Consider the following 72,089-nt stretch of genomic DNA (forward strand, 5'->3'; position numbering starts at 1 on the left):
AAAGCAATATGATCAAGCCGCTTATGATGCAGCGGCAGAAATAGAGGCTGAAAATGAAACTGTGTATGAAGAAGATGCGCTTAATTTTTTAGCGGAGAGTCCCTGCTCCCGTTTATCCAACGAACAGTAGCAGGGAAATCGTTAAAATTCTTAATTGACACCGGGGCGTCAAAAAGTTATATTAAACCTAACATAAGCCCTTTATCCTCTGTCCCAGTACAGACCCCGTTTGTGGTTAAATCAATTCACAGATTTAACAGAATTGGGAGCAAAAGCTTCATTATGATGTTTGGCATAAATAGCCCTTTTTTTCATTTACCCGGTCTCACAACTTTTGACGGCATAATTGGACTCGACCTATTGACACAGGCGGAAGCAACTATTGATCTCGCGTCAGAACTGATCCACTTTAAGGGAGGATCTGAAACTCTGAGATTCCACAAATGTGCTCAAGTCAATTTCACAAAATTGAAGACATAGAAGTTCCAGCTAACGTCCGTGCAGATTTTCTACAAATGATGACAAAGCATTTGAAGGCATTTGCCGACTCGAGCAAGTTACTCCCGTTTAATATCAATGTTGTTGCCACCATTCGCACGGAGGATAATGAGCCAGTCTACTCCAAAATGTACCCATTCCCCATGGGAGCTGCTGACTTTGTGAGTCAAGAAATCAAGGATCTTCTTAAAAATGGCATTATTCGACCATCTAGGTCTCCATATAACAACCCCTTATGGGTTGTCGGAAAAAAGGGCACATACCTCTCAGGTGAGCCTAATTATCTGTTTGTGGTAGATTTACGAAAATTAAACTCCAAAACCATCGCGGACAAGTACCCAATGCCGAGTATCAGTATGATACTTTCAAACCTGGGAAAGGCCAAGTATTTCACCACCCTGGACTTGAAATCTGGATACCATCAAATTATGTTAGCAGAACATGATAGGGAAAAGACTTCCTTTTCAGTAAATGGAGGAAAGTATGAATTCTGCCGTTTGCCCTTTGGGCTAAAAAATGCTTCTAGCATTTTCCAGAGGGCCATAGATGATGTTCTGCGTGATAGGATTGGTAAAACCTGCTATGTTTACGTCGATGACGTTATTGTGTTTTCCGAAAACGAAGAGGACCACATACACCATGTTGGACAAGTTCTAAAGAGCCTTTATGATGCCAATATGAGGGTCTCAAAGGAGAAATCACAGTTTTTTAAAGAAAGTGTAGAGTTTCTGGGATTTATTGTTACGAAAGAGGGGACAAAAACCAGCCCAGACAAGGTCAGAGCAATCAGAGACTTTAAGCAACCAAGCAACTTGTTCGAGCTGAGATCCTTTATTGGTCTGTCGAGTTACTATAGGTGCTTTATAAAGGACTTTGCAGCAATAGCAAGGCCCTTAACAAGCTTATTAAAAGGTGAGAGCGGAAGAGTTAGCAAGTTCCGTTCAAAAAACATCCCGGTATCCTTTGATGAAATCCAGACGACTGCGTTGGATAAGCTTAGAAATATTCTTGCTTCCGAAGATGTTATTCTTCATTACCCAGATTTTTCAAAGCCATTCGATTTGACTACTGATGCCTCCTCAAGTGGCATAGGTGCAGTACTATCTCAGGAAATAGACCCATAACAATGATTTCGAGGACGCTGAAGGATAGGGAGATAAACTACGCGACAAACGAAAGGGAACTATAATCTATCGTTTGGGCCTTGGACAGCCTCCGGCACTACCTCTACGGTAAGAGTGACATACGAATCTATACAGATCATCAGCCTCTAGTTTTCGCGGTCTCGGATAGGAACCCAAATTCCAAGATAAAACGTTGGAAAGCGCGAATTGAAGAGAGTGGCGCAAAGGTATTTTACAAACCTGGGAAAGAAAACTACGTTGCAGACGCATTATCGCGTCAAAGTATTAACGTTTTACAGGAGTCAGCACAATCCGATGCAGCGACAGCACACAGTAAAGTATCTTTAACTCATGTGATTAAGACTATCTATAAGCCCATGAATTGCTTCAGGAATCAGATAGTTATAGAAGAGTCTTCTACCCCAACGGACATTTATCTTGTTTAGCTCAAAGACTCGTCATCAGATCATCTTTAACGACTGGAAGGAATTGCTAGCAGTAGTAAAAGAAGTCGTAAAGCCAGACGTAGTAAATACTCTACACTGCGAACTGCACGTTTTGGCATGCATTCAGGATCACTCGGTCAGAGTTTTTTCTGCCACCAAATTCTGGCACTGCAAGGACATGGTAACAGATGTGTTGAACATGACCACTGTAAACCAAATGTAAGGCAAAAGTCTCCAATGATAAAATTAACGGGAAAGAATATACATATAGTATGTGTACATATGCATATGTGTAATTGTCTGGTATGCCGCGATCGGCATCTGTCTTTATTATAAGTTTTTTAGTTTACGTTAGTCGGCGAGCGTGTGCAGACGTAAAACAAAATAAATTAATACTTTGAATTTCATATTTCAAAAGAGTGTTTTGATTTAATTGTCTATGGCTTTACTGTTTTCATATAATCTGTTGGTATAATACAATAAGATGTTGTTAACAAAGACGCCCAGGAGCATGTAAAGCAGATTCTACTCGATTACTATTTCCCAAAAATGGGCAAAATTGCGGCAGAAATTGTTGTGAACTGGAAAGTGTGTGGAAAGGCGAAGTATGATAGGCATCCAAAGAAGCAAGAAATGGGTGTTACACCTGTACCTTCCCGTGTAGGAGAATTGATCCACATAGACATCTTTTCAACTGCAGTAAAACACTTTTTAACTTAGTTCAGCCAGTGGCGTCACGCACTATCGCAGACGTAAAAGCGGGCATTTTGCAAATCATTAACATTTTTCCTAAAATAGAAACTGTGTACTGTGACAACGAACCTTCATTTAATTCAGATACAATTCGATCGTTGCTGAAAAACCAATACGACATCAACATAGTGAACGCGCCACCGTTGCACAGTACGTCAAACGGGCAAGTGGAAAGATTCCACAGCACCCTCGTGGAAATTGCCAGATGTCTAAAACTGCAAAGGCAGATACAAGACGTAGTTGAACTCTTTCTTCAGGCCGCCGTGGAATATAATAGAACGTTCCATTCAGTGACGGGCATGAAGCCGATTGAGGTTATCCATGCCAATTTACGCATTTTCCCGGATATTGCTGCCAGACTAGAGAAAGCCCAACAAGAACAACTGGAGCGGAGTAATACCCACCGCCAAAATAGAATCTTCGAAGTTGGAGAAAAGGTCCTGGTAAGGTCCAACAAGAGACTAGGCGACAAGGTCACTCCACTGTACGTCGAGGAAAGGATAGACGCTGATCTAGGAACAACCGTTCTTATTAAAGGGAGGGTGGTCCACAAGGACAACCTCAAGTGAAACTCCTGACATAATACCTTTTCTTTTCATTGTTTTTATTTTGAATTTCAGGCATACTCCCATCTTCGCACTTTTGACTTGGGCTGCGCTGACGGCTTCCAAATTTACGGACTACTCGCACGCGGACTACATACCGATCCTGGACGGCACTGCAATAATTTGGAACGAGACGAGGTACATAAGGCATATATCAAATTTAACGGAATATGGACAATACATTCAAGAAACCACAGACTTGATTAGCGTCTTCCCACAATCACACATGAGGAAGATCCTAGAAGTAGACACCAGGCATTTACTTACTTTATTAGGGACACTAGGAGTACACCATAGGCATGCTCGGAGCCTAAACTTTTTGGGGTCCGCCCTGAAGGTAATAGCCGGCACGCCTGACTTCAATGACTTACTACAAACAAGACTAACGGAGCAAGAGGTATTACAGTCCAACAATAGACAGATCGTCATTAATTCCAGAACTCAGGAACAGATTAACGCCCTCACGAATACGGTCAATAAAATTCTCAGTGTAAAAAAAAGGGAAGAAATAGATTCATCGCACCTCTATGAAACACTTTTGGCTAGAAACAGAATTTTAACACTTGAGATTCAAAATTTAATAATTGCAATCATACTGGCTAAATTTAATGCAATAAACCCTGCTATTATTGATGCAGATGACTTGGAGGCGGTTATGAAGGAGAGTTTCACAGGAGTTACAATAACCCAATTGTTTAGCATAGCTAGAGTTAAGGTTTTAGCAAGCAAAGAAATTGTAACCTTTATTATCGGTTTTCCTAGACCTAAGTTATTATGTAAGAAGATTACTATTTTTCCCGTATCGCATGCTGGCCGTATATTGCATTTACCGGACAACATTATAGCTGACTGCGGAGGCAACATTACCGCTGTTATATCTTGTATTGATGCACCAATGGTAACGTTCTGTAAAGAAGCCGAAACTGAAACTTGCGCACAAAGCCTACACTCTGGCACAGTAGCGCACTGTGCCACCAAGCCCAGCGATTTATCCCCCATTGTCGTCGTCGACGATGGTATAGTTTTGATAAACGATGCAATAGTTAAGGCTAGCATAGATAATGGCCCTGAAATATTTATTAATGGCACTTATCTTGTTACATTCGAACGCACCGCTTTTATCAATGGCACCAAATACGTTACCCTCAATGGATACCCGAAGAGACTTCCACAACAGTCTGCCTCAGCACGGATCAACATAACCTCCCATCATACCCTACTAAGCCTACCATTTCTCCACAAGCTAAGTGAAGTTAACTTGCGGCACATCGCTGAATTACGCATACGAACGATTGCTGCACCATTAGTAGCCGCAGAATTTGTACCACGATCGCTGTAACCCTTGCTGGATCAATCATCTTACTAAGGCGTAGGCGGCAAAGAGAAACTTCTATGGCGGTGCGTCAAGTGCTGGAAAGGTTGGGTATGGCCGAGGACGACCATGTTTTGGAAGAGGGAGTAGTTAACAGTAGTTAACGCACTGAAACGCTCATGCTGCCAAAAATTGCAAAGTATGCAGTCTGCATCGTTCGCTTCATGCGCGATCAAATTAAAATGTTTGGTCAGCTGTAGTAATTCGATCAGCTCGATGCATGAGCATGGCACATGAGCGTGGGAAGTGCCTATGCAAGCAATAACGTCGAGCAAACGGCAGCAGCGACGGCAAAGATAGGAGGTTAGCAATAAGCTTACAAATAATGAAATAAATCAGTTTTAGTACGAAACTCAACGTGTTAGTATCATTCTCAAAAATAACTTAACTCTGGATAGTCGACAACACCGTCGCTATCCCAAAGGAGTAATAACAAGAAGATTAAAAAATTGTATACTTGATTTTTCACTTGGAAACAAAACGGCAAGTAAAAGCATAATTTACAACAGGTTATGGGCCCAGGTGCAAATTCCTGCAATCCAAGTAAATAAAAGAAATATAAGATGAGTTCGTCGCTTTTCAATATTGAAAAATTGGACGAGTCAAACTACGACTCATGGAGTATCCAACTAAAGAGTGTGCTAGTTCACCAGGAGCTGTGGTCCGTAACATCAGGAGAAACACTTTGTCCAGAAGCAGATGCAGACGATAAGAATGTACTAATGTGGAAAGCCAAAGACGAAAAGGCAACGGCAACTATAATATTGAGTATAACGACGATGCAGATAGCTCACGTGAAGAATAGCAAGACATCAAACGAGGCATGGAATACTCTTCGTGAGATCCATAGGCCAAAAGGGCCGGTACATAAGGTAACATTATTTAAGCGCCTTCTGGGTATGCGTATGAGCGATGACGAATGCGTTCAGCAGTATGTGTGCAAATTTACTTCTTTGGCAGAAAAGCTTAAAGAAATTGGAGTAAGTCTCCAAGAAGAGTTTTTCGTTATAATGCTACTAGCAAGCTTGCCAAAATCATTTGAAAATTTGGTCGTCGCTTTGGAGTCTCGCGATGAGCTACCTAAGCTAAATTCAATAAAAATTAAGCTAATAGAAGAAGGTGAACGTCGTACGTCATGTGTAACGGAAAACACCGAAGGTAACGTGCTAGCGTTCATGGTTCGTGAAAGTTCTTTCAAAAAGAATAGTTCTACGAATTTAAAACTAAACGAAGTAAGCAGCGCATCGAACAACAACAACAAGAACAAACGACGTAATATGAAATGCTACAATTGTGGCAAAAAAGGTCACTTCGCTGCTCAGTACAGAGAGAAGCAAAACGTGCAAAAACAACAAAAAAGCGACAACAATAGAAGCAACGGATTGTTTGCGGCGATCAGCAAAAAATTGCTGCATACTGATGCTTGGTGTGTCGACAGCGGCGCATCCTCTCATTTGTGTTGCGACCGCGATAAGTTCAGCGAATTCGAGTTGTATGAAGAAGAGATCATACTTGCTGGCGACAACAAAATGTTAGCGGCTGGCAGAGGAATTGTTCGGTTGCAAACGAGCATGTTTGACGTCACACTTGTTTAAAGTATTGTTCGTACCTGGACTACAATGTAATTTTATATCAGTCTCCAAAGCAGTAAACAGCGGCTACAAAGTTGAATTTACAAGAAATGAGGCAATGATAAAAAAATAAGCACGGAGATGACATTTTGAGTGCTAACAAGGTATGCGATCTGTTTCTATTCGAGCCCAATAAAAATCAATTGTTTTTTGCATGCAAACCCAACCATGAGGCAATGAAGTGGCATTCTAGATACGGTCATCTAAATTTTGCTAGCCTGTTGAGTAACAACAACATGGTTCGAGGAATGAAAGTAAATATCCCAGCAGGCATTCAATGTGTTTTATGTATGTCTAATAAGTGTAGCCAGCGGCCATACAATAAATCTGATAGCCGAGCAGAAGAGATTTTGGGGTTGATACACACTGATGTGTGTGGGCCTATGAGGTATGAATCAATTGGCGGTGCGAAATATGTATTAACTTTCACAGATGACAAGACGCGATTTGTATTTGTTTATTTTTTAAGACGCAAAGACGAAGTACTAGAAAATTTTAAAGATTTTAAACAAATGATTGAGTGCCAAACAGAGAAAAGAATTAAAATGCTTCGTAGCGACAACGGCACGGAATTTGTGCATAATGCGTTTAATAAATTTCTTAAAGAGCATGGTATTGTGCGACAATTAACAGTGCCCTACACACCACAACAAAACGGCGTAGCAGAGAGGCTAAATCGTACACTAATCGAGATGGCAAGGTGTATGGTAGTAAGTTCTGGTGTGAATGAATCGTTGTGGGTGGAGGCTGTTAATACGGCAGTATATTTAAGAAATCGTGCATCAACAAAAGCATTAAATGCTATGACACAATATGAAGCATGTTATGGCTATAAGTCGGTGGTAGGGCATTTGCGTACATTTGGGTCACTCGTGATAGCTTTGGATAAAAAGCAAAAAGACAAATTCAAACCAAGAGGCAAGGAGTATGTCATGGTCGGTTACTCCGACACATCGAAAGCATACAGACTGTATGATAAACAAACGCGACGATTGATAGTGAGTAGAGATGTCTACTTTGTAGAGTCAATATCGGCGAAACAGCATGACGGATTGAATATGAAAGTTGCAGAAGGTGTGCAAGTGCATCCAATTGAATTTGATATAGGTACCTTTGGTAATGAATTCCAGCAGCAAGGCACACATTTAGATACAAGCGCGATCGAAAAACGTAGAAGAGGTGGTAGATATAGCAGCAAATAGTGACAATGACTTTGAGTCCGCTGAAGAAGAGCAAGCAGACGATATTCCTTTAAAAAGGGGTCCTGGCAGGCCACGATTGGTTCGCAGTGGGGAACCAGGCAGACCCACAAAGCAATATACGTATTTAAATTTAATAGACGCTGATGATGTAAAGGTTCCTGAGTCTGTAGAGCAGGCATTTTCAAGTGAATATGCTACTAAATGGTACGACGCTATGCAAAATGAATATAATTCTCTTATGAAAAATGAAACATGGCAGCTTGCAGAAATCCCCAAAGGGCAAAAGCCGTACGATGTAAATGGGTGTATGCCATTAAAAGAGATAAAGAGGGTAAGGTGGATCGCTTTAAAGCTAGGTTAGTCGCAAAAGGGTGTTCACAGGTTTATGTTAACTATGATGAAACCTTTTCACCCGTTGTAAGGTATAGCACTATCCGAATGATATTTGCGCTCGCAGCGGAGTACGGGTTACATCTTCATCAGATGGATGTATCCACCGCATATTTAAATAGCGAGTTGAGCGAAGATATATACATGCGTCAGCCAGAAATGTTTATTGACAAACGATTTCCTACCCATTGTTTGAAGCTGAACAAAGCCTTGTATAAGCGAACCTTGTGTGTACATAAACAAACAAAATGGGCAAATTAATATTATTGCGGTATACGTTGATGATTTGCTCATAGCCAGCTCTGACTTGAAACACATGCACGATATTAAAGCCAGTATTGCAAGAGAAGTAGAAGTGGACGACAAAGGACCGGCGCAGCATTTTTTATGCATGGAGGTGAATCGTGATGGTGAAACAGGCTCTATATCTATTGGACAAAAGGCATATATTAGAAAGCTATTAAACGATTTTGGCATGAATGACACTCGACCGATTGCTGTTCCTTTGGATGCAGGACATCAAATTAATTGCAATAACACAACATGTAAGAAAGTCGATCAGGTACAGTACCAATCCTTGATAGGATCACTGATGTATTTAGCTGTGTGCACACGACCAGATATTTTGCACTCAGTATGCAAATTAGCGCAGAGAAATAATGATCCGCATACAGAGCATCTAGCAGCAGCTAAGAGAATTCTACGTTACTTGAATACGACGCAAGACAAGAAGTTAAAGTATCAGCAAACTGGTAAAGATATGGAAGGTTTTGTTGATGCTGATTGGAGCGGAGATAGTACCGACCGCAAATCTTATACCGGCTATGCGTTTGTACTTGCTGGATGCGTTTTTTCTTATGAATCGAAAAAACAATCGACGGTAGCACTCAGCAGCACTGAAGCCGAATACATGGCACTTACATCTGCAGTTAAAGAAGCAGTGTATTTACGAGTGGGAGAAATGAACATCGAGTGCCCTAAGGCGATAGTAGTAAATGGAGATAACCTCAGTGCTATGAATCTTGTGAAGAACCCGGTGTATCATACAAGAAGTAAGCACATCGACATAAAATACCACTACATACGGGATATCTATCAAGGAGGCGGACACACGGTGGTTCCTCCCATACGACAAAATAAAAAGTCTATGTTTTATATATTGGGCTTGTAGCTAAATAAATAGTTGCATATGCCATCAATTTTATGTATTTTGAATTTTTTTTGATTATTTCTAACGGAACTTCTTGAGTGAAAGCAACATATGTACGGCCTTGCACAGAAGTAAATAGTTGACAAAAATAAAAGCGAAAGCAAAGTGTACATTCAACTGCAAAAATTTAATTTAAAAAAGTATCTAAATAAAAATACTGAAAATGGAAATTAAAGTAGATGGTAATAGTATTATTTTTCAGTAATAACAAGTTTTTAAATTGTGCTGTTGTTTTTAGAATAATACATTTTAATGAAGTGTCTTTTTGTTTCAGTTTTGTTGTTCTTTGTTAAATGTATTTGGAGATTTAGTAACTTTGTCAACCGAATGCAGTGACCGGATTAGTGTGTAAATGTTGATACAAGTATATAGTTTAAAATAATATTAACTTCATGTGCAGGGATTTGCAGGTTTCTAAATAAAGTTCATTAAACTAACCTTACTTTTAAGTTTCAAAGTGTATTTTGTACATCAAATGTGCGTGTTATAGCATTGGTTTTTGCAAGTAATGTCAATAAACAAATGTCGAATTAGTTGTTGTTGTTTCACTCTCTCTCTCTGAGATTTTTATTTTTTAAATTTCTTATCGTAAGAACGTCTCATCAATGCATATTTTCTCGCTCCTATATTTTTGAAATTTGGTGCTCCAAAAATGGATTAAATACGACGAAAGGTCAGGAAGTTTTTGAAGATATAGTCAGAAAAACAGGTTTTGAAGGTGACGAAATTGATAAGTCCGCAGCGGATACCTTACGTGATGTACATTTGGAATCAAATCCACTTTTTCAGGAAGTAAATGTCACCGAAGTTCTTTCACTAATAATTGATACAAACTTAACAAAACATCAGTACTTAAAAATCAGTGATTTTATAAACTCTAAACCTACGTACAAAGTTTTGCCCAGCTATAAAAAGGTTTTAAGTGAAAAGAAAAAAAGTTATCCAGATGCAGAATCGGTTAGCGTGAGTGAATCACAGGCTGAAGTGGAGCTACAAAGTTTACTTGACCATACAGCCTCACGTATATTAGATCTCCAAACTCTCTCTCACTCTTCTATTTATTAATAATAAATCCGGGAATTGGAACAAAATTTATCACATGCTCAGGCATTTTAACGTTACAATTATATATGTAGAATATGAAAAGTGGGCGTTATACAATCGCGATTTTTTCAGAATATCGTACTTGCATGAACAGAAATATGCTGTGTATATTGCAGGTCAGTATCTCTATTCTAACTATTTTTGTCGCTATCCTCCATACAAATGGAACCACTGTGCGACATTGAGCTCAAATATTGTTGCAGCAGTGACAATGACTTTGCATTGGCAGCTGCTGCATATTTTAGATATGGATCTACATTTGTTCATCATTCTGTCCCAAAATCACCCAACTTTTTAATAGATGTATTACCGCATTTGGATGAAAACAGGTTTCGAGAAATTGTGCGAGTCGGCAAAACCACATTTGATTTTATCATTGATCTGATAAAGGATGACGAAGTGTTCAATGGTCCACGTTCATGTAAACAGTTCCCTATCCAAATTCAATTGGCTGTAGTAATGTACCGACTGAGTTCATGTGGAGAAGGAGCAACAATTACTAAAAATTGCTAGTTTGTTTGGTATTAGCGATGGTGGAGTAATACAAGTGAGCTATTTACATATGTATCGGTTAAAATTTGTGTTTCAGCTGTATTTTAAATTTCTCAATAGGTCATGACCAACAGAGTATTTGATGCAATTATTAAAAGGAAAACTCAGTTTCTGTTTTGGCCGGACCCTGTAGAGCGTAGAGCTTTAGTTGTTCAAACACTCAGTGAGCTACCACATTGTGTTGGCTACGTAGATGGAACGGAGATAAAATTAGCGGAAAACCCACTGTAGATTGTGAAGCATATTTTTCTCGCAAGCATATAAGTTAGCAACACTAAAATTAACTGCGATAAGCAGAATAATGCTGGATAAGCAATTAACCAACCAACATCCTGCACGCGAGTTATATCGTCACATCAACCCCCACCAAAACCAAGAAGACACCAATAAATATAAGAACATATCATTAAGTTTATTTTATTATTTAAAACAATACAACAACTGTAAATAATACTTACTTCCTGTTATCAACTTTTGTGCACTCACTATTGTTTTTATTTTACTGACTCATCAAATTTATTTGCTTGACTTCATAAGACACCAATAAAATAATAAGAACATATGTATCATTAAATTTATTTTATTATTTAAAACATTGCAAAAATTGTAATTAATACTTACTTGCAAAAATTGTAATTAATGCTTACTTCCTGTTATCAACTTTTATTTTTACTGACTCATCAAATTTATTTTACTTGTTTGACTTGATGTAAAATTGGTTTAAGAATAAAATTCATTATTGGTGTAACCTTCGAAGGAATAAGGTGTTTTATTGAACGAAAGAAAGTTTGAGCAACGTAACTAACATAACTGGCGCAGTCGAAAAGCCAACGGTTCGAGTCGAAAGTCTAAAAGTGCTATCGAAATAAAACTTTGTGAATCCTTGGACGACATAAGGGGCCGCCTGTTCTAAATCCGAGGGAATATCGGACGCAAAACAAATACCAAGAGAACATTGGTATAAGGCCACAAGGAGATACATAAGTGAACCGGTGGAAAAAAGGACCTACACCCCCCATGCACACCATTCTCATAGGGGCTCTGTAAGTAAATGAGCGGTTATTGAATTACATATATATATAAAATAAAACAAATAAAAAATAAAAATAAATTTTGAAGAAAAGTTAACAAATGTACATAAGTATATTGCGAAAGTAGACGAAATTATAAAATTTGAAATAAAAATATATTAAGTCAAAAGAAAGATTGGAAAGATCAAAACAAATTTTTTTGAAGAAAAGTTAACATATGTATAATGCAAAAGTATATGAAATTAGGAAAATTTTAACTAAAAATATATTAATTCCAAAGGAAGATTGGAAATATCAAAAAAAATATATATATATATATATAATCTTTACAATTTAAAATCAATATCAAAATCAATAAAATAAAAAAGGAAAAGGACGAAGTGGAAAAGTGAAAAAGTGGAAAAAGTAAAAAAAAAACAAAAAAATTAATTACATTTTATTTTTGTGTAGGCATTATTTGATTCCAAATTCCTATCAATCAATCGGAACCAAATTATCCTACGTACATAAAACAAGTTATTATTTTTGATGAGTAATAAATCTAGAAATTTTCCATATCCTAAAAGTTTTAAGATTTTTAAGTCAAGAAGCCTACCCGTTATATCCGAGAACAGTACATTAAATTTTAATATGCTTTCAAATACAGAAGTTCCAAGTATATCAGGGACTCAAACGACAAATAGTAGTAACAACATGAATAATATCGACATTTTTAGCTCACTTAGGATTCCAGATGCAATCAAGGACCTACCCAAATTTGATGGTAATCCAAGATTGCTCCACGAATTCATTAGTAATGTGGAAGAAATACTCCTTCACATTAGTGGAGCAGATAACACTCCTCATGGACTAATCATCTTGAGGGCCATAAGAAATAAAATAGATGGTCAAGCCAACGAAGTCATGTATGGCACATCCCTCAATTGGGATGAGATCAGAGGAAACTTGATATCGCATTATTCAGATAAAAGGACAGAAACATCCCTAATTAGAGATCTTCATTGTTTAAAACAATACGGCAAACCGATTGAAAAATATTACAGCGAAATAATGGAAATTCAATCAGCTTTGTCTAATAATTTATCTATCCATGAGTCCGGAACTAATGTAATTAATGCAAAGAGAAATCTATTTTCTGAAATGTGCCTAAACTCATTTTTGTCAGGTTTACGGGAACCTATGGGATATACGATTAGAGCAATGAGACCAGAATCATTGCCGATTGCCCTTGACTACTGCATCAGAGAACAGAATATTCATTATATTAGGTCCAATTTGAATAAACCCAAATATCCTCAATGGAGACCAAATTACCAATATAATCCATATCCTAAATATCCACAAAATTTTGTAAATAATGCACCAAGACAAGAAAATTATTACCAACCTAAAAGATATTCTAATTTTTCAACCAGACCTTACTATGTTAATAACAATAACTTTGAGCCAAATTCAAACAATCAGAATCGTAATTTGTTACTCCAAAATTCCCAAGTACATCGCGAGAATTTTTCAAATTTTAAACCCAGCCAACGCTTCGATAATTTTTCGAGACAAACAAATTGGAGGCAATCACAGCCTCCACCAGAACCTATGGATACCGGTAGTGGATTTTCAAAATTTGAAAAGGGTACAAACAAATTTAAAAACTAGCCCAAGCACTCAATTTAGTAGGATAACAAATAGGAATGAAATGAATAATATTAACGAATTTAGAAGTCTTCGAAATGAAAGCTCTGTCCCATGTCTTGACCACGCTAACAAGATAAACCTGGACCAATATGAAAATTACAATATTGACGATAATCAGGATTTTTTACAGTTAGCCTCAAGAAACAAACAGGATATATAGACTGCAATAAACATGGTAGTATTTTACCCTATATCAGTATAAGCTCTCCATTTGGCAGACAATTAAGATTCCTAATAGATACCGGAGCTTCTTCTTCATTTATAAACCCGGAATTTATAAATCCCTTAGATATCAAGAAATGTACTCCAATAACTATATCTACCATCTTACATAAATATATAATTGACAAGCAAGTAACATTACCAATTTTCAAAGAAATTAGGAAAACAGGAACTCTTACATTCTTAGTTTTTAAATTCCATGATTATTTTGACGGACTGTTAGGCTTAGATTTTCTGACAAAAAATAAAGCTAAAATTGATCTTGAAAATAAAATACTAATTACAAATAATATTACAATACCTCTTAAAATGAAACCAAATTTTTCCTCTGATAAATTCACAATAGAGGCAAATTCGAAACAAATCGTAAAACTGCCGGTTGATTCTAAGGAAGGAGATATTATGATAAATACAATAACTTTGGACAACGGCTTAATTATTTCTCCAGGCATATATTTTGCGAAAGACTGGTTTAGTACAATAGAAGTAGTTAATCCCACGGGGAATGACCAAACAATTTTCTTAGAGCAACCCCTGAAACCAAGTCCGTATGATTCAGAAAACTTCGTCGAACTTAATAACTTTAATATGCATTGCAAATCAAACAGTGAAAGAATTGCAAATTTATCTGACTTACTCCGAATGGAACAACTGAATGGCGAATAAAAGCATAAACTTTTGAAACTATGTACTAAATATAGTGATATCTTTTATAGAGAGGATGAAAAGTTGACGTTTGCAAATGAAATAAAACACAGAATTAGGACGACGGACGATATTCCTATTCATACTAGGTCTTACAGGTATCCTTTCGTTCACAAAGAGGAAGTTCGAAGACAGATATCAGAGATGTTGGAGCAAGGGATTATTAAACCGAGCTTTTCCCCATGGAGCTCTCCAGTATGGATTGTTCCAAAAAAGAAGGACGCATCGGGGAAAACGAAATGGAGACTGGTCATTGACTATAGGAAGTTGAACGAGAAAACCGTCTCGGACAGGTACCCACTCCCGAACATATCTGAGATCTTGGATAAACTGGGCAAATGCCTTTACTTTTCGACTTTGGACTTAGCAAGTGGCTTCCATCAAATTGAAATGGATCCACGGGACATATCAAAAACAGCCTTTACTGTGGAAGGGGGTCACTACGAATACGTAAGAATGCCTTTTGGCTTAAAAAACGCACCCTCAACTTTCCAGAGGGTCATGGATAATGTCCTAAATGATTTAGTTGGAAAAATCTGTCTAGTGTATTTAGATAACATTATTATATTTTCGACGTCCCTCCAGGAACATATTGAGAATCTAGAAAAAGTCTTTCTAAAGTTAAGATGTTCAAATTTTAAAGTCCAGATGGACAAATCAGAGTTTATGCGAAAAGAAATTGCTTTTTTAGGACATGTAGTCACGACGGAAGGCATAAAACCGGATCCGACAAAAATAGAAGCCATACAGAAATTTCCAATACCACGAACTAATCGTGAAATAAAATCGTTCATAGGCCTACTTAGTTATTATAGGAAGTTTATCCCGAACCTGGCAAGACTTGCAAAACCAATGACAGAATGCTTAAAAAAGGACAGAAGCATAACACTAAATGCCAGATACCTAGAAGCTTTCGAAACGTGCATGAACATTTTAATGAACGATCCAATACTGCAATACCCTGATTTCACAAAGCCATTTTTACTCACAACAGACGCAAGTAACATTGCGCTTGGAGCAGTCCTTTCTCAAGGTCACATAGGTAGTGACAAACCTATTTGCTACGCAAGTAGGACTCTTTCTGAGAGTGAGATTAACTATTCCACTATTGAGAAAGAGCTTTTAGCCATAGTGTGGGCAACCAAATATTTCCGCCCATATCTCTTCGGTCGTAAATTTAAAATAATTACTGACCACAGACCACTTACATGGCTAATGAGTCTCAAGGAGCCCAATTCGAAATTGGTGAGATGGCGCCTGAAGTTGGAAGAGTATGACTACGAGATCGTATACAAAAAAGGAAAATTGAACAGTAACGCAGATGCATTAAGCAGAATAAAATTAGACCATGATAAAACCGCTGATATAAATTTGTGTGATTCGGAAGAACTGTCTACAATACATTCATGTAAAGAAAATGTGAATGATGGCATACCAATTTCAGAAAAACCTTTAAATGAATTCAACTTGCAATTTTTATTAGAAAAATCTGACAAAAAACCCAGTATGACTGTTGAAACCATCTTTAGAAACAAACAAAAATGCAAAAATTGTAATTAATGCTTACTTCCTGTTATCAACTTTTATTTTTACTGACTCATCAAATTTATTTTACTTGTTTGACTTGATGTAAAATTGGTTTAAGAATAAAATTCATTATTGGTGTAACCTTCGAAGGAATAAGGTGTTTTATTGAACGAAAGAAAGTTTGAGCAACGTAACTAACATAACTCGCGTTCATCCGAATTTGACATTTGTGTCATTTATACTTAAAAATATTTATTATTATATCAACTGAAATTCGAAAATATGTTTAATAACGCGGATCTGGGGGATTTGAGGATAATTACGATGTGGAAACGCGAACTAATCTTCTTCGACAGCGCCGTTTCATTAGAGATAATTCTAATCCTACAGAGCTACCTAACACGGTGTATGTATCCAGTTCAATTATAACGAATAATAAGAAGTTTTTGTTCAATGTACACGTATTTGTAGATTCGTTGCGAATTTCCGCTTAAACAAGGGCGCATTTATGTATGTGCTGGATAAAATCAAAGACAAATTTCATTGTTGGATGTCGTCTTCCACAACGCCGATGTTAAAATTGTGTGCCGCGCTCAGATTTTTTGCACATGGCAGTTACCAACAAGCTATAGGGAATGAATTTCAGTTGGGACTTGCTCAGCCAACAGTTTCCCTTACTTTAAAAGAGATCATACCGGTTTGGAAAATGAAATTTGTCGTACCCATATAAGCGTAGATATGAGTGAAGAAGAAAAGCAGCAGGCAAGGAGCAAATTTTATTCAAGATCGGGAATACCAAATGTAATAGGCTGCATCGATGGAACCCATATTGCCATTTATGCTCCTACCACAAACAACACAAATTTTGTATTACATAAGTCTTGTTTGATTGTTTAAAGACATTTTATCATCGACTGCTGACTTTCTTAATTAAGTGTGAGTATTTTTATAAGAATTATAAAAACAGTATACAATGAATTGGACAACTGAAGAAAGTATAACCTATCATTCCGCATATGCAGACACAATGGATGATGAGGAACTGTTTAGTGGTGATGACTTCTCAAGTGACGACATTTTTAAGGATGTTACTTATACCTCCCCTAAGAAAACTTCGAAGCGTAAAGTACATATTTGAAGATGGTCCGCCTGTGAAGAAAGCTTGTATAGAAGCCGCGTACTTGAATAAGACAATTTTCCAGCCAAACTTCTACGTTGATTTCGAAAAAGTTTGTATTGTTTTGATTTATTTACGTATGTAGGGTAGAAGGGGGAGGCTTCGTCTTTCTCAAATTTGGCATGCTTTATAACTGCTATTGGTTTAGTTCCAAGAACAAACAGTGGCGACGTTGACTGCGATGCTTTCACATGAATTATTCAGTCATTTCTTGAACACGGTGATGTACGGAGTGTTTTTCTATTTTTCAAGTGTGTATATGTAAAAAGTGTTCGTAAGTATTAGTGTGGAAAAAATACATTTTAAGACTTATTACGTTCGTTTTTTCCCCAAACATATTATAATAAAAGTGTGATTTGCTGTTATTTAAGATTTTTCAATAAATAATAGTGTGTAGTTTTCAAAGCGAAAAAATGTAAGTAATCGCACAAGGGAGGATTCGGAGTCTAAATACTCGACGAACCAAGTTCTTACAGCTGCGCAAGAAAGAGATTTAACGGTATATTTCATAAAAACTTCTAGTCTTCATCACGGGCTAACGTATGACTTGGATAGACGTTTCGTTTTCGAATATGTTTCTAAATATAAAATAAAATATCCCCGAAGCTGGGACAAAGAGAATAAAGCTGAAATTGATCAAATAACCTTCAAGTTCTACAAACACTTTTAGGTTATAACTGAAAAAGGAAAGCGAACCGTATCGCAAGCGGGGAAGTTTAGTAACTATGGTAGGGATTGTTAACGGATCTGGTAACCATATTCCATCGATTTACGTTTTCCCTCGTAAGCGCATGAATCCTAATTTTCGAAGAGGATCAGTGCCAGGCTCAAAAGCACTTTTATCAAACAATGGATGGATGAACTTGGAGCTTTTTATAGATGTTCTTATCCACATTAAAGGTCATGCGCGTTGCACTATAGACGATCCTGTTCTACTTCTGATGGACAACCATGCTTCCCATTGTAGTCTAAACAGCGTCATTTACAGTCGAGAAAACGGAATTTGTTTACTATCTTTCCCACCCCATACCTTACACAAACTTCAGCCGCTTGATGTATCGGTATTCGGACCTTTCAAGAATTTTTGTAAGCAATCATTTAATGATTTTATGATCAACAATCCGGGAAAGAAAATCGAAATTTCTGATACAGCTAATCTAACAAGGACTCCATTTTTGCGAGCTTTTTCTCCCGACAATATTATCAAAGGATTTTCAGCCACTGGAATATTTCCATATAATTCATTAATTTTTTCTGAGTGTGACTTTTCCCATTCTCAAATCGAAATAAGCTCTGATGTTACCATCGAAACTAATCAAGCCGAACGTATTGAGAATTGCTTGCCAACTGATGCTATCCGGAGGCCACCATCTGAGCCGAATTGTTTTTCTCTAGCGGTTATCCGCCCGCTTCCCGTACTGAAGAAGAAGAAAATCTCAGTCAAGACACAGATTCTCCAGAAAAATCACGATTAGAGGAATTGAGAGAACAAAGCGTTAATAAATCCAAGTTGCCAAAGCTAAAGCTTTGTAAAAAAACAAAAACGTTGCGCAATCCAAAAGCTAAAAAGCAGAAGATAAGTTCATTATCCAGTGAAGACGGTTCCTACAGCTTAGCTGATTCTGACAAATCCTTTGATTTTGGTCAGCTCAAAACGCAAATATTTTATGAACCTAATATCGAAGACAAAAGCTTGGTTTCTAAGCAGGACATAGTGGGTACGTTGCCTACGCCTGAACATCCACCAGAAACTTCCCGAACACAAAGCAAATTTATTTTTTTAATGTAATATTTCATTTTTATTAAGTTAAGTTCTAAGTTTTTTTCTGTTCTTTTTATTGAAGTAAAAATATAAATGAATTAAAGATACCTATGCGGTATAATTTTCCAAAAACATGTTTTTTGTTAAAAATTTAACTGATATGTTCGATAAATGTCGGGACCTCCCTTCAGTGTCAAAGGCTCCCAAACAGTTGTCGAAGCCTCCCTACTGTCGGAGGTTTCGTCATATATGGGTTCTCATAGTAACTTGGTTATAAGTTGGAAAGCAAATGGAAGAGAAGACTAAATATGAAAGGAAAGGGTAATATACATTCATATCAACAATAATTATGAGAGAAAGTATCTGCTCTTACTTTGGTTTCTCTAAAAAAAACGGATTTTCTCTCAACGTGTCGAAACCTCCCCCTTCTACCCTATGTACTGGCTGTTAAATAAAGAAAGAGTAATTGAAAAAAAAATTACAAAACTGACAGAAGTTCAGTTCTCTCTCAGTTGTTAAAAAAACGTGGTTTCGCATGTCTGACTTGTTAAGATAGTGTAGCAAAAACGGATTTTTCACGTGGTAGCAACAAACTTATCAAAACAAATATATTGTTAATCGATAAAATAAAGTCCATATTTCATTATAAAAAGGCGAGTTTTAAGCTAAATAAAGGTTTGGTCATAAAAAAAATTAAAAGAACAGAAAACTAAAAAAAAGCGTCTAATATGGTACACTTGTGGCCGGCCAATATGGTACAGTGTACCATATTACCCTTCTGTAATATCAATAGGTTATTGCTTAAATTTAATGGTGAAATCTTCAGCAATCATGCCGAATAAAGATTTACGAAGGCAGTGGAATAGCGAAAACATGCGCAAGGCCGCTGTAAGAAACGATGAAATGGGTATTTTACTGGCCGCAAAAGTCTTCGATGTTCCGCACACCACACTGCGGCACATGGCTACAAGTGAAAAGCCTACAGAGGAGCTTCTTTCAGCAAAACTCGGACGAAAACCAGTCTTTACCCCCGAGATGGAAAGCGATATAGTTAAATACGCTTTGGAGATGGAGTCTCGCTTTTGGGGGCTAACGGAAAAATTAAGCTTTCGATCCAACTGGTACATCGTTTGATAGAGCAAAGAGATTTAATCGTGAAAATGTGGCTTCGTTTTTCAACTTATTGGAAAGTAAATATATCAAACACAATTTTTCAGCGACAAGTACATATTTGGAATGTAGACGAAACAGGATTGTCAGTGGTGCAGTCTCGACAACCAAAAGTAGTCGCACAAAAAGGAAAAAGGCAAATAGGCGCTATGACTTCCGCAGAGCGCGGATCCCTCATTACTGTTATAACGTGCATGAGCGCTGGTGGATCCTTTCTGCGGCCATATTTTATTTTCCCAAGGAAAAACAATCATCCACTCCTTATGAAGGATGCACCACCTGGAGCAAAATTGTCGTGTCATCTTTCTGGATGGGTGCAAATACCAATTTTTACAGAATGGTTTAACCCTAGAACCATAATATGCGTAAATTTTACGCATATACAATTTTCAAATTGTGTTTGCACAAGTGTGCCATGACGTAACGGTACCCAGCGCCGGCAGTGCTTGTAGCAATTAGTTTTATATATGCAGGAATGAGAAAACCCAGCAAATGTGGTCATTTGAAGGTTTGAGAGCAAGTGCAGCACAAGTCTATGCGTAAAATTTACGCATTGTTGGTAAAAAGCGAAAAAATCGAATACGTAAAATTTACGCATTGTTGGTAATAAGTGGAATAATTATTCGTAATAAAAGTATACAACTGTTGTGCAAATTTTATGTAGGCTTGTTTTCACTGACGAAATGGCAGCTGGAAAACCGTGTTTTTCAAAACAAAAATTTGATGATGACGATATAGAGGTTATTCTGCATGATGAAGATTTTAGTGATATCAGTGGAGATGGAGAAGAGGAAAATGAAGATTTCGATAGCGATGATAGTTTGGCCGATATGAGCTATTTTCCTGATCCAATTGATGAAGCAGAGCTAGAAAAAGAACTAGAAGTTGCCTGGTCTGAAAAAAGAAAAACAGCAACAGCATTGGAGGGGAATAAGCAGACAAAAATAAAACGTAAAACTTTAACATTGCCAAATTTGGAACAAGAGTTGGATAACCAACTTGCGGAAATTGGGGAAAATAGTCAAATTTTGGGCAAAAACGGTCACATTTGGAATAATTTTCCAATAAAACGTGAATACGGTAAATGCGCAGCACGAAATATTATATACATTCGGCCAGGTAATAAAATAATAATGAGAGAAGTACACTTTCGTACATCTACACTAAATATTTACAGGACCATCGGGTAACGCCAAAGAAGCCATGGAACCAAGCGATGGATTTAACCCGAAATAACCCACGCGTACCATATGGTAACGCAAAATGTCATGTTACATTTTCATAAATAACTTGACAGCTACACTACAAAACTACAAACTACAAACCGTTTTCTTATGCGAAAAATTTGCAGCTTTCCAGAATTGTGAAATTTGAATTATTGGGAGCTCAATTCAAGTATTTATCGTAGCTGGAAATAAGTTGACGAAAGCAAAGGTGAAAAAATCTTGTTTTCGATATGGCATGTCGGTAAGTGCTTTTATATAATGCTTATATTTCGACAGACTTTAGAATTAATAATACCAATCGATAGCTAAATAAATAAACCATAAAATGTGAATTCAGTTTGGTCAAAAAATAGTTGGTTTTTACTATTTTTTTACATTTTACCTTAGGCGTTACCATATGGTAACCGTGGGTCGCCTAGGGGACAGGTTTTTTATTCGTGTTTCATTTAATTTTTTGTGATTTTCTTTGCATTTTGGATCGCGTACGAAGTATTTTTATGCTTTTATTAAACAAATGTCTGAATATGTTCTTGTTTTTTATCACCCCTATCACGCATTTCGACTTGGATTGAAATTTTCTCCGTTTGGCGACTTTGGTATCATGCGTTCCGTTCCCGTTCAGTTCAACTTCGAAATTTACGATTCTGCCTATCATGCATTTCGATCGTAGCTCCGTTTTGCTAAGTTGCAATTTTGTTGGCGGAGAACTTTTTGTGTTTTTATTTTGCTGCGAAGATTTTATTATTTGCGTGATTTTTTTTAATTTTCTAAAAATGTAAGTAAAACTTGTATTTAAAAGTTGTAAAAGACACGATATTTCCAGTTTTAGTGATGTTTTTTGATATGCTTTCAGGTCAAAAATAACAACACCAGAGCAATATGGAAAATTGGCAGATATGACGGAGAGTAAGCTAGATATAGCCAACGGTTTCCACCAGCGTCCTAAAGAAGATGTGCAGGCTTTTTGGAAAGAGGAAGCATCAAATTTACTTGCCGTCGTTTCTTCCGCAAACGTATCTAGGACATACTTGAATGCGTCCTTATTCAGACGAAAGTTTTTTTGAATCTAAATAAGTAAACAAATTGTAAGAAAAATGTCTACTTTCACGTGCAATTACTTACAGCCCGTCATTCATCTGGAAGGGATCGCACATACATATCTCGTAATCTTCTCCTCTCAATTCTCACCTCAGCATTCTGAGATGCGCTGCGCTTTTCCTCAACCAGTAATATCGCCGCGGATAAAGATTCCATAGTTACGTTTAATAAAAATAATAACAATATAAAAATTTTACTTTTATTTATTTTCTTTGAACAGCAGTAATTTTGTATTTTTGCTTTGTTATGTTCCAGTTTCACATATTTCAAAGCAAACAGCTGATTTCGAAAGAGTTATAGCTCTTCCTCTTCTTCTTTCAATCCAATTGCAACGCATGATACCTAATTTCGACTCCGGCGGAGCGTAGAGCGGGAACGTAATCGAAATGCATGATAGGGGTGTATATGTTTTATTTTGCTTAGAGGTTTATCGTTGCAACAAATGCTTGATTTTATTGAAGAGCTTGACGAAGCAGGTGATCAAGATGATGTACCAGCTACTATTTATATTGAACCTCCTGTGGATGGCAATATATCTGGTTAAGATGATGCGGAAGACGAATCTGGGGGAATACCAGATAATGTTTGTCCCGCTCAGCTTAAAAGCGGATGTGAAGTTGTAATGGCTAGTGGACGACGTTTACAAAATTTTGATGAAGATGAAATTGGAGGCATGTTTGAAAACAATATTGCTTCATATTTGCATAATAATAATTATCTTGAATTCTTTAGCTCCAAATATCGAAGATTTTCCCGTCGTTATTGTTGAAAAAGAATATAAAAGTATGGATTTTAATGGTTAACCTTCAGCATCCAATTGTACATCACCAGATAGAAAGCGGTTACGTAGAGTGACACCAAAATCTTCAAATGTTTCACTGCCACAAAGTAATAAACAAACAACATTTCAATGGATAAAAGATGATGCGTCATCTCTTATTCCCATTTTCCCAGATGCAAATTACGAGGATTGTCGTTATTTACTACCGCATCAGCAATTTGAAAAGTTTTTCGATGATGAATTATTGGGACACATTTGCGAACAAAGTGCAATGTATGCGATCGGACAGAATAGACCTAACCCAAGCATAACAGTCGGCGAACTTCGAGCATTTATTGGTATATTGGGCATTACGGGATACAATTACCACGCCAATTTCAGAAATTTATGGAGTCAAGATGAAGATATTCGCAACAGCTTAGTGAGTAACACAATACGTCGAAATAGATTTCAGGAAATTTTGCAAAATCTTCACTTCGAAGACAACTCTAATGCTTCTTCAAAAAACGGCGACGCCAATCCCGAAAAAATGTGGAAATTGCGACCATTGACTGATCCTTTAAAAGCAAAAATGATTGATCATTTTCATGCCGAACAAAATCTATCCTTTCACGAAAGTATGATTTCCTACTTTGGCAGACACGGATGTCAGCAGTTTATCAAGGGCAAACCATTACGTTTTGGGTATAAAGTTTGGTCCCTTTGCACTCCTTCGGGTTATATGGTGAACTTCGAAATTTACCAAGGAAAGAATCCTCGTGCAAACGAAGATTATGAAGCGAAGTTTGGAAAATGTGCTGCTCCTTTGGTCAGTATAGTTTACGATTTTCCTGATTCATTGAAAGTGTTGCCGTTTTCGTTTTATTTCGACAACCTTTTCTCTAGTTATCCTTTGTTAGCTTTTCTGAAAAGATGTGGATATAATGCCACGGGAACAATCCGTCAAAACCGCATTCCTGCAAGCTGTCCTCTGATACACAAGAAAAATTTTAAATCAATGGATAGAGGTTACTCGGAATCAATTGTTATGAAAAGTACTGGTATTCGTTTGGTGAAATGGAAAGAGAATAATGTTGTCTGCTTATTGTCTACCACTTTTGGTGAAAATCCTAAGTCAATGGCACAACGTTATTCAAAGCAGAGTAAATCCCGAATAATCGTACCCCGTCCTTGAGCGATCACTGAATATAACAAATATATGTGTGGAGTAGATCGTTTCGATCAAAACTTGGCCCAGTACCGCATCGCATACAGGGGAAAAAAGTGGTGGTCTAGCATATTTACCTGGCTGATAGATGCTTCTATTCAAAATGCTTGGCAGCTTCATCGAAAAGAGCAACCAAAAATGACGCAACTTGAATTTCGACGACAACTGGCCGTATACTATTGCACACATTATGGTACCAAAGCCAAATCGCTTGGTCCCATGACTTCTCACAGATATGCCCAGCAACTAAGTCGCGTTGAACACACTCTCCGGTACGATCAAACTGGGCACTTTGTAGTGCCATCAAATCGTAGACGTTGTGCGGGTGAAAATTGTAGCGTTAACGGGCGAACAGCATGTGGAAAATGTAACGTTGGACTTTGCGTCAAGTGTTTTGCAGACTATCATACCAAACCATAACTGTATTGTCATAAAATTTATTTTTTCTTACTTAAAATTTCAATAAAAATGCATAAAACAAGATTTTTCGAAGGTTTTATTTCAAAAAGGAAGAGCAAAAAACCTGTACCCTAGGCGACCCACGGTTACCATATGGCAACGCTGGTTTTTCGCATTTTCCGGAAAAGTTATATAGTGAATCGTAAAACGGACATCAATTTCGTGCTGAGGAGGTCAAAATACATAAGTCTACTTAATTCCAGCAAAATCTGAAAGACAAAAAAGTTCTGGGTAGTACCGGGTTAAACTGTTTATTAGTGACGAGATATTGAATATTGTTATATACCATACAAATGCCAAAATTTCTCAACTAAGAAATAAATATCAATCAAGAAATGCCACGGTTTCAAATACAAGTCTTATGGAATTGAAAGCCTTATTGGGTTTGCTGTATTTGTCTGCTGTTTTGAAGAGCAACCATCTATCAACTGATATCTTGTTTGACACTTCTTATTCGGGCGATCGATATAGAGCGACAATGAGTAGACATAGATTCGAGTTTCTTCTAAACTCACTTCGTTTCGACGATATGACTACAAGAGAAGAGCGGAAGAAAAAGTCTTCATTTGCGCCAATTTCTGAAATTTGGGATATTTTTGTTGATAGTTGTACAAAGAATTTTAAGCCTGGTTCCTATGTAACCATCGATGAGCAACTTGTTGGTTTTCGAGGTAGATGCCCATTTAGGATGTATATTCCGAACAAACCAAATAAATTCGGAATAAAAATTGTAATGGTCTGCGATGTCGCTACAAAATACGTTATTAACGCAGAGCCGTATCTCGGAAAGTCTACTAATACACAAGGAAAACAACTAGCCAATTACTTTGTTGAAGGACTGACGAAACCTTTGCATGGAAGTAACCGGAATATAACAATGGACAACTGGTTTACGAGCATCCCTTTGGCAACAAAACTGTTAAGTAATCCCTACAGTATGACAATTGTTGGCACACTACGTAAAAATAAAGCTGAAATACCACCGGAATTACTTGACACTAAGTCACGGCAGTGTGGCTCATCCCGATTCGTTTACAATGAGAATATGACTTTAGTGTCATTCCAGCCAAAACAAAATAGGAATGTACTATTACTTTCAACGATGCATATTAATGGAGCGCTAGACCCAACCACAAAAAAACCTGAAATTATACTCACATATAATTCGACCAAAGGCGCAGTTGACACTTTTGATCAGATGACTCAAAATATTTGCTGCAACAGAAAGACGAAACGGTGGCCACTTTGTTTCTTTTACAATATGTTAAATATTGCTTCAGTTAATGCCTACGTTATATATACACTCAGTCCTTTTTTTACGCGATCTCTTTTTACGCTATTTCACTTTAACGCGATTATTTTTGCAGCGCAAATTCCTTTTTTTACGCGAATTTCTCATTTTAACGCGATTGCTTTTTTTCGTTTTTTGCTTGTTTACATATTTTTACGCGTAATAATTTTTGAATATGTCGGCGCACCCTAATAGTGTGTGGATATTGGATATTGACACCGAGGTAGACGAATTTTTCAAAAAGAATTGAGTCTCTGTATGTTAAGATATAAAGAACTACATCGGAACTTATTGGGTCCAAAAAGAAGCATTCAAACAAAATAAACTGAATTTATGGTGCAAACTCAGTCAGAGATGCTAAGTCAATCAGAACATCAATCCATAGTTCTTACTATTGATTCTGATACAAATTCTAGTGATATCAGTGCCGGCCATCAAAGTAAGCGGCAAAGAATAATTTCCACTACGGATAATGACAGTGATTAAACAGCATTCAACGGTGTTTTTCAATAAATGTACCTATTTTCTATTTTCTTCTCTTTTATATATGGTTTTTGTTTTGTGTTTTTTATTTTGTTATGAATGAATAAATTATAAGTATGAAATTTGAAACTTATTGTATTGTTTTTGAATATTTTTTTGCGCGTATATTTTGTTATACGCGATATTTTTTATATTCGGAACCAATTCGTCAGTTAATATTGGAAAACTAACAATTTTTACGCGATTTTTTTTTTACGCGATTAGTGGCAGAACCAATAATCGCGTAAAAAAAGGACTGAGTGTAGTCACAATGTAACACGAAACGGTCTTAAGCCTATGAGTAGGTCAAAGTTTGTGCTTAAACTTCATGAAGAACTCACACAACCGTGGCAAGAGGAACGATTGCTAAATGCACGGTTGCCTACAAAATTAAAAGAAAAAATAAATGAAATAATAAAAACTAACAACCCAATAGGTTCAATAGTTAGTCAAAAAGCTTCTCCGCAAAAGGCGAAAAGGAAATACTGCACATTTTGCCACTACACAAAAAGACGATTTACTACAACATATTGCTCTGTATGCAAATCATCAGCAATTTGTGGTGAACATCAAATTAAAGTTTGTAAAAACTGTGTTAATGAAATTTAATCTATTCCTTCTCTTTTCTTCAATAAAATGAACTGAATTTTCTTTTAAAATCTTATACTTTATTTTAAAAATAAATTGTTTGATAAGAATTATCAATTTAGACTGCAAAATGGCTCAAAATCGGGTTATATTAGGCGGATTCTCATTTCTGCGTAAAATTTACGCATAGTTGGTCTTAACGTAGTGTAGAATGACGTTATGGTTCTAGGGTTAAACATTTTTTAGAGTTCACAAAGCCAAGCAAACATCAACCCATTTTACTCATTTTAGATGGGCATTATAGTCACACGAGAAATATTGAATTATTGGACTTAGCCCGTAAAAATGGAGTTGTTATTCTCTCCTTGCCTCCACACTCTACACACAAATTGCAGCCATTGGACAAAACTTTCCATGGGTTCGCTTAAGGTATACTATAGTGACGAAGTAAGGCGTTTTACACGCGATTAAGGACGGAAGGTAACTCTATATGATTTGGTTGGACTGTTCACAAAAGCTTATTTGCGCGTTCAAACTGGCCAAATAGCTATCAGTGGATTCAGAAGTACTGGAATTTTTCCGTTGGACAAACAGATTTTTTCGGAAGCTGATTTCATAGCATGCGAAATGGAAAATGAGCAAACCGATTGCATTTCAGTCCAGGATGTAGATAAGGATAGAGCTATACCTGAATCTAGAGGTTCACTGCCTGCAGTCGAAGATTCCGTGGCCAGTACAAGCACTAGATTATCACCACGTATCAGATTCTGCCAATGTTGCAAATGCTGGTGAGAATTCTACATATATCTATATTTTTTTCTATAAGCATTCATTCAGCATTTAATTTTTAAGTGATGTTACTTTGAATACAGCTAAAAAACCTATAACACCTTGGGAGATTTCTCCTCCGAATACGAAAATACGAAGAACCGTAAGCAATAGAGGTAGGAAATGTAAGTCGACAGTTTTGACCACATCTCCGTATAAAGCAGAGCTACAACAAAGCTTGATTAAAGTAGACAATAAAGGGTTGCAAGAATTAATTCACGCTATGAATGCAACAGAGAATTTATGAATTCATCTCATAACTCGAGTTGAGCGCCGACGCTGAGTTGGAATTATGTGAATGCAGATACAGAGAAGACATTGTGAGTTGTTGTTTATAGCTAGCAGGTAGACTCAGCTCATTCATCTCATAAACAAACCCAACTCACACTCATATCATCAACCAGCAGTGAATGCAAAGCGTTAGCGTTCGCTTAGTAGTGGAATACTGTGTGATCGTCACTTATTGTTATGTGAATTCATTGTTTCTCTCATTCTTTTAACCGAACAGTGTGCACCCATAGTGTTCAGCTAAGTGTATTATTACACGAGGCGACAAAAGTTGCTAATTATCGGGCGATTCTCTTTTGCTGTCGCCCATTACCTTCACACGAGCAACTTGTGTTGCGCAACTCTGTTCGAGTTTTTTTCTCAATTTCTTTCACTTTACTTTAACCCATTGTCTACTCTTTACTTTAACCCATTGTCGTTTCTTTTTCCTTATGGGTATTTGGGCCACTCTATCACATATATTAATCAGTTCTGACAATTAAGAAATACATTTTATTTATAATTCAAAATTAAAACAAAGATTATATGACAGACTTTCACATACATATGTCACCCTTTTCACTATCGTCTGAATCAATTTGTATGGCTTTCTCCATACATTTCACAATATCTTTAATTAATTCGATTTTTTCGTCATACTCCATTTTCTAAAATATTTATATTATATTATGTATATCTGTATACATATTTGCAAATTACTTGCCAAAAGATGAAATTAAATTTTTTAAATATATTCCAAATATTAATTTAAAAAAAAAATATACTCAAATGCAACTATGTACTACGAAAGAAAGAATACGAATGCCGAAAAACGTCGCAGCGAACTGCTACGAATGAGAACACAAAGCGAGTTGCTGAACACTGGAAACTCGGCGCGATTCTCCTCTCCTCGTCGCCCCCTCGCCTATAAACCAAGAGTTGCCGAGACAAAAGTTGCTGCGTGTAATAAGCGAGTTAGCAAGCAAATAGAGGAAATAAACGGAAGGGTTTTCCCCACAACATGTTTGCCTGAATTGTATTGGCCGTAGACGCTTAACCGAGACAGTTTATTAAATATTTAAATTTGTCATTTGTTTTGTGTATACGGTGATAAAAGGGGGTAAAATAGTTTTGCAGGTTTTTATTTTAATATTTCATATTTTTCATCAAAAATAATGGATGTAAGTAATTGACCGCGAAATTCAGTGCAATTGTTTGCTAATATTTGCCATGTTGTAATACAATTTACACCTGTGTTTTACAAAAATAGGTAACATTAGATGAATCTGCTTCGTCAACCCAGTCGACCCCTGTACTAAGGCAGCAGCTTAATGAAATTAAGGATAATATAGTGAAAGGGAAATATACAGTGGTTATTGAAGCTGGGAAAAGCAAGGTTTGGGAAATTTTTGGCAAGGTTGAAAATAGTGGCAGTTTGGTAAGAGATGTTGTTGCATCCAAAATTGTAACAGCGTTTTTAAGTTTATGAATAGCACGTCTAACCTTGTGAAACATAAATGCTATAAAAATTTAAAAAACCGTTCGGATAACCCAAAGATATTAGTGGACAACGACACAAAAAAAAATGTTGCTGATACGTTCACTGAATGGGTCACTAAAAATTGTAGACCATTCAAGATGATCGAAGATGCAGGATTGAAAAAATATACGGATCTAATACTTTCAATTGGAGCTAAATATGGGTCGAACGTAGATACTGATCAACTATTACCTCATCCAACAACGATATCCAGAAACATAGACAATCTATACAATATAGCCCACGATTCCTTAAAATTAGAACTAAGTGAACTTAGTACCTTTGGACTTACCTCAGATTTATGGGCCGATAATTATTTAAAACAATCGTTTTTGTCTATGACTATTCATTATATAAAAAGCGGAAAAATTGGAATGAAGCTTATTGCTTTTCGATCAATGGATTTCGAATCTTGTACCAGTAAGTATTTCTTGAAACGGTATATATTTGCAGATATGTATGTGTACGTACTATATGTGGTGTCAAGCACAACAATTTGTTGTAATTTCAAGAAATGTTTACCACAATTGCACACTAATATTTCTGTGCTCGCAGCTGTACATACATACGTATTTTCAAATCAAACTTGATATTTCGTAGGTTGATGCATTTGAGGTTTCAGGCAACAACAAAATACATGGTATTTTCATATGAGGCTACCGAAGTGTAACTTTATTTAATATAGGTGAAAGAATTATACAAAAAGTAAAGGCGGCATTGAAAGAGTTTGATTGCAGTCTTGATAAGGGGATAATTGTTACAGACAGGGGCTCTAATATGAAAGCTGCATTTAGTACATACGATCACATATTCTGCGTCAGTCATATGCTGCACAACATAGTTCAAAAATCTATTGAGGAGTGTTCAGATATATGGGAAATATGTAAAAAGTGCATCAAACTTGTAACATGTTTTAAAAAGTCTGGAGCTAATGCACAACTAAAAACCACCCTAAAAAGTTTTTCTGTAACTAGATGGAACTCAATCTATTATTTATTGCAATCTGGGTCCGAATCGCGGCATTCGTGAACGAGTAAAATTGTTCGAAATTTCCAGCTTTCGGATTGCGGCACTCGTTATCGAGTACGGTCATTCGAAATTTGACATTCTGTCATTCGATAACGAGTTGTAATTCAAACGAACCTAACGAAATGTCATTCGATTGATAATTTGCAATCGTTAATTCAAAAGTTTTCAAACGTTTTGAGTCTACTCAGAAAAAATCAAATAAAATGTAAGTTAACGTTTATGTTATTGACTATTTTATAAATAGAATCATTTTTTTAGGACAAATGTTAATAAAATCAACATGAGACAAAAAAATTTAATGGCCGAATACATGCTTCGGCATCAAGATTTGGCCAAAAATATGTTGCCGAATTGTGGTCAGGGCAAAGCTGCTGCCAATAAATTGTGGGACTCCTTGGCGGTCCTGCTTAATGCGGCCGGTCCACCAATGAAGGATGCTAAGTCTTGGCGGAAAGTATGTAGATCTCCATGCATTTCCTCTTTTGATAAGTGTCTTAACAAATTTACTAATACAAATGTTATTTTCTATATACATATACACTTAGGTATTTGCTGATCAAAAGCACAACGTCAAAAAGAAGTTGTCTTTCAACAAAGCGTCGAAGCAGCGAACTGGTGGTGGTCCTTACGAAGAAAAGTACCTAACAACAGCAGAGGAGCAACTGCTTCAGGCTACCGGCATGGACGTTGCGGTAGAAGGCCTGGGAGAAGTAAGAACTTTTGGCAACTCCACCCCTGAAAAAGAGCCTGTCGAAATGCTTATGGAAGAGTTTTTATACAGTGACGAAGACGACGTTCCACCGAAACCCTCTACTAGTCGCAGCGCTACGAAGAGGAGCAAACAGGATGCTGCCGATGAAAAGCTGGCCCTCATTAAAGAAAACATGATCGCGTTTGAAAGCTACCAGCAGAGTATAGGCGCAAAACTAGACAAGCTTATAGCTTTGAAGGAGAGGTCGATGGAAATGAAAAAGGAAGCTCACAAAGCTTATATGGAAGTCAAAGCAATAGAGCTGCAACTTAACCGAATACAATTAGAAGCCTTAAAAGAAAATAAATAAATATACATACAAATAATGATAAATTTTATTCAAATTGTATTTTCTAGCGCTAACATTATATGGTTTCGAATTTTGTGTCCAATTTTGGTTAAATTAGTTTCGTTTCCCATATCCACTTCTGTATTAATAGCTTCACTTGCATAATGTCTGCAATACGACGCATCTTTGAAATGTATGCAAATGTTATGCAACGCTGCACATACATTCCCGAATTGTGCCATTTTTTCAGGTCGGTAACGGCTTCTCTTGTCATTGCTCAGAATTTTCCAACGGCCCTTTAGGATCCCAATGGTTCTTTCAACCACACAGCGAGCTTTAGAATGAGCCTCATTGAACCGAGCTTGAGCAGACCCTTCTTCAGGGTTCCTAAATGGTGTTAAACACCACGGCTCCAAGGGATAACCCGAATCTCCTATTGATTTACGAAAAATGTATTTTAAATTTAGGTACATATATGCATAACAATACAATAAAAAGTTATATTACCTAAAAGCCAAACATTTTTGAAATTATTTTGGTTAAATTGCTCCTCCAAAAACTTTCGTTGTGCCGAATGCTTCCACACAAAGGAATCGTGTGCGGCTCCACCATACTTTGAGTCAATGGCCAAAATGCGGTATTCATGGTCACATATCTGTAATTAAATTAAAGTTTATAAGTATACGTATGTGTATGTGCATACATTTTATATGCAACCTACTATCATTGAGTTGAGGCTATGGTATCCTTTCCTGTTGAAGAACATGTGCTCATTTGCTGTTGGTTTTTGCAGCCCAAAGTGCGTGCCATCAATACATCCAATAACTGAATGCATAAATATATATTTAAATATGTTAAGTATACATTTTACTCAAAATAAAAGCGCTAATCTTACCTCCAGGAATTTTGTATTTTTCAACAAACGATTTCGTGCATTCCGAAAGATTGTCGGGCACGAATTTAATAAATTGGGGGCACAACTTTGTTTCCATTTCGCTGACTACATTTTTTATTATTTTGCAAATAGTGCTTTGACATATTCCTATTAAAAAGTCATTTCCCACCAAGTGCTGGTAGCCACCACTGGCCAAAAGGGACAAAGTCGCTCCCAGTTGAATCATTGGTGGCACTGCGGTTGACAAATGCCCTTCAAATTTGAGTTCAGCCAATACGTATTTAAATGCACTTTTAGAGAGTCTGAACCGTTTCCTGAAGCTGTAAATATAAACATGTAGGCAATTGAAATTAATTTGTACACAATTCTAATTCCTTACGCTGCCTCCGGCAATGCCAAGGGATTGCTTTTGTCTCGCATTCGGTTCCTTTTGACTTGCTGCACGTTTTCTTCCTCAGATTCCGAAGACGAATATAAAAAAATGATTGGATGCATCACTTCAAATCAAAACAATAGTATTTCACTTTTTTAAAAAAAAATATAGCACGTCTTTAACAACTTTCTTTGTTTTGATTTCTTTTGTTTTGATTTCTTTTGTTTTGATTTCACAATTTGACACTTCGTAAATGCCATTTGTAAAGAGGCCAGGGCTGTTACAGTGAGCTAATTTAGATTCGCTTCGTATCGAGTGCGAAACGTCACGAAATTTGTTTCGATACAATAGCTCGCTCGATCACGAATGCCGCGATTCGGGCCCTGTTCAAAGCAATTGGATCGATATTATAAACATTTTACAGATAAAAAGTCAAACCCATAGAATAAGTAACATCAGCTTAAATACTTTAACAGATATAATAAATATTTTGAAAAAGTTCGAAGAAACATCAAAAGAATTAGAAGGAGATAACTACCCTACTTTAAATTTAGTTATTGTGCATGTTTACTCTTTAAAACGAATATGTGAAACAAATAGCGATGATGATTCAGAAAGCATAAAATCGCTAAAAATTAAACTCAGTACATTGATAAATGATGTCGTAATTAAAAATTTAACAATTTTTCACAAAATTGCTTTGTTTTTGTTTCCACCGACTAATAAATTGTTACAGTTTACAAATGAAGAAAAAAATTATATAAAACTACATTGCAAAAACATGCTAGAAGCATTGATTATTGAGCAAGATCAAAGCAATAACGAAAGTAGTCAATTAAATTCTCTCTCAAATAATAAGGAACAACTTTTCTCAGGATTTCTTCAGCCTTCAAATCCAACAAATAATCTTGATCGAGTTCAAAATGAATTACTATTATACGAAAATGTTAACGAAGTAATGCACGACAATTTTGATGTTTTACAATGGTGGGAATTAAATAAACTTAAATTTCCGTTACTTTTTAAATTGAGTTTAAAAATCTTAGCAACACCGGCTAGTAGTGCCTCGTCTGAGAGAATATTCTCAAATGCCAAAAATTTACTTTCTGAAAAGCGTTGTGTTATTGGGTCTAACCCTGTTACTGTAGGAAAAATCATGTTTTTACATACGAATATGTAAATTAATTAATTATTTCTAGAGTTTAAACTAATAGGAAACACATGTGCAACATTGAAAACGAATTTCTGAAGTCATTAATTTTTTAAATAAACTATTTTTAAGTTCAAAAAGACTGGTGAATGTGTTACACATTTTTTTTAAATAAATGAATTATGTATATATTTTATATTTTTGTTAGATAAATGAATTGCTTCTTTTTTGTTTAAGTTTTTAATAGCGCAATTTTTTTAAGTTATATGGGACTGAAGGGCTTTACATTTTATTTTTTAATACAAGAATTATGTGTATATTTTTTTGTTGAATAAATGAATTTCTTTTTTATTTTATAGTTTAGAATACATAAAAAAAAATACATATGTATCCATGAAATGAACGCGAATGTAACTAATAAAAATGTGATACTTTGGAACTAAAAGTTGTATGTATTTTGTGATTTAAAAAGAGTTTTTTTTCAATTGTTCCAAAGAACAGGTTTGAGTTCTAAAATATTTTTATTTTTTATAATATTTTGTTAAATCTATTAATCCCTAAATAAACTTCATGAAAAATTGCAATAAAATTTAATATTGGAAACATTTTTTTATCCACATTCGTATGTAATTATCTATGCGTATTTACATACATACTTCTTTCTAGTCGTGCAACTAGAATAACTCGAGTTAACAGTTGTTAATTCACACGAACATCATTCACTCATCCAACATCCTTCTTGCACAGAATTAATTCACACCAACAGAATGAAATGCTTTGGTAGACCAATTCTACAGAGAGTGGATCGTTACTTGTGAGAGTGCTATGAGTTGAGCGAACTCGTTGTTGTTCTCACTTATGAGACTCGGTCCTTATTTTACCCAAACATGAGAATTCATTTTTACGTTGTGTGAGTGAGTGCAAGTTGAAATTTTTGGACAGTGACTCAAAGTTTGTTTTTTGCGTATTCATGCAGCCCTTTAGTAGACAAACGTAAGCCTAAGACATTGAAGCCAGTCGAAAAGAAGAAAACATGTGCTCGCAAAAAACAACGGCGTGAGTCTACTACTGACTCGGATCAAAGCGTATGTTTAGATAAATTCGATGGAAAGGAAGAGTTCCCTGACAATTTCTGTAATGGGCGCTGGGAAGACGACACAGAAGATCAAACATGGACCTCGTGTTTACAATGCGAAATAATTTGGGCTCACGATAACTGCATTCCGAAAAGAAGTGCCATATTTCTTTGCCACTTTTGCATCTAAGCTAAGAAATGCTTTTTCGCTCATTAACAAGTGTAATTTAACACAAAATTTTTTATACATTTTTTTAGAATGAATTTGGTTTTTTCGTTAGCCTAAAAGGCTTTTCTGACATAAATTCGATGCCAAGGAGGCTATATTGTTAATTTTATTTAAATTTTTTAATAAAAAATTCACTATAACTAATCATTTGTTTTACTAGAAATACTATCTTTTTAGTTTATATATAGCCGTCATATTGCCAATTTTTGGCTTTTTTTATATTTTAGCTCATACATAATTTTTTTTTATCGCAACGCAATTCTTGTTCCATATTCTTGTAGCCAATACTTCACTGATAATATGCACAAAATTTGTAAAGCTTAGACTGCGTATCTTGTAAGTTATGACCCAAAAAGAAATAGGTATACCATAATACCCGAAGTTACTCTATTGTTTTAATTTTTACTGTATTTTCTTGACTCATCAAATTTCTTTTACTTGTTTGCCTTCACGTAAACTTGGTTTAGAAATAAAGATTTATTATTGGTGTAACCTTCAAAGAGATAAGGTGTTTTATTTAACGGAAGAACATTGAGTATCATAACTTTTTGCTTGAATCTCCTGTCGATCCCAACCATCAGTTAGTAATGAAATTATTACTACCAAATAATTGAATTTTTAAAATTACACTCTTCAGCACTAACGCGTCATATTTTTAATACATCCCTTTGGTTAGAATCTAAATTTCGTTTTTGGGATATTAATTGTATATTAATAAAAAATTGTTTAAAAAGGAGCCAGTCTTAAGAGTATTAACAAAGAGGGCGCATCTCGGTGTGGTTCACAAATATATCGCTCATTTGGTGCAAGACCGGCATAAGTCAAAAAAATCGATTCTCTAGAAAACGCGTTTAAAGTTTTCAACTGACTACAACCTTACACGGTGACACCTCTTCTCAAGCGGAGCATATAAGAGGTATTCATATGAATTTTTCACTCAACATGAAGTATAATATAACGAACAATTCTGCAGCATTAACTCAAAAATCACGTTTTTTGATTTATGCCGGTCTTGCAGCAAATGAGCGATATCTTTTGACTAATTTTTATTTTATGTAAAAATTAATTGGGCCGCAATGGGGATGGCAAATTTATTTGTCATCCAAAAAGCCAGATCTTATTTCGAAAGTAATAAAACAAAAAATCCACAGGAAGTGGGACTTCCAGCACTAAATGCCTGATAAAAGTGTCGAAATAAATGGCAATGAATAGAAGTATAAATCCTTTAACGGTGCACGATACTTTAAGAAATGAATCAACAGCAGATCCTGATAAAGTGGTCAGCAACGACTGATTAACATTCCCAACAGACCATCGAACAGCAAACAACGACGAATCCTGCAAGAGTTAACAAATCCTGAAACATTAAACAATTAATTCAGCATTAAGAAGAAACAAAAATGTGTAAAGTAACCCAACCCTATCAAAATTATTAATTTCGATTGAGTCGCATCACAGGCCTCCCGCTCAGTACCATACTGTACGGAAGTGCTTACATTTACACCATATACATGTGGTAAATGTACCACGGACCTAAACCAAACGTACTTAAGGACATTAAAATACGACCCTGTGACAGTGACGCGACAGTGACATTACAACACTGGTAGAACGAAAGACAAGAAACGAAGAACAAAACCAAATACTGTTGATCACAACCTATGGTACAACACAGTTGACCGCAAACTATCGTAGAGGACAGTCGCCTATATAAACAATGTTAAACTAAGTGGATAATGTGCATATAAGTGAAATGAATTTGAAATAAATAGACTTAAATTATATACGAACAAAGTGTATTTTATTTAAAAAGGAAAGACAGAGTGTTAGTGAAAGACGGTGTGTGTGAAAGAAGACACACCACAGAAATGGTGTCAGAAGTGGTATAAAAGACCACTACGTTGAATTAAAACCGATTGATCATTAAATCAAAACCAATGCGCTAAAATCGGTATAAACGTTCTTTAAAACGAAAAAAAACAATTCAAACGGTGGCAAAAATTGTGTAAATATGTTTCTTTAAACATAAGTAGAAGGACAAGTGAAAGTAAAAACCGTTACGAGAAAACGGATTTTTGCAACGGGAACAATCAGGCGACCGACGCCAACAGTTTAAAAATCCAGTTATCACGATAAGTGCGCAGGCAACAAGGCGGCGTCAACAGTTTTGTAGCAGAGAGTAACGGCCGTTCAGTTAGGTACAGAACGGAGCGAGACAGCGGGCAAAAGTTGCGTTGTGTGTGAGTGACGTCACACAGCAAGTGTGGTATTGTCGACAGCAGAGAGGCGTCGACTGCGGTAGCGCTGAGTGCGAGCGCATGCGAAATTGGCTACGTGAGAGAACGGTGAAGAGTATTCACAAGAGTTGACGGCTGCGTGGGAGATTCAAATCTGTGTTCATGTTGACGGCTGCGTTGGAGATTCAAATGCTGTGTGAATTGTGACGGCTGCGCGGGAGAACAAGAGAACGTTCGAAAATTGACGGCAGCGAGGGATGAAATTTGAACAATCGTAGCTGAAGCTGGTTGTAGCGTTAGAGCTAAGTATTTGTATATCGATAAATTTTGTATGTGTATTGATGAATTTTGCTCTAACTGATTAATTTTTGCGTTGAGAAATTACACTTTGAAAAATTTTAAATAAAATTAAAGTAAATGGAATAATTTTGAGAAAAGTTTTAAGAAAATTTGGATTGAATTAAATTAAAGCTACATATACCTTTGTTTACGGAGCAGCAAATTTTAAAATTTAATCAATTATTATTATATAATAATTTTATACGGCTTTTGGAATATTTTTGCATTTAATAAATATTGTAAGACGAAATGGACCGTGACCAAATTTTAGGTTTGAACATACAGGAACTGAAAGAGAAATTGGGTGGGTTGGGATTAGCGACCACTGGACGAAAACCGCAGGACCGGTTACTTGAACACTTCGGCCTGAATGTGAGCGACAATGAAGACAGCGATGGTAACGATGCTGCAAGTCAACGTAGTGCTGTCTCGAGCGTGCGAATGATTGAGCGATCGGTGTTTACCTTGCGAGATATTGAAGATTCACTGACATCATTCTCCGGTTCGGGGCAACCAAGCATCGAGTAATGGCTGGAAGAGTTCGAGGAGAATGCAGAAGCGGTGAGCTGGGACGAGTTACAGAAATTTATTTATGCAAAGCAGCTTTTGAAGGGTGCAGCAAAAATGTTTGTTCGAAGTCAGCGCGGTATCAACAATTGGAGTTCATTGAAGCAGGCGTTAAAAAATGAATTTGGAATTGTTGTATCGTCAATAGAAATTCACCGCACACTACGAAATCGTCGCAAACGCCAAGGGGAAGATTTCATGGAATATCTCTATAGCTTGATGGAGATCGGCAAGTCGATAAACTTGGACGACACCAGCTTGATAGAGTATTTCATTGAAGGCATTCCGGATTCCAAGGCGGGTAAAGCAAATTTGTACCAGGCTAAAACCGTAAAAGACCTAAAGGAGCAGGTGAAGGTGTATGAAAAAATCAAGGTTCCTGTTTCGAAATCGCAATTCGTCAACGCAAACAAAACGTCGTCTACGTCATCAAACATAGCTTCGTCGAGTTCAGGCGGTTCAGCGAAAAAATGCTACAATTGCGGAGATGATTCACATTTTGCTAGGGACTGTCCACGCAAGAAGGTGAAATGTTTCAAATGCGGTGTAGAAGGTCACCGAGCAACAGAGTGCGCCACAGTTGAAAAATTAGTCAAGAAGGAGAAAAACGCAAACATGATGAAGAGGAAAGCGGCAGTAAAGCCGAACAGGAGAAGTAGTTTAACGTTCAAGGACATTTGGTTGAATGGAGTATGTGTTTCGGCATTAATCGATACGGGTGCAGATGTATGTTTGATGCGATACGATACACTGTTGATGTTGAATTTGGACGTGAAGCTGACAAAGGAGAGAGTATGCTTGGTCGGAATTGGGGACAGTGAACTTACAACAATAGGTAGCTTCTCCATCCGCATTGAAGTTGATGGCATATGGTTGGAAATGAAATTCCATGTTGCCAAAGAGACTGATTTGAAGTATGCTCTAGTAATTGGGAACAATATTTTGAAGGATGTCGATCTGATTGTAACCGAGGATGGTGCGGAGTTCAGACAAAAGGAAGCAGGGAAACGACAACATAAGGTGCAACAACTGGCTGATAAGCATAGCGAGGAAAGCTCGGATGGTGCTGATGCTAAGGAGCATGCAGCCGAAGCCGTCGGGCTGGAGACTAAGGCCATGGGTGAGCACAAGGAGGTGCAAAAGACTGTGAGCCGGAACAGTGGTATGCAAAAGGCGGTGGCTATAGAGCACAGCGAGTGCGTGAGCGAGCGCGCTGCTGTGGCTGAGGAGCCACGTGAGCATACACCAATGTGGAAAGCTATGGAGAAGCTGTATAACGAAGGCGCGAGCGAGAGCGCTGTTATAGCAGGGAAATCAGTGGCAGTTGTGGGCGAAAATCGAGTTGTCCAGCTGATGAAGGAGTTCGGTGAATTATGTCTGGTCGGAAGCATAAACGAGAAGGCCGACGTTGAAGTGAACGTATCCCACCTACAGGTAGAACAGGCAGATGCGGTAAAAGAAATGGTTACCCCTGTGAGAAATTTCGAGTCACCAGTCGAAATGAAGATTTTGTTGATCGACGATAATCCTGTGTTCGAGAGACCGAGACGGATGTCCTACGCTGATCGATGCGTAGTGGACGAGCAAGTGGCGCAGTGGCTGGCAGAAGGGATCATTAAACCCAGTATTTCCAACTATGCGTCACCAGTTGTACTTGTATCCAAGAAAGATGGAAGAAAACGACTCTGCTGCGATTATCGACGACTGAATGAAAAGATAGTCCGAGATAATTTCCCTATGCCAATGATGGATGATGTCATCGAACGATTGAATGGAGCAAACGTTTTTACAACATTGGATCTAAGAAACGGATTTTTCCATGTTCCAGTCCACGCTGATTCGCAAAAATACACGTCGTTTGTAACATACAACGGGCAATACGAGTTTCAATACGTACCATTTGGAATCTCAAACTCGCCGGCAGTGTTCACCAGATTTGTTGTGGCTGTACTGAGAGAACTAATCCAGGATGGAACAGTGGTAGCCTACATGGATGACCTAATCATTCCCTCCAAGGACGAAGAAGAAGGTATCCTGAAGTTGGAGCGCGTTTTACTGACAACAGCATCAAAAGGGTTGCAGATAAAATGGAGTAAATGCCAATTTCTGGTACGAAGAGTCGAATTTCTCGGATATGTCATCGAAAACGGTTCAATAAAACCCTCTGAGGCGAAAACAATCGCTATAAAAGACTTTCCGATACCGCGAAATCGTACAGAAATGCAACGTTTCCTGGGATTGACGTCATATTTCAGAAGATTCGTTGAAGGTTACGCTGTGATTGCCAAACCACTCTCCGATCTACTGCGAAAGGACGTAAAGTTCAGGATGGAAGAGGAGCATCTAGCAGCTTATCAACAGTTAAAGACAGCGTTAATGAATCCTCCGATTTTAAAGCTGTATAATCCAAGAGCGGTAACCGAAGTGCACACGGACGCTTGCATGTTTGGCTACGGAGCTGTGATGCTGCAGAAAGATAACGACGATCAAGATTTCCACCCGGTCCAATACATGAGTCGCAAGACTAAACCTGCGGAAGAGCGGTATCATTCGTACGAGCTAGAAGTGCTAGCGATTGTGGAATCGTTGAAGAAATGGCGAGTGTACCTGTTGGGCATGAAGTTTAAAATTGTCACTGACTGCAACGCATTTGCAATGACAATGAAGAAACGCGATGTGCCACTACGTGTGTCCCGTTGGGCGATTTTCCTGCAAGACTTCGATTACGTAATCGAGCATAGAAAAGGAACCAGAATGCGACATGTCGACGCTTTGAGCCGTGTCTCGTGCTTGATGTTGGAAGACTCACTAAATCATCGACTCAAGAAGGCTCAACAAAGCGACGATTGGACGCGAGCCGTACGAAAAGTGTTGGAGAAGGATGACTACGAAGATTTTTACATAAAGCACGAGGTGCTGTATAAAGACCCAGATAAAGAGCTGATAGTCGTGCCGTTGTCAATGGAAGATGAAATCATCAAGATAGCACATCGGCAAGGTCATTTTTCCATTAAGAAAACACAAGACGCTGTCGAGAAATCATTCTTTATCCCGCAATTAAATTCAAAAGTAACGAGAATCGTGAGAAGCTGCATTGAGTGTATAGTCACTGATGCGAAGTCTGGAAAGAAAGAAGGATTGCTGAATCCTATCAACAAGGAGGACAAACCATTGGGAACGTTCCATCTCGATCATGTTGGTCCGATGGAGACGACAAATAAGTCATACAACTACATACTTGTTGTTATTGACGCCTTTTCGAAATTCGTGTGGCTTTATCCCACGAAAAACACTGGAGCAGAGGCGGTTGTAGAACGCCTGAAGAAGCAAGCTGCGATATTTGGTAATCCAAAGCGTGTAATCACCGATAGAGGCGCCGCATTCACATCAAATCTCTTCAAAGACTACTGTGAAGGCGAAGGTATCCAGCATCTACTAATAGCGACTGGAGTTCCAAGAGGAAACGGCCAAGTGGAGCGGATTCACAAAATCATAGTACCCATGGTGTCAAAACTATGCCACGAAACCCCGAGTAGCTGGTACAAACACGTCGATAGGGTACAACAATTCATAAATAGCACTCCGCCTCGTAGTACCAAGACGACCCCATTCAAAATACTGACGGGCTTAGAGATGCGTGTTCCAGGTATCCCAGAACTACGGGAAATGCTAAATGAAGCCGCAATAGATGAACTTAATGCGGATCGAGATGCAGTGCGCCAACAAGCGAAGGAAAACATCGTCGAAATTCAGCAGGAGAATCGGAATTGTTATAATTCACGCCGCCGAACAGCAACCAACTACGACATTGACGAACTGGTAGCCATTAAGCGTACCCAATATGGAACGGGCTTAAAGTTGAAGCCCAAATATTTCGGGCCGTACAGAGTTGTGAAGAAGATGGAGCACGATCGCTACGAAGTGGTAAAAGTCGGGGACCATGAAGGCCCAAGACGCACCACGACTGTTGCCGAGTTCATGAAGAAGTGGAACCCTTCATTCGGGACGAATGAAGCCGCAGGACGGCCGAATGTGGTAAATGTACCACGGACCTAAACCAAACGTACTTAAGGACATTAAAATACGACCCTGTGACAGTGACGCGACAGTGACATTACAACACTGGTAGAACGAAAGACAAGAAACGAAGAACAAAACCAGATACAGTTGATCACAACCTATGGTACAGCACAGTTGACCGCAAACCATCGTAGAGGACAGTCGCCTATATAAACAATGTTAAGTTAAGTGGATAATGTGCATATAAGTGAAATGAATTTGAAATAAATAGACTTAAATTATATACGAACAAAGTGTATTTTATTTAAAAAGGAAAGACAGAGTGTTAGTGAAAGACGGTGTGTGTGAAAGAAGGCACACCACATACATATACTACAATTATAGCCAATTTAATAAAGACAATGAAAACAATTTAAACAGCCTCGGATGAGAGACCCCCCTTTTGATGACGACCATGACTAACGATTGAAGGACATCCAGCTATAAGAATAACTCCAATTTCATCAAAAGTAGGGGAATAGTAAAAACAAAACAGCTCCTGACGAATGATTGTTTAACGCAATACGACAGTATAATAAAAGTATACATTCACAAACCGGAAGATGTATTCTTCAATCGAGAAAAGTATCTGGAAATAGAAGACATTTTACTAAAAAATCAAGAAAAAGTATTGAATTACCACAATAAAGATAGAAATACTATTACATGTAAGTTTGGTGATATAATTTATATATTTCCGAACGAACAGACGGAATAAAAGTGGCTAACAAACAAAAAAAGAAGATCGCGATGCCACTATTCTAATAGCGAGAGGAAAAAATATGCATAAGGACAGTACCAGACAGGCTACAGCGTGTAGGGCGGAATTATAATTTTATTTACTATTTACTCTTGTTTGGCTGATTTAGGGACTGACAGCTATAATGGAAATTATGTCGGTTTAATTTCTTATGGCTATAAAAAAATAGAACAACTATAATGCAAATCCGAAAGAAGAGGATATCGCGAAAAGCTTATTTATTGAATTCTTGAGTGACTATTTTTTTGGCTTTGCAAGCAATGAAAGTACAGCTGTACCATTTTGGATTTTTGAACGAAAGAGTTTGACAACGTAAATGGCTGTACGACAGAAGTTACTATCACTAATACTATGATTTGGACACTATAAACTGTCAGAATATAAAGATAACAGACAAAAAAATAAAACAAACAGTTTTGGTTAATTACAAATTACACAGTACAAAATAAAATAAATATGGAAACAACGCAAAAAAAAAAAAAGAGTTATGTGGAGTGAGGCTGCCGAGGCCTACTTAATAGAGGTATGGCAACAAAAAATACCCGAGCTGCGGTCAAATAGAAAAAATAACCATATTTATGAGGAGATGTCTTGTATGTATAATGCTTTTGGCTGGACACGAATATACGTCCACTGAAATTAAAATAAAGTTACACAATTTTACAAACAAATACAGGTAAGTAATAAATTGTGAGGTTAACATAAAAATTAAATATTTTTTTTTATTTTTAGAGAAGAAAAGCAGAAAATTGGCCCATCGGGTGGTGATGGAAATGGTACTGCAGACGAAAAACTGCGTAAAGCAATACAGTTGCAAAAAAAAACGCATTTTTAAAAGCGCTTGCATGTCCAAAGACAAGTCACAGCATCAACAGACACAATAGTCAATTCGACTTAAAATTTCAACTTTGTGCTTTTACAAACAAAATAAAATTAAAATGAAATGATTAAAATGAAAAGAAAGATGCGTGTTTTTATAAATCAGAACTACTGGCGAATTTTATAGCGATTTGGGTTTATCGAAATGGGTGGTTACGTGGGGGTAGCAAAGTAATACTTGTGAGTAGCGACGTACATAGGTACTTACAGGTAATGCAGAGGGTGACGATAGACTCTCTCTTAGGACATCTCCTTGTTAAATTCGCCTCTCAAAAGCAAACGAAGTAGACGTACTGGCGGGTATGGGCATTCTAAACGTATTGTAATACTAACTTGCTAGAAATGGAGAGAAGAATTCCCAATTTTTCAAGAAGAAGAAAAAAACGAAAAGCGTAGTTTATTTTGAATTTTAAAGAGATAAGTTCGTTACTTGATAATTTCATATTTTTTATAATTAATTTCTGTTATATATGTGGTGCCGAGTGTAGGATGAAGACGAAATACTGTGTTACTGAACACGACAAAGACAAATTACCACTCTGGACTGAAACGAAAATTCAACGAAGCGTCAGAACGCTTGCGTACAGTTCGTAAAAGCGCCTGGCTAAATGAGTTAAGCTTTCCGCCCTCATACACTACTACACCACGCAACACTCCACTCACAACTGGCACACTCACCACACCTGGAGACAACACTCAGCGATTGGAAGCAGCAGTCTACACACGCACACCAATACACGCCGTAAATCAACCCACCAAAACTCTCCACAGCCCAACGAGCAAAAAGCCTCGTCCTGGAAGAAGCCGGCCTTTTCGATCGCGATTTTCGAGCAACACACATCGGCGCACGTTTCTATACATTTTTGGGTATTTTCGGCACGCAGCTCCACGTTTCTACATTTTTGGTACTTTCGGCACGCAGCTCCACGGTTTTATATATATACATTTTTCGTCATCTTCGGCGCGCAGCTCAACCACCGTTCCCACATTGGGAGATCCTCTACGCGCAGCAGCTGAATCAACACATCATCACCACATCGTTTTATAAAAACATATACACTTCCACTGGTACCCGACCAGGGAGTCCACTAATTCAATACATCTATCACACATAATCCATTTTTTATATACATTGCCACCTTCACTGGTATCCGACCAGGAGACTTTTATTATAACCTTTCTGTTTCTTTAATAAAATTGTTAACGTGAAGTGAACAACCACATACTTATATATTGCGTCCCAAAAGCAGTGGGTATTAAAACCAAGTGGTAAGTTTAAATAGCGCCATAACGCTGGCGAACAGGAAAAGCTGACATTCTGAGACGACTGTTGAAGCGAACACATCTTCCTACATTTATTATAAACTACATTATTTTATAAGGAAATATTTAACACAAATATAGATAAATAAATGTTTTATAAATTGCGAAAATAACAGAAGTTTTTATATTTTTAGACAGAAAAGATATTCCTACATATTTATATAAGTTAACACAACATAAATTCGCTGACAATAATGTCTGCATAAATTGGAGTCAACTTACAATTGAGACTCCTATTGCACTCTTAGCTTAATGGAATGCGCTACATGCGCATCCGCTCTCCCAATTATTAGGCAGTTGAGCTAAGCACTTATGGGGCTCGAGCTTAGCATAATAACAGCTAACAATACAATTAAGTACTCAGTTTGAAATAAAGCTGAAGGTAAGCACGTAGTGCTGTAAATAAAAACTTATTGTTTTATTTTATGTTATATAGTAGCATAATAAGCATATCATACCACTGTAAACTGCAAAACCCGCTGACTAAACAATCTTTGCTTAGCAAACAAATTCCTTTATAAGTGCACGCTGAAATATGAAACGCACGAGTTAATACTCAAATCAATGCGTTGATCAGCGCCCTGAGAATGCTAAGCATTTTCAATACCAATTGGCAGTGTGGAATGGACACACTAACCACCGTTTTTAAGCACATTGGATTTCCGATACCGCTTGTAAACGAACCCCAACCGTTTCGTTAAAACTATAAAACCTTTAAGTTTCTTCAATATCCTACAACATTTTTTTAATGACATTTTGTGACCGTGAGATTAACTTTCTTAACCAAATCGTCGCCAGTCTTGATCGGATTGAACACAATAAGAGTTCATCAACTAACATCTTTATATATTTTCTATTAATTCTGATTTGTGTATTGCTGGCACCTTGGGAAAGAATCGTCAGTCGTCTAACAAACGCAATTCGTCAAAGAGAAGGAGGACAGTACGTAGACGTCGAACTTCAGGACGCAAGGCATCCGTTGTTAGAGCAACGCCAGCCGAATATCTCATAAATGGAGTCAGGACATTAATTGGATTATTACCTGGACAATCCGTCCTAAAAGGAATTTCCGACTTCATATTTGGAAAATCATCAGTGTCAACCTCTAGTTACGCAGAACTAGTGCGTGATCAATTACCGGCCCAGACTTACTGCATTGGACTACAGGTGTGTTTAAACCTAACGCCTGCAAATATTGTTGTTGATTCGCCTGAAAACGCAATTAACCATGGGAAAACTTGGTATTCCAATTATACTAAAGGATGTGTTAAAGAAGTTAATGCAACTTTGGTGTCTACATGCCCAACAGGAAAACACACACAAACAGTCATAGACATATTTGAAATCGATGGAACCCTGTATCTCTCATGCATAGATAGATATTCAAAATACCTATATATAAGAAAATTAAACGACACAAGAGGATTCTACAAAATACTAGAGGAAGTACTCACACAAATATTCCCGTTTTGTAATAAACTAATGACAGATAACGAGACTGTAGTACTTAATAGCATAGCAGCAAAAGCTTAATTCCGACGGCTACATATTGAACATTCAATGACCCTAGCCAACCATTCAACGTCTAACGCTCAAATTGAACGGCTGCATTTAACCATTCTGGAAATTACTAGAATTCGCATTAAACAAAATAAAGCAACCGCGACTGAAGAACTATGCAACGCAATCAAGGAATACAATAGGACAATACATTCCGTCACAAAAAGGAAACCTATTGAATTACTTTTTGAAAGGAACAAGACTGAAGGAATAAAAGAATTGATTGAAAACAAGCAGGAGTATATGCTATCATACCACAATAAAAAACGAACACTAAAGGAATATAAAGCAGATGCTAACCGAGACTGACCCTTCTTTTTGTATCAAGAACATGAATACCTATTCCATATGACGAACTTAATCAAAATACTGAAACCATATTACGAGATCGTCGAACATAAAGGAGAGATGCCTAGTGAAGACGCAACAGAAATAGCATTATTCAACATAATAGAAATCCTCAGAAAACAACTACTGAATATTTAACGAGCCAGACGCTCAAGACGATCACTTGATTTCTTAGGATCGATTTTGAATTTTATCATAGGAGTCCCAGACCACGACGACCTGATTGAAATTAAAACAATACTCAACGACATAATTGAAAATAATAATAAACAAAGAGAAATTAATTCCAACTTTAAAATAAAACATTTGATATTAGGACGATTAAACAAACAGTTGTATTAAAAGAATTATACAAAGAGTTATTTGACTTAACTACGACAATTAATTTCGCGAAGAACGGAGGTTTTTATTCAGCGGCAATAAATACGGACGAGATTGCAAGAATATTAGAAAAGGAACAATCTAGTATACCGATTATTGCATTACTCGAATATGCATACAAGTTAACGATAGCCTCCGCATAGAAACCTTACCATAACTGTAAACAAAATTTAATCTTTGCACTCTGCAATTACACTGCCTCATAAATTAGAAATATAATTAGCGTTTTCGATTATTTAAGAATTCGATATGCTTTTTCCGTTCTGTATCCAAAAATCCATATCGCTCGCCCTCACAAGAAGGCTTAACAATAACAATTGTAAAGAAACCACTTAACGTTCTGTTGGAATTTGCTGTCACAACTAAAATTGTAATTTAACTCTTTGTTCTGGATTCAATCAAGCTGATGCTTACACTTCAGCTTTAACTTTAAGTAAATAAAACCAAATTGAATAAATATTAGTATTTTAGAAATAAAGATTTGATTTGTATTTGCCAATCCACAAGAACCAGACGTGTTCTCATTTCATCCGCGCGAGTTACGTCGACGTCGATGCCAACCACTATCGGCATGACCGATATGAATGCAACTGCAATTCATAAGAACTGCAACAAAGAAATAATGCCGACGTCAACGTTAACAACCTACCCCAAAACACTTAGAATTAACTGGTCTACTTAAATATTTTTGTATCAGAAAATAGAACTTAGCCTAAGAAAATATTGGAATTAAATGAACAGAAGAATTCTGACGGTTAATCCGACAAGTCGTGGTTTTCTCTTAGCGATTCACTAAACTGAAGTTTAGTGTTAATAAGAATATTTTAAATAAAGTTCAGTATTCATCGGTCTATAAGTTAATCTAGTATTAAAACACGGGTTCAATAAACACAACTCGCGTTCGCGGTTATAAAATATATACATATTTTTTTTTAAATTCCCTCGTTGCGGGAATTAATTGGCGCCCAACGTGGTGCACGAGTCAAAAAGTGCCCAGTATAGTAAAATTTATAAAAAGTTGAGTTATCAAAAATTGTGAAGTTAAAATTATAAAAAGTTGTGTTATCAAAAATTGTGAAGTTAAAATTATAAAAAGTTGTCATTAAAAATAGTTTGGCACGAGTTAAAAAAATTGAAGTTAAAGTGCCTACTAAAACGTTAAGTTAAAATAATATAATTTACACCAAGCTAGGGATAGTAACAATACCTAAGTAAAAAGTTTCACAAAAAATAACTGCAAAAATAACAGTGACAAAAAAGTGTAAGCGATGGCAACTCTGTTGCCCAACAAGTGTCAGATAAAATAAAGCAAGTGGCAGCAACCAAAAGGACACAGTCAACAAGCAACCGTCAGCGAGTGAACAACGTAAAATAACGAGTACGGTGTTTTTCTACAGTTCAGAAGTGGGATGATAAACCCATACACGTCTAGTAGACGTCGTCTACATACATAGTAAGTATATGTGCGTTAGTGAAGGGCTATAGGCACCGGCAGATATATATACACGATACGTAAAAACGATACGATGGCGAAAATCAGTGATTTGAAGGTGGAACAACTGAAGAGGTTGCTACGGGAAAGGCAATTAGCGACGACTGGCACGCGAGACCAGTTGTTGCAACGTCTTAGCGCATATGAGGAGTCCGACGAGGTAGACATCCAAGAGATCAACGTTACGGAGGATATCAACGGTGGCACAACTGCAGTTACGCGAAATGATGGTACAGCTACTACTAGCACAAAACAACGGCACTGGTACAGTCAGCATGCAATAGGTACAAACGGTACAAAACGCAAATAGCAACGATAGCGCAGTCGCAGTCAACGGTGGCGCAGGCGTTCAGAGGCACGCCACTGAGGCTATTTCAACGAACGACGACAGCACGGTGGCAACTAACAACAACGTTACAACACGCATTCAAAGCAACGGGGATATTTCTGTGAACGGGAATATTTCAACGAACGGTAGTATGCGACACGCGTCTGTAAAAGATATTGCAAAGGGCCTGCCAGAATTTGATCCAACGAATTACGCGATAGAGTAGTGGAAGCATACAGATGGGACGAGAAATTTTTATTGCTGGCTATTTATACACGATTAAGAGGAGTTGCACGTATGTGGTTTGTTACATTATACACAACTAGGGAAAATTTTGCTAATGCGTTACGACACGAATTTGATTCGGGCCGAAACGAGGCGGAAATTGGTATCGTGATGGCCAACGCAACGAGGAAGCCAAAAGAAATCGTAAAAGAATATTGTTTTCGAGTGGCGGCACTAGGTATACGTTACAAACTGAGTGAGGCAGCTATTATACGCTATGCAAGAGCTGGGTTAAAACATAGAGAACTCCAACAAAGCATTGCAGCAATGAAGTTCACAACAATGAAGCAGACGAGAGACGCCATCGAGGACTATTTCATTAATCGCGGAGGGCTAAGTGAGCCACAAGTACATCAACCAAGCAAGCGAGACAACAATAACGAAAAATATGCTGAGTCAACGAAACAAAATGATGAATTTAAAGCACAATTGAAATGCTACACTTGCAATGTACCTGGACATTTCGCCAACAAATGTCCATTGCCGCAGAAACGACATCGCTGTACAACGTGTAACAAAGTTCATCCAAACGGAGGAAATTGTGAGAAGACGACAGTACCGTTACGACGACTTGGTGCAATCAACCTTGACGAATGTTTCAAGAAATTAGTTTACATAAAAGCGCAACCGTATATCGCATTCATCGACACGGGCAGCCAATGCAGCATCATTCGTATGTCAGTAGCCAAACGCATCGACGATAAAGCCGTAAAATGCTGCTTACCAGTAAAAGGCATTTGCGGAGGGGTGCGTACTTTCACGGAGGCTATTACCATAGACATCACCATCGACGGAATCAACATCGAGACGCAAGCCTACATCGCTGATGACGAGTTACTAGAACAAGACGTTTTAATAGGTCAAGATGTTATCATCAATGCAAACACTACGCTGAAAATTGAAAATGGTCGCACAATATTCGGAAGCGGACGAGCAGTACAGACAACGGTAATAACTGAGAGCATTTTTTCCAAACTGAAAGATATTGGCAAAACTGACGTAGTTCAAGCTAGCATCGAACTTGAGAGCCATCGCACCATATTTCAAGCGCCTTATCGTATCCCAGAACCGAAGCGTGATATTGTCAACAATTTGATTGAAAAATTACTTGAGCGTGATATTATCACGAAATCGACATCCGAATACGCAAGTCCCGTGGTCTTAGTCAAAAAGCAGAATGGAAGTGATCGGTTATGTATCGATTATCGCCGAATTAATAAGATAACAAAGAAAGAAAATTTTCCAGTCCCGAATATTGAAGAACGGCTACATGAAGCAAAACGTTTCCGATACTTTTCGTCACTCGATTTGAATAGTGGGTACTATCAGATCAAAATGGCACCCGATAGTAGGAAATACACCGCTTTTATCACAACGGACGGTCTATATGAGTTCAAATGCATGCCGTTTGGTCTAAAGAATGCACCAGCTGTGTTTAATACACTCATGGCAGAAATCCAAAGACGGGTGGAGACGGGCGACATGCTGCATTATATGGATGCCATCCTAATCGGCAGCAATTCTTTCGACGAAATGTATACAAAGCTTTCTCGTATACTCCAAGTACTACATACTTGTGGACTCACATTGAATGTTAACAAATGTGAGTTGTTCACGCAAACAATAACATTTTTGGGACATCAGCTAACTCCTGAAGGCATCAGTCCGGGCAACGTCAAAACCAACGCTATCGTAAATTTTCCACAGCCGAGAAATGTCACTGAAGTACGCAAATTCTTAGGTCTCAGTGGCTACTTCCGAAAATTCGTCGCTGGTTATTCCATTATTTCTGAACCGTTACACAAATTGCTACGCAACAACACTGCATTCGCATGGGGACTACAGCAAGAGTCAGCATTCAACAAACTCAAAACCGCATTATCATCGAAACCAACCATGGTCAACTACCGCATCGAAGCCGAACATGAACTACATACAGACGCAAGCTCTATCGGCCTTGCAAGCGTTTTGTTGCAAGTCGAGAACGGACAACTGCACCCGATCTCATAATATAGTCGCTCTGCTACAGACAACGAAAAACGTTTCCATAGCTACGAACTCGAAGCATTAGCGATTGTGGAATCATTGGAAAGATTCAAATACTACGTATACAGAAAGAAGATCAAAGTTATTACCGATTGCAACGCTTTACGAACAACAATGGAGAAACGAGAGCTTATACCACTCATTGCCCGATGGTGGTTAAGAATCCAAGAATTCGACATTGTAATTCAACATCGACCAGGAGCTCGTATGGCCCATGTCGATGCGTTGAGCCGTGAACCTAATGAAGATGCACACGAAGTAGATGCCGCTGATCTCAAAATTTCCAAGATGATTATCGACCAGGCGGATTGATTGTTTAGTGTTCAGCTACAAGACGAGAAAATAAGAAAATCGTTAACGAAATACAGAATGAGGTGAAGCCAGAATATCCCGACTACGTTGTTGAACTGGGACGCCTATATCGAAAGAACAACAACAACAAACTACTATGGGTTGTTCCGAAGCAATTAAGGTTCCAAATACTGCACAAATGCCACGATAAGGCAGGTCATATGAGCGTTGACAAAACAATAAAACGAATTCTCAATCTCTTCTGGTTTCCTCGAATGCGCAATTACGAAAAGAGCTACATCAACTCATGTGTGGGTTGTGCTTTAAATAAAACCCCTGGCGGACGACGTGAGGGTCGATATCACTACGACAACGTTAAGCCAATACCGTTTACGACAATACACATTGATTATTTGGGTCCGTTCCCAAAAAGTTCAAAACGCAACGAGCATTTGTTGGTAATTGTAGATTCATTTACCAATTTCACAATCCTATGAGGAGTCAAGAGTACCGCAACAAGCCATGTAATCCCGGTATTGCTTGAGATCACGAGCTATCTGGGAATGCCTGAACGTATCATATCCGACCGAGGAACGGCCTTCACTTCAAAAGCGTTCCAAAAGTTTTGCAATGAAAACAACGTCAAACATATTCTCAACGCAGTGCGGACGCCACGCACTAACGAACACACTGAACGAGCAAACTGCATCATCCTATCCATGCTACTACCTTCTACTGATGACGAAAGACGATGGGACGACAAATTACGTCAAATACAATGGAGCATTAATACCATCCCGAATAAAACTACAGGTTGTACACCATTGCGACTACTTTATGGGTACGTGCCTCGAGACATCCTGCAGAATCAACTTATCCAGGCACTTCAAGACGATGATGTTGACCTGATAAGCGACACCGACCTACAGCAACTACGAGTCGACACCACTCAGCGACGTAAGAGCACAAGCCATGAAGCTATATGACGCAAAGCATAATCAACCGAAGACGTACAACGAAGGTGATCTCGTATTGACTACAAACGAACCAATAAGCTTCGGTACATCACGTAAATTAGAACCACGATTCAGAGGACCATTCATCATCACCAAAGTCCTGCCAAATGATCGTTATGTAATTGAAGACTTACCTCATTCCGAGCGAACGCAACGTTACTACAAAGCCGTATTTGCATCAGATCAACTTAAAACTTGGTGCATATTACCACCAGATGATCCAGACGACATAGACAACGAAGATGAGAGCACCATGGGCGAGGGCGCCACATTGGGTCAGGAAAGCCGACTGTAAGCGATGGCAACTCTGTTGCCCAACAAGTGTCAGATAAAATAAAGCAAGTGGCAGCAACCAAAGACACAGTCAACAAGCAACCGTCAGCGAGTGCACACGAGTACGGTGTTTTTCTACACACGTTTTTTAATAAAATTGCCATTTGATATTCAAAGAAATAAAAAATAAAAAAACTATTTGTGTTATAAAAATATTACTGGCGCAGTCGGTAGGATCTGCGCAAAAGATCCCAAATAAAAAAAGAGCCTATTCGTCTCAAATAAGCGAAATAAAAACCCATACAGGTACTTTAAAACACGTGTCGGACTGTTGTACCTTTTGTTTTAAATTCGTACAATCGTGCAGGGGCAGTTTGCTAATATTAAAAACATTTTTGTATATTATCAAAAGTCAAAAAGAGGAAAAAGAAAAATTAAACAGGTAAACAATTGGTAGCTTATGGAAAGAATATAAATTTATGACAAAAAAAAAATTCTAATGGTAATGAAAGAACGTAAATGAGAAACGTGAACAGTGAAGAAAACTATCAGAGTGTATAGCCAACGTAAACGAGAAACGTGAAAAGCGAAGAAAAGGAACAAAACGTAAAGTGGGCTGTCGAAGCAAAGGGAAACAAGAAAAAATAGCGTAACGAATAAAACTAAATTGCTTAATTTAAAGAGTGTATGGCCAACGTAAAAGTGAAGAAAAAATATCAGAGTGTATAGCCAACGTAAACGAGAAACGTGAAAAGTGAGAAAAAATATCGTAACAAACAAAACGAACTAAGTTATGATGGAACGGTGGAACAAAAATATTACAATACGTTAAAATAAAAATAAAACTGTATAAAAAAAAAAATAAAAATAAAAAAAATAAAAAAAAAAAAAGAAAAAATAAAATAAATAAAAAATATATATAAAAAAAATAAAATAAGTGTGATTACCTATTTGGCGAAACAAAAGAAAAAGTCCAAAGGCAACATTAAATACGAAGGTGAATAAAAACAAAACAGACAGTTTATGGAAGAAGAAGTAGACGAACTAAGCCAGATTTTGAAATCCATTAAAATTAAAGAGGCAAACAACAAAATGGAGCGAGAAACCAGAGAAATGGCGATCCAAAACATCAAACTTATTCAACCATTTGATGGTGATCGAAACTACTTAGCAGTCTTCATTCAAGGGGTCGACGCGATCATGCCACAGTCTCCTGTTATATCGGAAGAGAAGAAGGTATTCTATCTACATTGTGTCATAAAAGTACTCAGAAGCGCTGCATTGGACGTGGTTAGGCGAGAGCAGCCACCAGATTGGATGACGCTGAGGCAGTTACTTATAGATGAATTCGGAGAACACACGGCAGTTTCAACACTAATTCTAGAAATAAGCAATTTTAAATTTAAAAATAATGTTAAGCTACCAGAAGGTATTAAGCCTAACCCTAATAAAATCAAAGCAATTTTAAATTATCCCGTTCCTAAAACGGAGAAAGAAATAAAACAATTTCTTGGTTTGGCGGGATTTTATCGTAAAGTTATTCAAAACTTTTCTGAAATAACTAAACCTTTGACTAACTGTCTTAAAAAATACAATAAAATAAATAGCTCAGATGAGAAATTCATGGAAGTTATAAACACCATACAAATTTTAATTACTAATGGTCCAATTCTGGCATATCCAAATTATGAGAAAATACTAACCTTAACGACTGATGCGTCAAATGTGGCATTAGGGGCAGTGTTAAGTCAACAGGGACATCCAATTTGTTTTGCTAGTCGCACACTCACTGAACATGAGCAGCACTACTCAACTACTGAGAAAGAACTTTTAGCCATGGTTTGGGCTACCAAATATATGGTCTAAAATATTATACGGCAGGAAATTTTTTATAAATAGTGATTATAGACCATTGCAATGGCTCCACAACTTAAGGGAACCAAACTCCAAGTTACAAAGATGGAAGATTCGGCTTAATAAGTATGACTTTGACGTAAAATACATATCAGGTAAAGAAAATCGTGTAGCAGATGCTCTTTCTCGTATCAAAATTACGGAATGTTTTTTTAATGAAGAATCTGAATCTAACGTAGACACTGTTCATTCTGCCGATGAAGATTCCGAAAGTTTTGTTAAGATAACAGAGCGACCATTAAATGTATTAAAGACTTAACCACAATAACAAACGTTTTTTTTAATAACGTAATTACATACCGCTTAAGTGCCTCCACGCTTAACTGCCATTCCCGCTTAAGTACCTGTATTTTACTGGTTCGAACATTTTTTCGAAAAAATGTATAGAAATTTTCCCGTTTAAGTACCACTCGGTTAAGTGCCAACCCCGCTTAGCGGCCACTAAATTTCGTGCTTCATTAAAAAATTTGGTTTAAGTTTTCCCCTCTTAAGTGCCACTTTAAATTTAAAATTATAAAATCGAAAAATATTCTTGTAAAATCTTAAAATATGGCAATATGGATAAGTGCTTTTCTTATCGAGCATTTGTATTAATCGATCTTCGCTATCTATGTGTCAAAAATTTTCGCTTTTGTCATTTGCATCGTTGTAAGTTTGAAAAATACAGAAAAATGCCTGGTAAAACGCGCAAAATAGTAACTGCTTTGACTATAAACAAAAGTTGGAAGCAATAACTTTGATTGAACACGATGAAAAGCCGAAGGCTGATGTGGCAAAAAAGTTCAAGGTGGACATTTCAACCATCCATTGAATATGGAGGAAGCGCGAAGAAATTGAGGCGGCTGTCTCGAAAACTAATTTGAAACGCAAACGATTGCGTTTTGGTACATGCGATAAAGTAGAGGAAGCTTTATCAGAATGGTTCAACCAGATGCGATCATTGAATGCGACAATTTGTGGAGCTCAAATTGCACAAAAGGCAAAGGAATTCGCACTTAAAATGGGCTGCGACTTTGAGCCAACTGCTGGTTAGATGTGACGTTGGCAGCGACGTGAAAATATTAAATTTAAAAAAATTCAAGGCCAGGCAGCAGATGCTGATACTACGGCGGCGGATATTTCGTTCGACCCTATCGAGAAAATAGTAGATGTCCCTATTGAAACACATAACTTTGATGAACACGTTGCGTGAATTACATGACGTAAGACTCCAAGATGACTCCACCACTTCCAAAATATTGCCTAATATAAGAAGAACCATATTTTAAAAAAGAAAGAAGAATAATAATAATTGTAAATATGTCTATTTTGCAACTATAAATCATATATACAAAAGTTGCAAAATAGCATAACCAAATACGGTACCATGATCGTGTAAATACAAACACACATTTATATATATAAACGAATAAACGTTCTTGGTATCGTATTATCAAATATTAAATTGATTACTTAAGTTATGCCGGGTCGTTGACAGTAATAATGAAATGTCGAATCAGCACAACGGCCCTAAGTAAATTACGCTAAGCATAGTTTAAGAATGAAATAATAATTTAATAAAGAACCTGACGGTAAACCGCACAGTACGATGAAAGGTCTTTTATTCAAAATAAAACATTTTCTGTGCCGTCGCAGAAAACGTAACTCGTGCGACAGTGACATTGATTGCTTTGGTGTTCTTACTGATGAGGAAATAGTAAAAGATGTATTAAATGGGGCTGATGTTGAATCATCAGAAGAATCTGCAGTTGATGCCGTAACTGACCCACCTTCCTTTGCTGAAACTTTAAGTGCTCTTAGCCTTATTAAGAAGTTTGTAGATTACAACAATATTGACGCCGAAGAAATTGAAACTTTGGAAGAAAAAAGAAATTTCAAAATCTTCGTCAGAAAAAAATTACTGATTTCATTTTTTAAATTGAAGCGAAACTACTTTATTGCATATAAATAAGTAGATAAGTACATAAAATGTATGTACCTACCCATATGAAAACTTGAATTAATAATTTAATTTTAAAGGCTTTGATCTCAAGAAAGGTTTTTTTGTTAAATTGTTTTATTTTTCGTTCTTATTTTTTATTAATTTTTGTAAATTATAATCAATAAAATTGATTTAATCAAAAATATATCTACGCAGCTTTTTAGAAAAGTTCATAAACGAAATCTTCGTAAGTACCATATGGCACTTAAGCGGGTTTCTTTTAAATGCCACTAAATTAATTGGGCTCGCCGAGATGGCAAATTTATTTAAAAAGCTGAAATGGCGGTCGGGAACCTCCGCCTCTAGCAACAACTGATACACCGCCGAAGGATGAACCACTATATGAAGGTTTGATTTCTGCCTCGTGCCCAGTCACGACCTCCCTAACCCACAACCTTGAGTATTCGAGTGTAATCATTTTAATTGAACAATTCTGGATAGTCGCAGTTCGTGAAAATAATCTTTTTGAACGCAAAGTTCCACTGTGTGCTGTGTTTACACATGTGATGATCGGCATTTTACAAATGAGAATCGATCAGCATCAGCGGTTCGATAACGGCGACAGTTTAAACCAGTTTATAGATCTGAAAGCTGCTTTTGGTGATGCAGAATACAAGGTACCAAAAGTATTATTAGCTTATTTTGATCCGATTTGTACCAGCGTTTCATCAACAGGAGAGAAAATAAGAGTTAATCAACCAAAAATATCAATATCTTCAGGACCAGTACCAAGAATGTGCTGCAACGCCAGCCAGCACGTTTGGAAAAGCAATCATTGCAGCCAACAACTACCCTTTGTTTTGCGTCAATGCTAAATTTTTTAAGGGCGCATATATGCATAAATATATAAATGATTTCAGAAATCTAACGCAAAACGGAAGATGAAATTATGGAAGACTTTAGCTTTGCATTGGCAGCTGCTGCATATTTTAGATATGGATCTGCATTTGTTCATCATTCTGTCCCAAAATCACCCAACTTTTTAATAGATGTATTACCGCATTTGGATGAAAACAGGTTTCGAGAAACTGTGCGAGTTGGTAAAACCACATTTGATTTTATCATTGATCTGATAAAGGATGACGAAGTGTTCAATGGTCCACGTTCATGTAAACAGTTCCTTATCCAAATTCAATTGGCTGTAGTAATGTACCGACTGAGTTCATGTGGAGAAGGAGCAACAATTACTAAAATTGATAGTTTGTTTGGTATTAGCGATGGTGGAGTAATACAAGTAAGCTATTTACATATGTATCGTTTAAAATTTGTGTTTCAGCTCTATTTTAAATTTCTCAATAGGCCATGACCAACAGAGTATTTGATGCAATTATTAAAAGGAAAACTCAGTTTCTGTTTTGGCCGGACCCTGTAGAGCGTAGAGCTTTAGTTGTTCAAACACTCAGTGGGCTACCACATTGTGTTGGCTACGTAGATGGAACGGAGATAAAATTGGCGGAAAAACCCACTGTAGATTGTGAAGCATATTTTTCTCGCAAGCATATAAGTTAGCAAAACTAAAGTTAACTGCGATAAGCAAAATAATGCTGGATAAGCAATTAACCAACCAACATCCGGCACGCGCAGTATAAACTACAGATAGGAATTAATACTGACCAACAATAATGCAACCATTGCAACAATCAACATCCAACCATTGCAAACCAACATCCGGCACACGCGGAACAACAAGACACAAGTAAATAAGTCAATAGTGCTAGCATAAGTAATTTTTAAGTTATAAATAAATGTTAATTGAAATTGTAATTTCTAGTCTTAGGAGAACATTTGACAATAAAGGTCATTTTGACCAGAAAAAAATAAATTTTTTTAGCCGTTTTAATTTAACCGGCAATAATTGGCGCCCGAGGTTAAAAAAAAAAGCTTGTTCGGTCCGTCGAAAGTCTAAAAAGTGCCGTAAAAAGAATATAGTAAAAAACGCCGCGAAAAAGACAGTGAGTGTGAAAAGGATAGAACAAGAGACTTCCTGGATGCTCCAACGACACAAACAAGGAATAACAGCGAAAGCCTACAGCCAATAAAGTCTACAGTAACAAAAACAGTGAAAAAGGACAAATACACGATCATCGGTTACGAGGAGAATGAAGCTGTATATAGTGTAAGTAGTATAAGAAATATAATTAATGATAAAAAAAACAGAGAGAAAAAAATTGTGAAAAAAGTTTAAAAAAGAAAAAAATGTTCTGTGGCAGCACAGCGCCGTGTTATGCCATCTACCGTTTAATGTCATGTAACCATATAATTGAATTGTCATTTCGTAACACTTACTTCATTTCAGATCTTCAATAAATGCACCACGTGTAACGTGCTAAATTGGTAACCCCGATCTTCATTTGATTATTTATGAACACATCACAGTATAATTTGCGTTCATCAGTAGCGATGTCAGAACTGGAAGGACTAAAAGTAGAGCTTCGTGATCTCCGGCGCGTACAAGAGGAACTTATGGCCCAACAGGTTTCATCCGTGCCAAACAGCAGTGTTCAACGCGTCCACATCTCTGCATTCAACAGGAGTCATCCTAATTTGTGGTTTGCGCAAATTGAGTGTAAGTTATCGCGAAGAAACGACACACCCTAATTCCCGTCGTAATAAGAGCCTACCACTCTGCACATGTCGCTAAGTCAGCACATTTTGCGTGAGAACATTGGCCAGACATCTAAGTAAACAAACACCATGCACGAGGCGCAAGGTCAGCAAAAACGTCAGCAGAGGAGCTACAACGCGATGCGGGTTGGTGGCTTGAGCTAAGTTAGGAATAATTTAATGGGCACTTTATACTTGACAACTAAGCCGTGATGACGGCAAATAAAATAACTTCAAATTGAATAATACATTTGAATAATTGGCGCCCAACGTGGGGCTCGCGAGTGAAAAGTTTAATAGAAAAATATAAAGTTCTTAACTCGACTCGTGTAACTACGACAGTTGGCTCACTTAAAATCGACAACAATCAACTACTTGGACTCAGCGTGGACTTAAAGAAGAGACAACCTTTGGCCCGATCAATTAACCGGAAGAACCTGAACCTAATTTTAATCTATTCAAATCCAATGGAAGGGTAAGTGAGATGCTCGTTTCCTGGAATAAATATAGCAATAATTGTGAATAAAATAAAGGAAAGTGACAGAACAAAAATTAATGAGTGAAGGTCTGGAAGACCTTTTTAGAAATTTAAAGTTAGGAAGTCAGAAAGCAAATATGAACACGGAACAAATAACCGAGTTAATTAAGGCGGAAGTTAGAAGTGCTTTGGCAGCACAAAGGTTGGAGTTCGATAGGAAGTTAGGAGCAATCCAAAACCAGGTGACAGGCAGCAGGCCAAAGGTAGAAAAATATCTAAAGGTATCTGTAAATCCACTAGTGACATGTGACATAACGCTTGATGCTATCAAATCACTTCCAGAATTTCATGGTCACATAGGCACATATGTGTCATGGCGCGAGGCGGCGCATAACGCTTATGAACTGTTCAAAAGGTACGATGGCAGTGAACGACACTACCAAGCAGTTACCATTTTGAGGAACAAATAAGAGGGGCTGCCGATGCGGTCCTCTCATCGTTTAGTACTGTGCTGAACTTTAATGCCATTATAGCACGTTTAGACTTTACGTACGCGGACAAACGTCCCGTATATCTTATAGAGCAGGAATTATCTACCTTAAGACAGGGTTCTAGGTCCTGTCTGGAATTCTACGATGAGGTAGAAAAGAAGCTAACGTTACTAGCTAATAAGACTATAATGTCTTACGAGAGTAGCGTGGCAGAAATTATAAACGAGAAATATAGGGCAGATGCCCTAAGAGTTTTCATTTCCGGCTTAAGGAAGCCCTTATGCGACATTCTTTTCGCCTCACGGCCGTCTGACCTTCCGTCTGCTCTTGCTTTAGCACAGGAGGTAGACTCAAACCATGAGCGGTATGCGTTCGCGGCCAATTTTGCTGCCAGGAACGTCGAGGGCAACCACATTAAAAAAAATAATAATATAATTTCAAGCCAGAACAACCATAGGACAAACACTTATGATCCACCCTCAGCTCATAAGAGCCCACACTACTATAGTAATAGGCAGTACAAACCCGGACATGCACCTCATTTTACGGAAAATCAAAGGGTAAATAACGGACGTGACAACGACAGACTAGTCAGAGCGGAACCAATGGACGTTGATCCATCCTTATCGAAATTTAAACACCAATCGTTTGACAGAGACCGAGGTGCCTATCAAGGAAACAGTAATAGAATGCAACAGGGCTATCAACAAAAACGTCCAGCAAATTCTGGACGTTGCACAGGACCAAAGATCCAACGTGTTAATCATCTGGAGGAGGAAGTTGAGCTACAGAGTGAATCATTGTACGGTGCAGAAGCCGAACAAGCGGCGGATGACGTAAGTTTAGATCAACTTAATTTTTTAGGGGAAGGTCCCTCCTACCCTGGATTTCAAAGTTCCTAGGAGGGAAAGAAGTGAAACTCCTTATCGATACTGGTGCGTCGAGGAGTTATATGAAACCAACACCGGCTTTAAGGACACAACATTTCAGGGACACATTCTCTGTAAAATCTATTCACGGGGTTACTTCTATCATGGAAAAATGCTACATGAAAATATTTGGCGTAGTGGCAGAATTTTTCATCTTACCGGACTTAACATCATTTGATGGCGTGATTGGGCTCGACATACTAAACAGGGTCCATGCGAACATTGACCTTAAATCGAATACAATAAATCATGATTTTGGTGAGGAGGAAATCTTCTTCATTTCCAGTCATGACGTAAGCCATCTTAGGCTTCAAACAAATCTAGTACCAACAGACGTTAGGGAAGATTTTTCTAGAATGATCAAAAGGATGAATAGGGTTTTTGCTGACCCCAATGAGGCACTACCGTACAATACAAAGGTGATAGCAACAATTCGCACGGAGGACGAAACACCAGTTTACTCAAGATTATACCCGTACCCACTGAGTGTAGCGGATTTCGTGGACAAAGAAATCAAGGATTTGTTAGCAAATGGAGTTATCCGGCCATCAAGATCACCCTTTAACAACCCTATATGGGTGGTAAAGAAAAAGGGGGTAGACGAAAACGGACAGGCGAAGCAGAGATTAGTTATAGATTTTCGGAAACTCAATGAAAAAAATATCTGTGATAAATAACCAAGTCCCGACATAACAGGAATTCTTTCCAATTTGGGTGGTAGTAAATACTTCACCACTTTGGACTTAAAATCTGGTTTCCATCAGATTAAACTATTGGAGCGTGATAGGGAAAAAACAGCTTTCTCTGTCAAGAATGGCAAGTATGAATTTTGCCGGTTACCTTTTGGATTAAAAAACGCGCCGAGCATCTTTCAACGCGCCATAGACGACGTATTAAGAGAGCATATTGGGAAAAGCTGTTTTGTCTATGTAGACGATGTTATTATTTTTTCGGAAAACAAACAGCAGCATCTGAAAGATATAGAATCAATTTTAAATGAATTATTTAGGGCCAACATGAGAGTGTCAGTTGAAAAATCCAAATTTTTTAGGACTGAGGTCGAATACCTGGGGTTCTTAGTTTCACAAGGAGGAATAAAAACGTGTCCAGACAAAGTCGACACAATACGAAGTTTCCCTGAGCCCACCACTCTAAGGGGACTCAGATCATTCCTAGGTCTAGCGGGTTATTATAGATGTTTTATAAGGGATTTCGCTAGAATATCAAAACCATTGTCGAGCATCATGAGAGGCGAATACGGTCGAGTTACTGCGTCCCAATCAAAAAAATCAGAATTGATTTGACGGACGAACAGAAAAAGACCTTCGAAACAATTAAAGAAATTTTAGCGTCAGAGGATGTAACCCTGACGTATCCAGATTTTAACAAACAATTCGACCTAACTACTGACGCGTCGGCTCATGCTATAGGCGCCGTCCTCTCTCAGGAGGGCAAACCGATTACCATGATTTCTCGCACTCTGTCCGGGAGCGAGGAGCATTACGCTACCAATGAAAGGGAATTGTTAGCTATTGTATGGGCATTGAAAGCTCTTAGAAACTACCTGTACGGCGTAACAAAACTTAATGTTTATACTGACCACCAGCCGCTGACCTTTGCGGTTTCGGATAGGAATCCTAATTCGAAAATTAAAAGATGGAAAGCCTTCATAGACGAATGCAACGCAAAGCTAATCTACAAACCAGGAAAGGAAAATGTGGTGGCAGACGCTCTATCTAGGCAACATATAAATGCTTTAGATAACACGAGCATCGAGACAATTCATAGCGAGGAATCATCAACCCATACAATTGAAAGATCGGAAAAACCGGTAAATTGCTTCCGCAACCAGATTATTGTGGAGGTAGGTACAGAACCTCAAAGAAAAACTTTTATAATTTTTGGAAAAAAGACAAGGCATATCATTTCTTACCGAGAAAAAAAGGATTTATTAGAACTTTTACAGGAGGCCGTAAACACAACAGCAGTAAACGCAATACACTGCGATCTGCATGCACTTGCACAGTTTCAGCACGAACTGGTCGAAATGTTTCCAACAGTTAAATTCAGACATACGGAGAAATTCGTTAACGACATTTCGAATCCGAATGAGCAGCAGGAAATTATCGCTGCAGAACATAACAGAGCGCATCGAGCAGCGCAGGAGAACACAAAACAAATTCTAGAGGATTACTTCTTTCCAAAAATGGAGAAAAAAGTTAAACAATTTGTGGGAAATTGTCGAACTTGCTCGCGGGCGAAGTATGATCGGCACCCAAAGAAGCAGCTTATTGCTCAAACGCCCATACCAACATATTGTGGAGAAATTCTTCACATTGACATATTTTCTACCGGGTCCAAGTTCTTCTTGACGTGCATCGACAAGTTTTCAAAATTTGCGATAGTACAGTCGTTGAAATCAAGAACGATAGTAGATGTCAAACCACAGCTCCTTCAGTTACTCAACATGTTTTTCGGTACTCGAATAGTTTATTGCGACAATGAGAAGTCGCTGAATTCACACAGCATCAAAGCTACATTAAAGAATCACTTCAATATCGACATTGCGAATGCTCCACCACTACATAGTACATCAAATGGTCAGGTGGAGCGATTTCATAGCACACTAATGGAAATAGCACGATGCCTTAAACTTGACAAAAATCTTGATGATGTTGAGGAAATTGTCCTTTTAGCTACGATTGAGTATAACAGGTCCATTCACACAGTAACGGGGATGAAGCCCCTTACCGTATTTCATTCAATTAAAGATGACAACCAAATACCATGCCGCTTAAGAAACGCACAGGAAAGAGAACTAACAACTCATAATAAGATAGGGAGTTCCCTGTTGGAGAAAAAGTACTTGTTAAAAATAACAGGAGACTAGGCAATAAGCTTACGCCTCTTTATACTGAGGAAGAGGTGGAAAAAGACATGGGTACAACAGTTTTAATAAAAGGGAGAAGGGTCCATAAGGACAACCTTCGTTAAACTTAATCTAGAACCTAGGCGTTTTCTAATGATAAACAATTAACAAAAAATTTCATATATGTTTTTAGGATTTTCATAATTTTGGCCATATCAATATCGGTAACGACAGGAAGGTTAATCGACTATACCAATGCAAGGTACATTCCGGTGGTCGGTGAGGACCTTGTAATTTGGGAAAATTCAGGACACATCAAGCATGTTACCAACTTGACACTTTACGAATTACTGAGAGACGAGACAATTAATGCCACAGACCACTTTCCTCAGTCACATATGAGGAAGTTACTAGACGCGGACATAAACCAGATAAGTCGACTGATACAAATGATAAACGCTCACCACAGACAGGCGAGAAGCCTGAATGCCCTAGGGACAGTCCTGAAATACATTGCTGGAACTCCTGACCATGACGACTTCAATAGATTAATGAGCACAGAAGAACAGCTAATTAACTCGCAGGACAGACAGTTTACCATAAACACTCAAGTACAGAAAGAAATCAATAACCTTACCATTACAGTAAATAAAATCCTGAAATTAACAAAAGAAAGAGAAATAAACACCGGTCACCTTTATGACATACTACTGGCTAGAAACAGAGCAATTATTACAGAATTAAATAACATTATAACAGCTGTCACTTTCGCCAAAATTGGGGTCTTAAGTCCCATTCTCTTAGACAGTAACGAAATAAATTTCATAACAGGAGACGAGCACTTCACTGACCTTACCGTGGCCGATGTTATGGCAGTAGCTAGAATTAAGATATTACAGTATAATAACATAATTTACTTTTTAATAAGATATCCGATTCCTATGTTTAGATGTAAGAAAATTACTATTTTTACCGGTAGCTCATGGCCACCAAATCCTGCACCTAGAAGAATCCATCTTAGCCAAGTGTTATAACCATACCGTAGCCGTAAAGAACTGCAGCGACACAACACCAACGTTTTGCTTACCATCTCCGACTACATCATGCGCTCTGCAACTACTGACTCGCAACACCGCTAATTGCAGTACAACATTTAACAACCTCACACCAATTTCACCGATAAGTGACGGCCTTGTTGTCATCAATGACCAATTGGCTGTCATCGAGGAAAATAATGAGGTCCCTATTACGGTCAACGGAACATACCTCGTGGTCTTCAAAAACAACGTAAAGATTAATGGTACAACTTTTTATAACGAAAATTCTACATTGCCTCTAAAACCTGAAACTCCATGGGCTTCTACAATCAACTTGACGCAGCACACAGAAATATTAAGCGCTTCTTACCTTCACCATGTGAATCTAGAGAATGTTCAAAGGATCAATCACCTGCAGCGATCAATCCATTATGGCCACGTTACAGGTTTCTCAGCCATTGGTGTCTTATTAATCATGGCATTCACTGTTTACGTCCTTCTCAGGATAAGGAGGACCAAGAGAGAGATTATCATAGCCAGGTCCGTTGAAACTGCAATTAAAACCGCTTCTTTGAGGACCGAGGACGTTCCCCATTTAGAAGGGGAGGAGTTATCGCGAAGAAACGACACACCCTAATTCCCGTCGTAATAAGAGCCTACCACTCTGCACATGTCGCTAAGTCAGCACATTTTGCGTGAGAACATTGGCCAGACATCTAAGTAAACAAACACCATGCACGAGGCGCAAGGTCAGCAAAACGTCAGCAGAGGAGCTACAACGCGATGCCGTTTGGTGGCTTGAGCTAAGTTAGGAATAATTTAATGGGCACTTTATACTTGACAACTAAGCCGTGATGACGGCAAATAAAATAACTTCAAATTGAATAATACATTTGAATAATTTGTACATTTAGATTAAACAACATAGTAACGGATGCAGATCAATTCGATGTGGTGGCTACACACTTGGAAGACGAAACTTTACTCGCCGAAGAGGATCTCCTGCTTCATCCCCCAAACGACAATAAATACAAAGCTCTGAAATGCCGTATACTGGAAAAATTTGGCGATTCGAATCAAAGTAAATTACAACGATTGTTGAAAGGCGACGAATTTGTGGGTATGAAGCCATCTGATATATTAGCCCAAATGCGTCGACTGGCACCAGATCAAGATGACTTCATCCGTCTGCTAATCCTTCAACGGCTGCCGCCAACAATACGGCCATGGTTGAGAGTAGCAACGGACAACCTAAGCAGCATCGCCTCAATGGCCGACAAAATGCTCGAGTCAATTGCAACGCCTGAAGTTCACTCTATTGGTAATGCTCAGCAAGACGAAGTCCAAGCCATACATAAAGCCAATCCACTATCTGAACTGAGCGCAGCAATTGAGTCAATGAAAAATAAAATCGCATCCCTTGAAAAGAAGTCACAGTGCTGCAAATGCAGTGGACCTGTACACCCCCATAATGGTCAGCTTTGTTATTTTCATAAACGCTTTGGAAAACTAAGTCGGCTGCCGTCAGCTTTGTTTGTTGACGGCAGCTCAGACGTAAAAAACTCAACTACGACTTCACAGCGGGCCCCATATTGTTTAAATCAAATTCCGAAAGCAGATTATTTGTCAACGATCTTCAATCTGGCTACCGTTTCCATCATCGACTCTGGCTCCTGTGTTTCGGTAATTCCTAGTTCTCTCGTGGACAAGAGACTCACTGTGGATGCACTACAACTAATAGCAGCTAACCATATGCAGATTATGACGTATGGCGAACATATCATGGAAATTGATCTCGGGTTGCAACGTAAATTTGAATGGACGTTTGTTATTGCCAACATACAGACACCATTAATTGGCGCAGATTTCCTTTCAGGTTTCAAACTGATGGTGGACCTTAATCGCAAGCAGCTAATAGACTTCACAACTGGGCTAACGATAACAGGCATAAGCGTCAATACAATACAGCACAATATAACAGTTATCAGCTCAAAAATAGTAACAGAGCCTTGACTACACTTGACTTAACTCGCGCTTATTACCAAATACCAATGGTTGCGAAGGATATTCAGAAGACCGCTGTATGTACGCCGTTTGGCTTATTTGAATACCTTTAAATGCCTTTTGGACTGCGGAACGCAACACAGACCTTTCAACGAGTTATGGATAACATATTTAGAGGCCTTGATTTCGTACGTGTACATTGACGATGTACTTATTATGTCTAAGGATAGTGCAGAACATCGCGTTCACCTACGCACTGTACTCGACTTCTTAAGAGAGAACGGTTTCGAAATAAATACTAAGAAGTGTGCGTTTGAACAAAGTCAAGTGCAATTTTTGGGATACACAATAACAGCTCCGGCTGCCAACCGCCACCAGAGCGAGTACAGACAATTTTGAACACCCCGCGACCAAAGACGGTCCTTGAATTGCGCAGGTTTCTGGGCATAATTAATTACTACAGGCGCTGCATACCACATGCAGCCGAGTTACAGGCACCGCTAAATAGCTACCTGCACGAGTCAAAGAAACACGATAAACGAATAATGGAGTGGACCGTCGCAAGTAATCAAGCTTTTGAAGACTGTAAAATTTCAATAAGCAAAGCAATATCACTGGCGCACCCTACTGTCGGCGCACCCCTAGCGCTTAATTGTGACGCTTCAGATTTAGCTATTGGTGCAACGAACAACAAACAAACAGTATTTGGAGACCTCTCGGTTTCTTCTCGCGGAAGCTTACCGCAACTGAAAAAAAACTACAGTGCTTACGATCGTGAGTTGCTAGCAATTTATGAAGCAGTGAAACATTTTCGTCATATACTAGAAGCACGTCAATTTGTGATCAAAACAGATCATAAGCCACTTACATTTGCTTTTGCGCAAAAGCCAGACAAAGTATCTCCGAGGCAGTTAAGGCACCTCAGCTATATATCACAATTTTCAACGGAGATTGTACACTTAGCTGGCTACTGTGTACTGTGATGTCTCAACCGGACATCTTCGCCTTTATATACCCAAGGAATTACGTTATCAAGCTTTTGCCTCAGTTCACAGTTCGTCCCACCCCAGTGGGCGCGCTACATTACAACAAATTTGTTCTAAATATGTTTGGCCAGCGATGAAAAAAGATGTTAGTTCATGGGTCAGGAGTTGTTTACCGTGCCAACGGGCTAAAATTCATAAACATAATCACTTGCCACCCATAAAAATTGACATGCCAGATAGCCGTTTTGAACATGTACATCTTGATCTGGTTGTAATGGCCTTAGTGAAAGGATACCGCTATTGCCTCACAATGATAGATAGATTTTCTCGTTGGCCCGAAGCGATTCCTTTGAAGGACATAACCGCAAACACAGTGGCAACTAAATTTTGGACGCATTGGATTGCTCGTTTTGGCTGCCCAAGAACAATCACCACCGGTCAAGGTACGTAATTTGAGTCTGCCTTGGTCCAATCATTGGCAAAATTGCTTGGAAGCAAACACATTCATACTACTCCGTATCATCCACAATCCAACGGCATGATAGAGCGTTGGCACAGATCTTTTAAGGCCGCACTCATGTGCCACAGTGATAAATCGTGGGTGGACTTGCTCCCTACAGTCTTGTTGGGATTAAGGACTTGTTTTAAGGAGGACATTAAAGCATCGGCTGCAGAATTTTTGTACGGCACAACTCTTCGTCTTCCGCGTGAATTTCTCACAGAAGAAGAGATGCACATGCCACACCAAACTTACAACGATAAATTTAGAGAGCACATGCAAAAAGTCAAACCTTCAGCTGTCGCACATCATCAAAGGCCGAAACTGTTCGTGTTCACATGTCTTCGTACGGACGCATGCAGTAAGGGCACCTTTGGAACCACCATATAGCGGGCCATATCCAATAGTCAGTCGGCAGTCAGATCGAGTGTTCACAGTGAGAATCAACGGCAGCGAAGTTAATATTTCAACGGATCGCCTTAAGCCGGCATTCGTAACCAAAGATGACAGCACTCTTGCTAATCCTGCTGTACCAAAGGACTTATTGAAGTATCTTGCCTTCCCCTAAGGGGTTCATTGGAAGGGGAGTGGCTGTGGCAGCACTGCGCCGTGTTATGCGCCATCTACCGTTTAATGTCATGTAACCATATAATTGAATTGTCATTTCGTAACACTTACTTCTTTTCTGATCTTCAATAAATGCACCACGTGTAACGTGCTAAAGTTCTTAATAATAAATAAATTATTAAGAGGAAAACTTTAATTATTAAGCTACAGAAAAATTGCTACAGAATTCTCGTTTAAGCTATAGTGTAAGTAAATATAAATAACCAAAAAAAATAAATATGTGGAACGCATTTTAAGAATCTATGAACCCTTAAAAGGGACACCTAAATATTTCGGCATTTGAAATGTCATCAGAAATAAGATAGTTGGCAAGGCAGATATAGCTTTAGAATCCTACAACACCCTAGACTGGACAGCAATCTCCCGCTGCTTGACTACTCACTACGCAGACAAACGAGACATAGGCACTCTAGAGTACCAAATGACATTTCTTATACAGGGACGAATGACAATTAACGAATTTTATGAAAAGGTATATGGACACTTATCTTTACTTCTGAACAAGATAGGATATATGGAGATAGGAGAAGAAGCAGGCCACTTATTAACGGAGAATTACCGCGCTAAAGCCCTCGATACTTTTATAAGAGGACTTTCTGGTGATCTTCCCCGGCTACTTGGCATTAAAGAACCAAAAAGCCTACCTGAAGCCCTCCATCTTTATCTCAAATTAGAAAACCAAAGCTTCAGAGCTTCTCACGCTAATAACCAAACCTTTATCACACCATCAATTTCTCGTCAACAATTCATAAATCAGCAACAGTCACGACAGCAATACACCCAACCCAAATATCATCAACCATTAAACCCTCAAACCACATCCAAATTTTATCCTGAATTAGCTTATCTACCAAATCCATTGACATATTACAACCCACAAAACTACCATAGCAACCAACTAAACCCTAATCACTCTAACATCCAAATCGGAATCCAAATCAATTTAGTCAACAATATCGGCAACAAAACCAGAATTTATATAGTCCACAGCAAAACATTGCTCCTCCTAGACCCCCTAAAACCACCTCAACCAATGGACGTAGATGAGAGTATAAGGACAAGAGCCGTTAATTACGCAAATCGGCCAAAACCCCAAGAATTCGGTAAAAGACCATCAAACGCTTCAATGATAAATAACCCCCCACAAAAAATGCAAAGCAACTTTCACTTGAATTCATCCCAAGATCCGTATAATGAACAGAATTACCAAGATAATCAGTACAATTACGACTATCAGGACAACGAATATAATCACGACTATAATTCAACACAGGACGATGGAAATGAACACTCTTTAGACCTGACAGACGTACATTTTTTAGATGCAAAACGAAGAGCGGACAAATCTTAAAAATATTGGTTGATACTGGTTCAAACAAGAACTGTATTCATTATACGACTTGTACAAAAACACCGGAATTTATTTTCAGACCCGAATGAGGAATTGACGTATACAACAAAAGTAGTAGCCGATATACGTACAAATTCAGATACACCCATTTATTCCAAATCATATCCATATCCTATTAGTCTTAAACAGGAAGTAGAGAAACAAATAAATAAATTATTAGAAGACGGCATCATCAGACAATCACGATCACCATACAATACCTCAGTATGGGTCGTCCCGAAGAAAGACGACGCATCAGGTGAAAAGAAATTCAGACTGGTAATCGATTACAGGAAACGGAATACGGTTACAATTGCAGACAGGT

General features: G+C 37.8%; 2 protein-coding genes across 2 annotated transcripts; one reads left to right on the forward strand and one right to left on the reverse strand.

The window, feature by feature from the left end:
* Nucleotides 1-31,289: 31,289 nt before the first annotated feature.
* LOC125778685 (uncharacterized) lies at nt 31,290-32,070 on the forward strand. The gene is made up of 2 exons (XM_049457712.1): nt 31,290-31,463; nt 31,555-32,070. Exons 1-2 carry the CDS (start codon nt 31,290-31,292, stop codon nt 32,068-32,070), a joined length of 690 nt encoding a protein of 229 aa, XP_049313669.1.
* A 29-nt stretch (nt 32,071-32,099) lies between these two features.
* On the reverse strand, nt 32,100-33,607 carry LOC125778684 (putative nuclease HARBI1). The gene is made up of 5 exons (XM_049457706.1): nt 33,324-33,607; nt 32,945-33,264; nt 32,771-32,874; nt 32,557-32,704; nt 32,100-32,482 (listed from the first exon to the last, which is right to left on the reverse strand). Exons 1-5 carry the CDS (start codon nt 33,437-33,439, stop codon nt 32,100-32,102), a joined length of 1,071 nt encoding a protein of 356 aa, XP_049313663.1. The 5' UTR covers nt 33,440-33,607.
* Nucleotides 33,608-72,089: the final 38,482 nt, after the last annotated feature.

Source organism: Bactrocera dorsalis, chromosome 1 (assembly GCF_023373825.1).
Source record: "Bactrocera dorsalis isolate Fly_Bdor chromosome 1, ASM2337382v1, whole genome shotgun sequence".
NCBI classification, from domain to species: Eukaryota; Metazoa; Arthropoda; class Insecta; order Diptera; family Tephritidae; genus Bactrocera; species Bactrocera dorsalis.

Bases quoted from the DNA above. Each gene is read 5' to 3' on its own strand.
- LOC125778684 (XM_049457706.1), bottom strand. From the start codon at position 33,439: ATGCATCCAATCATTTTTTTATATTCGTCTTCGGAATCTGAGGAAGAA. The intron at 32,705-32,770 runs GTAGGTTGCATA...ATTTAATTACAG, and splicing joins ATAGCCTCAACTCAATGATA to ATATGTGACCATGAATACCG. The intron at 32,483-32,556 runs GTAATATAACTT...GTAAATCAATAG, and splicing joins CAAAAATGTTTGGCTTTTAG to GAGATTCGGGTTATCCCTTG.
- LOC125778685 (XM_049457712.1), top strand. From the start codon at position 31,290: ATGAGACAAAAAAATTTAATGGCCGAATACATGCTTCGGCATCAAGAT. The intron at 31,464-31,554 runs GTATGTAGATCT...ATATACACTTAG, and splicing joins ATGCTAAGTCTTGGCGGAAA to GTATTTGCTGATCAAAAGCA.